The sequence below is a fragment of the Bubalus bubalis genome, chromosome 1, assembly GCF_019923935.1.
Source record: "Bubalus bubalis isolate 160015118507 breed Murrah chromosome 1, NDDB_SH_1, whole genome shotgun sequence".
In the NCBI taxonomy this organism is placed as follows: Eukaryota; Metazoa; Chordata; class Mammalia; order Artiodactyla; family Bovidae; genus Bubalus; species Bubalus bubalis.
The window spans coordinates 31,133,015-31,204,158 of record NC_059157.1 but is presented as its reverse complement, the minus strand read 5'-3'; the positions used below and the strand labels follow the sequence as shown (position 1 = coordinate 31,204,158).

At 41.4% G+C, this 71,144-nt stretch overlaps 2 protein-coding genes across 7 annotated transcripts; one reads left to right on the top strand and one right to left on the bottom strand.

Moving 5' to 3' along the window:
- Positions 1–18,830: 18,830 nt before the first annotated feature.
- Positions 18,831–28,549, bottom strand: RWDD4 (RWD domain containing 4). Of its 3 annotated transcripts, none has more exons than XM_006075129.4 (8): positions 28,313–28,546; positions 26,877–26,957; positions 24,751–24,860; positions 24,519–24,666; positions 23,249–23,366; positions 22,331–22,380; positions 22,192–22,194; positions 18,831–20,648 (listed from the first exon to the last, which is right to left on the bottom strand). In XM_006075129.4, the coding sequence occupies exons 1-8, from the start codon at positions 28,334–28,336 to the stop codon at positions 20,616–20,618; spliced, it is 567 nt and encodes a 188-aa protein (XP_006075191.1). In that variant the 5' UTR covers positions 28,337–28,546; the 3' UTR covers positions 18,831–20,615. The 3 variants fall into 3 exon arrangements, with proteins under 3 accessions (XP_006075191.1, XP_025136100.1, XP_044794403.1); XM_025280315.3 differs by having other exon boundaries at positions 24,751–24,856; XM_044938468.2 differs by lacking the exon at positions 22,192–22,194 and having other exon boundaries at positions 28,313–28,549.
- A 257-nt stretch (positions 28,550–28,806) lies between these two features.
- On the top strand, positions 28,807–67,727 carry TRAPPC11 (trafficking protein particle complex subunit 11). 4 transcript variants are annotated; one of them, XM_044938463.1, is made up of 31 exons: positions 28,807–28,946; positions 33,950–34,174; positions 35,024–35,193; positions 36,417–36,487; positions 37,315–37,429; positions 38,186–38,285; positions 38,646–38,719; positions 40,290–40,386; positions 42,405–42,538; positions 43,191–43,338; positions 45,689–45,782; positions 46,725–46,804; positions 46,910–46,988; positions 47,096–47,150; positions 47,509–47,654; positions 48,136–48,197; positions 48,294–48,426; positions 49,021–49,151; positions 50,386–50,541; positions 52,288–52,475; positions 52,579–52,727; positions 52,910–53,031; positions 54,345–54,464; positions 55,562–55,627; positions 55,736–55,892; positions 58,337–58,448; positions 61,725–61,816; positions 63,065–63,198; positions 64,648–64,815; positions 66,300–66,344; positions 66,762–67,727. In XM_044938463.1, exons 2-30 carry the CDS (start codon positions 33,971–33,973, stop codon positions 66,315–66,317), a joined length of 3,375 nt encoding a protein of 1,124 aa, XP_044794398.1. In that variant the 5' UTR covers positions 28,807–28,946; positions 33,950–33,970; the 3' UTR covers positions 66,318–66,344; positions 66,762–67,727. The 4 variants fall into 4 exon arrangements, with proteins under 4 accessions (XP_044794398.1, XP_044794397.1, XP_006075190.2 ...); XM_044938462.1 differs by having other exon boundaries at positions 66,756–67,727; XM_006075128.3 differs by lacking the exon at positions 66,300–66,344.
- The last annotated feature ends 3,417 nt before the right edge of the window (positions 67,728–71,144 follow it).

The following is a 71,144-nucleotide window of genomic DNA, read 5'->3' as shown; positions in this document are numbered from 1 at the left end:
AGTTTGATCCCTGGGTCAGGAAGACCCTCTGGAGGAGGGCATGACAATCCACTCCAGTAATCCTGCCTGGGAAATCCCATGGACCAAGAAGCCTGGCAGGCTGCAGGCCACAGGGTCACAAAGAGTCAGACACGACTGAGCAACTAAACAACAAGAACGACAAACAGGAGATGATAATCATTAGAATTAGAAGCCGCTGGTCTCTCTCAACGATCTGTTATTTGACAGAAGCGCAGGAGGTGAGGTCTGGGGATACCCAGCCTCCCCCAAGATGCCACTTTACTGAGGACTCTTCCCTCATCCACAAGGGGTGGGTCTTGACCAGCGGAGTTTTAATGCCGGATTTTCTTCCAGGTCATGGAGATTTGACCGAGGGAACGATTGTGGCATAACCTGGGCCAACTTTTTTCTCTTATTTTATTTAAATTGAATCACTGAAAGAGCTGGAGCAGGGGACACAGAGGAGCAGAATCTCGGAGGCCCACGTGACACGGCTGGGTTCCTAAGATGACCCTGGTTCCCACCTTTCCTGATGCCCATGCTGTTCAACTTACCTTGAATTCTGCAAAACACTCTGCATTACCCACTGGGTGGCTTAAAACAATTAGAATTTATTGTCTCACAGCTCTGGTGGCCAGAAACATACCATCAAGGTGTCGGCAGGCTTGGTTCCTTCTGATGGCCCTGAGGGAAAACCCTTCCCCTGTGTCTCTCCCGGTTTCTGGTGGCTGCCTGCAATCCGTGGCATGTTCATGTGGCCCCGTTTCCTACAGCTCACACGTACACACGGTCTCCTGGCTGCCACGGGACACCGGCGTTTCCCCCATCCTGCTCCATGGGAGTCTTTATTTCCGCAGCCACCCCTGGCGCGTGTGGTCTGCAGTATCTTCTCCACCTCAGAGAAGACTGATCCTGCTGGGCACGGTGGCCATTCTCACATGTGGTGTCTCTCTCCCCTGTCTCTCTGTCCCCTGCCCCCACAAGCCCTCCCACGTATGCAGAAACTTGTCTCCCGCAGAAAGAAAGACCAGCGAGAGGGCTAACCCCAGGGAGGGGAGTAGATTTCCTTTTTTATTTGACATACTTCTTTTGTTGCTGATTTTAAAATAATTTCAAACATACAGAAGCATTTCAAGAATAGAAGAAACTCCCCTGAACAGTTTGAGAGTAAGTGACTGATATGGTACCCCATCACCCCTCAATGCTTTAGTTTGTAATTTGTACAAACCAGGACGTTCTCCTAGCTAAGCAAAATGGCCACCATCAAAATCAGGAAGTTAACAGTGAAACCCTCATACCCTGTAATCCATAGATTTCATGCAGGCACCTTTTCTCTATGATCACATATTGAATCTTCTTCGGTGGCTTTCCTTGATGTTAGCTACTCAAGGGAAAATACAGATTATCTTTGTTTAAAATGTGTCCTTCACGTTGTTCTTGAGCAAACAAGGTGAGAGTTTCCCAGAACAGGTGGGAACACACGAGTAAGGGTGGAACATAAGCATTGTCTCTGATCTCAGGGCTCCATGGAAGGAAGTTTGGGCTGGGACCCCTGGAGAAGGACTCGAGTCCTCCACTCCCACTCAGTTGCTTTCCCTTTTTATAGAGCAAGCATTTGCGTGGCCTTCCAACGGGGACACAATGCCTGCCTGAGCATCAGGCAGTCCGAAGTTAGGTGGCAGCTGTTCAGGGAGCGAGTCTGCAGCGCCTGCTGCCAGCACCTGTTGACCTGGGAGAAGTTGCCTTTGGACACAGCCCCTCCTGCTGGGGGGTGGGGAAGTTCTGGACCCATTCAGATTGTTGCCAGGCAACCTAAGTCTTCAGGGTCAGACAGTCCTGTTTGTCTTTCCACAAGTATATAGACAGTTTGTAAAGAAAACCTATCTTAAGTAAAGCTTAGATTGTTGAGGGAACGTTGCATGCGTGCGCTCAGTCGTGTCTGACTCTTTTGCAACCCCATGGACTGTAGCCTGCCAGGCTCCTCTGTCCATGGGATTCTCCAGGCAAGAATGCTGGAGTGGGTTGCCATGCCCTCCTCCAGGGGATCTTCCCGATCCTGGGAGCCTGCGTCTCCTGCGTCTCCTGCATTGCAGACAGATTCTTTACCCCTGAGCCACTGGAGACGCCCCGAGGGAACAATAAATAGGACTTTTTTTTTTTTTTGCCTCTCTTCCTTCCATGATTGCTCCCAAAGGTTACAGATTTGAAGCAACTTCTAGATGGTCTGCACACATAGTCCCTGCGGGAGAGACCACAGGAATAAGCACCCCCAGAGTCAATGCTGTGATGACATTGTTATGAATGAGGAGTCACCTCAGGGGAGCGTGGTGATTTATAAGCTACTCTTTACAGGATGCATAAGTACAGCTACTCAAGTGATTTAAGTTGAATAACTCCACAAAATTCTTTATCTTTTCTTTTTTGCTGTACAGTGTGGCATGCAGGATCTTAGTTCTCCAACCAGGTATTCAATCTGCACCTTCTCCCGAGTCTAAACCACGACTGCTAGGGAAGTCCCCACAAAATTCTTTAACCATTTAATCATTTAGGGCTGCGGTTTCAGCATTTCACCTTGATCATATCTAAATCCGTCCTCTACCACTGCCATAGGAAATCTTCCCTCTAGACCTGTGTATCCAACATGGTAGCCACGAGTCACATACGGTTGGTTATACTTATTACAGTTATAATGCACTAATATTTAAGAGTTTTAGTTTCTCAGTCCCATGAGCCGCATTTCAAGTGTTTAAGGGTCACATGCAGAAAGTTCTGTTGGAGAGTGCTGTTGACCTTTGCCAGGAAATAAAATCTTGAAATGTCCAAATCCTATCAAAAGCCTGTTTAGGAGAAGCAATATTTACAGAAGATTGTTGGAAGAGGGCCCATTCCTCTGGTTTCACTCTAGCCTCAAATCAAACAAGATCATCAACAGCATTTTTGGATCCCAGCGTCTTGGCTGTCACCAAAACTGCTTTCAGTGAGACCCATTTTGGGATTTTCTCCAAGAACTCATTAACCTATAACCTTGCGTACTGCCGTGCCAGAAAGTGAAGAGCCACTCAAGTATGCTAGGGACCTGTCAAACAGATACAAGTGCCTGTTTAATGGAGCATTTGCTGGTCAATCTGGGAGAAATTGAGCAGCAAAATAGGTAAGGAAAAAATGGATTCGAGAATAAGCCCAGCATGGAAATGAGTCCACACCGATGTGTGGAGGAGGACGCTGTACTGTAAAATGCCAACAGTAAATGCAGAAGGCATGATGGACTGAGAACATCACCGCTGAACACTCTCCATGGTCATAGCAGTTTCAAAAAGAATCGGCAACAGAAACTAGTGGGAGAAAGCTGGAACAAAACATTTGCTTATGATCAAAGTATCTCATTACAAATTATTTCTTAATTATGAAGGTAAGAAATAGTGACTTCGGGGACTTCCCCGGTGGTCCAGTGGTTAGGACTCCATGCTTCCATTGCAGGAGGCGTGGACTCAACCCCTGGCAGGGGAACTAAGATCTCACATGCCACGCAGTGCAGCCAGAAAAAGAAAAGAAGTAGTGACTTCACAGTGGAGAAGCCTGGCAGACACTACCTCACACAAGTATTCAGAGTTGACATCATCAGGATGGGAAGTGTAGGGATTCTGTATCTCCTGAAGGGTCACACTGAGAACATGATTCTCATGCCAAACTTTGCCCTCAATATAATCATGAAGAAACACTGGACAAACCAAAATCCGTGACACTTTACAAATATCTGGCCCGTACTATTCAGAAATGTCAAGGTCTTGCAAGATAAAGAAAGACTAGAAGTGTTCCAGATGAGCGAGCAAGGAGACAAGGTAACAAAGTACAAGCCTGATCCTAGATTGGGTCCTGGGACAGAAAATTTTGTTCTTTGTTATAAAGAACATTCGAGGAAAATTATGAAATCCTAAATGATCTCTATATTAGGTGATAGTGGTGTATCAATGTTAATTTCTTGATTTTGATCAGAGCACTGTGGCTATGTAACACAACATCCTTGTCCTTGAAAATACATGCCGAAGTATTTAGGAATAAAGGCTCATATATGTATATGTGTATGTATGTATGTATAGGGAAATAGAGAGATGGGGGTGGGGAGGGAGGAAAGAGTAGGGAGAGAGAAAGAATGATAACACAAGGCAACATTTGGAGAGTTTGGGTGAAAGTATAATGGACATTGTACTGTTTTTGCCATTTTTCTCTAGTCCGAAATTAATTCAAAATGGAAATAAAAAAATAATCTTATGAAGCCCATGACTATATATCTTGGGGGAAGTTTAAACTTCTCTGCTTTCCTGCTGTGAAACCTAATATGAGAAAGTTCTTAGAGAGTTAAAAGCTAGAAAAGCTTTGATTTCCCCCAAACACTGTATAATTTCTCTTTTTGCCCATTAAAAGACTAAATTTCTGGCTAACTACAGCAAACATATAGGACCCGATAGGAAATGCTCTGTGTTCTACTTATCCCCATTGGTTCTGTGCTTTTTATCTTTTCCTCATCCTGAAGTCTTTTTGGTTGTCTGTGTGTTTATAAGTCGTCTGCCACAAATCCTCCATGGTCTGAGCCAGCAAATACATAACAACTCCAATTTCAGCATGACTAGGTTCTAGACCCTGTTCTCTGTACTGTCCATCCTGTTTTACTTAATGTGCCCACGACCCCACCAGATGGTTGCTCCTACTTCTCTCCCCATTTTGCAGATGGGGAGAAGCTCTATACAGTCAGCAAAAACAAGATCAGGAGCTGACTGTCGCTCAGACCATGAACTCCTTATTGCCAAATTCAGGCTTAAATTGAAGAAAGTAGGGAAAACCACTAGACCATTCAGGTAGGACCTAAATCAAATCCCTTATGATTATACAGTGGAAGTGAGAAATAGATTTAAGGGCCTAGATCTGATAGATAAGAGTGCCTGATGAACTATGGAATGAGGTTCGTGACATTGTACAGGAGACAGGGATCAAGACCATCCCCATGGAAAAGAAATGCAAAAAAGCAAAATGGCTGTCTGGGGAGGCCTTACAAATAGCTGTGAAAAGAAGAGAAGTGAAAAGCAAAGGAGAAAAGGAAAGATATAAACATCTGAATGCAGAGTTCCAAAGAATAGCAAGAAGAGATAAGAAAGCCTTCTTCAGCGATCAATGCAAAGAAATAGAGGAAAACAACAGAATGGGAAAGACTAGAGATCTCTTCAAGAAAATCAGAGATACCAAAGGAACATTTCAAGCAAAGATGGGCTCGATAAAGGACAGAAATGGTATGGACCTAACAGAAGCAGAAGATATTAAGAAGAGATGGCAAGAATACACAGAAGAACTGTACAAAAAAGAGCTTCACGACCCAGATAATCATGATGGTGTGATCACTGACCTAGAGCCAGACATCCTGGGATGTGAAGTCAAGTGGGCCTTAGAAAACATCACTATGAACAAAGCTAGTGGAGGTGATGGAATTCCAGTTGAGCTATTCCAAATCCTGAAAGATGATGCTGTGAAAGTGCTGCACTCAATATGCCAGCAAATTTGGAAAACTCAGCAGTGGCCACAGGACTGGAAAAGGTCAGTTTTCATTCCAATCCCAAAGAAAGGCAATGCCAAAGAATGCTCAAACTACCGCACAATTGCACTCATCTCACACGCTAGTAAAGTAATGCTCAAAATTCTCCAAGCCAGGCTTCAGCAATATGTGAACCGTGAACTTCCTAATGTTCAAGCTGGTTTTAGAAAAGGCAGAGGAACCAGAGATCAAATTGCCAACATCTGCTGGATCATGGAAAAAGGTAGAGAGTTCCAGAAAAACATCTATTTCTGCTTTATTGACTATGCCAAAGCCTTTGACTGTGTGGATCACAATAAACTGCGGAAAATTCTGAAAGAGATGGGAATACCAGACCACCTGACCTGCCTCTTGAGAAATTTGTATGCAGGTCAGGAAGCAACAGTTAGAACTGGACATGGAACAACAGACTGGTTCCAAATAGGAAAAGGGGTCCGTTAAGGCTGTATATTGTCACCCTGTTTATTTAACTTCTATGCAGAGTACATCATGAGAAATGCTGGACTGGAAGAAACACAAGCTGGAATCAAGATTGCCGGGAGAAATATCAATAACCTCAAATATGCAGATGACACCACCCTTATGGCAGAAAGTGAAGAGGAACTCAAAAGCCTCTTGATGAAAGTGAAAGTGGAGAGTGAAAAAGTTGGCTTAAAGCTCAACATTCAGAAAACAAAGATCATGGCATCTGGTCCCATCACTTCATGGGAAATAGATGGGGAAACAGTGGAAACAGTGTCAGACTTTATTTTTCTGGGCTCCAAAGTCACTGCAGATGGTGACTGCTGCCATGAAATTAAAAGACACTTACTCCTTGGAAGGAAAGTTATGACCAACCTAGAGAGCATATTCAAAAGCAGAGACATTACTTTGCCAACAAAGTTTCGTCTAGTCAAGGCTATGGTTTTTCCAGTGGTCATGTATGGATGTGAGAGGTGGACTGTGAAGAAGGCTGAGCGCTGAAGAATTGATGCTTTTGAACTGTGGTGTTGGAGAAGACTCTTGAGAGTCCCTTGAACTGCAAGGAGATCCAACCAGTCCATTCTGAAGGAGATCAGCCCTGGGATTTCTTTGGAAGGAATGATGCTAAAGCTGAAACTCCAATACTTTGGCCACCTCATGCGAAGAGTTGACTCATTGGAAAAGACTCTGATGCTGGGAGGGATTGGGGGCAGGAGGAGAAGGGGACGACAGAGGATGAGATGGTTGGATGGCATCACTGACTCGATGGACGTGAGTCTGAGTGAACTCCAGGAGTTGGTGATGGACAGGGAGGCCTGGCGTGCTGTGATTCATGGTGTCACAAAGAGTCGGACACGGCTGAGCGATTGATCTGATCTGATCTGATCTGAGACTGAAGCCCAGAGGTGTTAAGGAGAGCACAGGCTGATGAGTTTAGGAAGCAGAGGAATCAAAGGTTAAACCTAGGCAGTCAGTCCCCATGACTGCAGCTATTAACAAAGAGGCACCTTAATGTTTTGCCAAAGGTGAGAATCAGAGGGCAGGAGGTCATTTCACTTATGCACAGAGGTCTTCTCTGTGCGGTTTGTTCTCAGGCAAGAGTTAAACCATCTTGGAAATAAATATAAAATTAGCATGTGGATATACAGCATAAGAAAGAGGGAACTACCTGAAGAGTTCAGTTACATTCATGGATGATACTCTGATGTATGATATTGGAGAAGAACTGGGTCACATTAGAAAAAAAGTGGGAAGGGAGTCACAAATATGGCAAAGATGTTAAAGTGGTAGCATGAGTCGTGATTTTTTCCCCCTCATGGTTGTTTAGGGAAAAAAGATATAAATGGCAAAGTTAAAACTATCTTTTTGTGGCGCCGTGGACTGTGGCCTGCCAGGCTCCTCTGTCCATGGGATTCTCCAGGCAAGAATACTGGGATTCTCCAGGCAAGAATACTGGAGTGCATTGCTAAGTGAGAGAGTGAGTAGAAAAATTCAGCTTTGGGATCAACTGTTAGAACCTACTGATGATAATCAAAACAGCCAATGTTCATTAGCAGGTCAGCTCCGGACATCTCACCCAGCACCCATGATGGCATATCAGAGTCCCAGGGGCCCAAAGAGGAGACTTCTTCTGGTGTAAAGATGGGTAATTCAAGGGCTAGGAAAAACACCTAGTTCTGTCTTCCTGGAATAAACTCACCTCCTTCACCTGGCCATTGCCAAACTAGAGCGAGACCTTTCTATCAATCTATTTCAGCAGACCCTGATTTTTCCTCCATAAAATTTACTGCAAGTTGTAATTATAAGCAAAAGCATTTCTGTTTATTTTCAACATAAAACCTTGAGCAGACAGAAACAAAGCTATACTCAGAACCAAAGAAATGAACCCCAGAAACAGAGTCTGGCCACAGTCGTACCATAGAGCAACCAGTTTGTGAATTTTCCAGTGTTATCACTGAAAGTCATGTACCCTAGGAAACCCCAAAGTAACTTGGTTGTTGTGCTGTGCTCAGTCACGTCTGACTCTTTGTGATGCCGTGGACTGCGGCCTGCCAGGCTCCTCTGTCCATGGTATTCTCCAGGCAAGAATACTGGAGTGCATTGCCTGCTCCAGGGACTCTTCCCTACCCAGGGATAGAACATGCGTCTCCTGTGTCTCCTGCATTGCAGGCAGATTGTTTACATTGAGCCACCGAGGAAGCCCAAGTAACTTTACCATTCTGATGTTTATCTTTGCTGCAAGATCACTGCTGGTATATACAGGCAACTCTGTGACCCCTAAGAGAAGATCCCTCCTTTTGGTAGACCAACCGGAAAAGCATTTTCCTTCTCCCACGCTTGTGGAAGGTGGTCTCAGGCTGGCCCAGGCAGCTTGGTGATCAGCGTGGGATTTTAACCCAATCTGAGGCCTGCGCAAGGCATAAACACACATGATGGCCTTGCTTTGCGGGAATCACAAACTTCATAGCCAAGGGCCCTAACCCGTGGCTAGGTTTATTTGCCCTGTTTTAAATATGTTTTAATCAGCTACGTTTGAAATTCAGGAGGCCCAATCTAAAAATACAGATGTGGGGCTTTTCTTGAAAGACCTGGTAATATTCCACTTCCCTTCTCCCATGGCAACAACAGGCTGGAGTCAAGCCGTGCTGCTAACTTCTTGCTCTGCAGACCTGCGTACTCCCTATCACCCCAGCTTGGACTCAGAGACCCAGTAGAAAGTGTCCTCCCTTAATGCTTTGTATTGTTTTTCCTAAAGTCGACCAGCTTCATTCATATTGTGACTGCTCAGCCACTGTAGGCTTTTAAGCGTCCAGTCCTTGTTACAATCTGTCTCTCTTTGATCACGGGGCTTCCTGGGCAGCTCAGATGGTAAAGCGTCTGCCTGCTATGCGGGAGACCCGGTTCAATCCCTGGGTCAGGAAGATCCCCTGGAGAAGGAAATGGCAACCCACTCCAGTACTCTTACCTGGAAAATTCCATGGATGGAGGAGCCTGGTGGGCTACAGTCCGTGGGGTTGCAAAGAGTCAGACATGACTGAGTGACTTCACTTTCTTTTCTTTTCTCCTTTGATCACGAGGTGACACACCACAGCAAGTTCAAACCTTACAGCCTCTTGGTTCTTGGTTGGAGGACAAAAAGCAAGAGTATCTCTCTGAGGCCTACTGTATTTCACTGTTTACTATCTGCTCTTAGTAGGGCCAGACCAGGGCTTCCCAGGTGGCTCAGTGGTAAAGATTCCGCATGTCAATACAGGAGCTGCAGGGACACAGGTTCGATCCCTGGGTCGGGAAGATCCCTCCTCCGTGGAGGAGGAAATGGCAGGCCCACTCAGCATTCTCGCCTGGATAATCCCATGGACAGAGGAGCCTGGTGCGCTACATTCCTTAGGGTTGCAGAAGAGTCAGACACAACTGAAGTGACTGAGCAGGCATGCACGTAGGGCCAGTCCAAACCTCACAATAGCACGGGGTTATCTTGAATGTTGCATTTCTGGGCTTCCTATTGTTTGCAGTCTCACACCTTTCACATCTTTAGGGTTATGGTGGCTTGAAGAAAGGATAATGGATTTGCATTGTGTGTAGATTTCAGGGAGAGTTAGGTTTCTAAGAGGACACTGTTCTTGAGCTATTTTTAGGGGAGGGTGAAGGAACCCAGGAGCCGGATGACTATTTCAGACCGAGGCGCTGGGACAAGGAGGGACAATCTGTGCTCAGGGTGAGGATGGAGAGCCACTGCCTGGCACTCCTGAGGACGTTCTGGGCTGTGTCTTTCTCTTCTTCTCTGCAGAAGCTGGACCTATTTGTGATGCACACCTCCTACAAGCGCTCAGCCAGAACGCTTGGCTGAAATAAAGGCCATCTGTCCTCATGGCTGAATGCCAACTTGTAGGGATCTCCCAGGGAATATGAAACAAGAAAATGAATTCATTCTAGAGAAGGCAGACTTGACTTTGATTCCTTATGGGCTTGGACTCTCCCTGGTTTTCAGTAGATGTCCAGAAGCCAGCGAGGTCAGGCTCGCCAGTTTTCCAGAACTGCCAGGAGAGTACAAGCCTTCCAGAAGCCACTGTATGTGGCTTCTGTATGTGAAGCCTGTATGGCACACTGTATGTGAAGGTGTCTCGTTTTGAATCAAGGAAGAAGCTTGCTGGCCAGCATGGTGCATTGGGAGGAACCAAAATGCTGTCCATTTGTGATGCTTGAAAGACACAGGCCTGGGCAAGTGACAGGCGACCTGGAATGAATGGATCCACTATAAAATGGGAATGAAAAGGGTTCCTATGCTGTGTGGAGATGGACAGGGCTGCGACTCATTGGGCATAAAGGTCAGTTATTAAGAAGAAGCTTTGATGTGCGGGTAAGTAGAGAAATGGGACCACTGAGGTGGAAACGGATGGGAGGTCAAAGAAGGGATTTTCTTGTTTGAGAGGAGAGAGAACATGCTTGTTGGGAAAAGGGAAGGATCTAGTAGATAGCAACTGATGCTGCAGGGAGAAAGGGGTGACGACAATGTCCTGGAGAGCGTGAGAGGCAACGGGATTTAGAACCTACGAGGGGAGGTGAGCCTTGGCTAGAATGAGGATCTTTTTACTCAGTGCAGCAGTGAACACAGGTGGACTTGAGTACAGCTGCAACCCGGGTCGCATGATGGTGGGAGATGCATTACATTAAGCAAGTGGTTTTCCCCCAGACTGAGGAGTGACATTTAATCAACGTGGAACTTAGGACACGGGCAGTCCAGGAGGGGGAAGGGAAGTGGGAAATTTTGCGGTTTCCTAGTAGCACTTGGTTCAGGGGTAAAGAATCTGCCTGCCAAGCAGGAGATGCAAGAGACATAGGTTTGATCCCTGGGTTGGGAAGATCCCTGGAGGAGGAAATGGCAACCCGCTCCAGTAAGCTTGCCTGGGAAATCCCATGGACAGAGGAGCCTGGCGGGCTCCAGTCCATGGGGTGACAAAGAGTTGGACACGACTTAGTGACTAAACAACAATAAAGTAGCACGTGGGCACTGAGCATCTAAAGCACAGAGGAGGGGCACAGGGAGGGGGGACCCTGGGGGGAAACACATTTCTCTCTCTGTGGTTTTACTGAGGCTGCCTGCACTAGGGCTGAGCTGATGAATAGTTCCAGAATCTTTGACATGAGTGCCCACAGACTGCCTCTTCCTGATCTAAACTGGAAATCCTCTCAGAAACCAACTTCTGCTCAGTTGATCAATGAAGATCAAGAAAGAATAATCCTCAGTGGGGAGAGAAGTTAAGACAAGTGCTGGGGAACCTACCTCGGCCCCATGGCCCAGGGAGGAGGGTCAGAGTCCGTGTCACCAGGGAGTGACTCAGATTCCAGCATGCCTCTGCAGCCAGGCCTGGGACTGGGGCCTCAGCGGAGACGCCGGACAGGCCTTGCCGACTGAACACTGCCACTCAGCAGTTCCTTCATTGATCGATGAAACCACACGTATGGGAAGAGACATTATTGAAGGGTGAGATTTAGAGAAAGTGGAGCAAGAAATGCTAAAATGATCATTGGAATGCTTTGGAATGACTTTCTCCTTTTGCCAGCAGAATCGCTATGTGGGTGGCAAAACGGAGTATATTTTTGTTTTTTAATCACTGACTCAGCCCAGTAGTAAAGTAGGGATTCTGCCGTAAAGCTTGATGTGGTCAGAATGACTCAGAGGGACAGCTCAGGTGGGGAACAGTGGGACACTAATTTTGCAGCTTGTTAACACAGGAAGCTTAAATAACATGCACGATTCTGCTCTAAATGCGAAAAAAAGTAAAAATGTCAAGCAAGGATCCATTTGTTGACAATGCAAGTGGTAGAATGTGTTTCTCACCATCTCTTAACAAACTGTAGGACTCTATTGGATAAACTGTATCAGAATAAAGCACCCCGGACATGCCCTGGTTGACTGGTTTGTTAGAATTCACTCCTATTGACTTTCTGTATCTTTGGTCCCATCTAAGCACTGTTCTGGTTAAATACAGGATTATTCAATCAGATTCCATTGCAGTCCTCACAGGCACTCAAGGCAAGCAGCAATTAAGGATTTGGAAAATGGTTTTCAATTTTTTTAGAAAATAGAACTCACGGTACATTTTCCATCACAGCTCAGTGTGTAAATACTCACTGGTTCTAAAGCAAGCTGGAAATGTCCCACAGACCATTATCTACTCTTAGAATGTATATTGTATTCTGATCTATTCTACTCTGTTCATTAAAAAGAAAAGCTGTTGGAAGCCTACAAAATTGAATTTATACCCACTCATGCATTGGGTTGTGAACCAGTTAAAAGAAACACAGGTCTGGAAAATGTATTAGTCAAACTAAATCAAACCAAACAAATATATAGATATCAAGATCAGAGTAGCAGTTACCGGAGGGGCAGGGGTCTCGGGTAGGGAGGGCAGAATGGGTCAAGGGTCTCTACTGCAAGCAAACTAAATTTCTGGTGATGAGTAGGCTGTAGGGTATACAATTTGCATGATTTTCCTTAAGAACTTCAGTAAAAGCTTGTTTGTTTGTTTTTTTTAAATCAAGTTGCAAGTTCATTGAGATTCAGTTCAGGTGCTCAGTCCTGTCTGACTCTTTGCCATCCCATGGACTGCAGCACCCCAGGCTTCCCTGTCTGTCACCAACTCGCAGAGCTTGCTCAAACTCATGTCCATCGAGTCCGTGATGCCATCCAACCATCTCATCCTCTGTTGTCCCCTTTTCCTCCCGCCTTTAATTTTTCCCAGCATCAGGGTCTTTTCAAATGAGTCAGTTCTTCGCATCAGGTGGCCGTAGTATTGGAGTTTCAACTTCAGCACCAGTCCTTCCAATGAATATTCAGGACTGATTTCCTCTAGAATGGACTGGTTTGATCTCTTTGCAGTCCAAGGGACTCTCAAGAGTTTTCTCCAACACCACAGTTCAAAAGCATCAATTCTTCAGCACTCAGCTTTCTTTATAGCCCAACTCTCACATCCATATATGACTACTGGAAAAACTATAGCTTTGACTAGATGGACCTTTGTTGGCAAAGTATGCTTTTAATATGCTGTCTAGGTTTGTCTTAGCTTTTCTTCCAAGGAGAAAGTGTCTTTTAATTTTATGGCCGCAGTCACCATCTGCAGTGATTTTGGAGCCCCCCAAAATAAAGTCTCTCACTATTTCCATTGTTTCCTCATCTATTTGCCTTGCAGTAATTGGACTGGATGCCATGATCTTAGTTTTTTGAATGTTGAGTTTTAAGCCAACTTTTCCACTTTCCTCTTTCACTTTCATCAAGAGGCTCTTTAGTTCTTCACTTTCTGCTACAAGGGTGGTGTCATTTGCATATCTGAAGTTATTGCTCTTTCTCCCGGCAATCTTGATTCCAGCCTGTGCTTCATCCAGCCCGGAATTTTGCATGATATACTCTGCATATAAGTTAAATAAACAGGGTGTCAATATACAGCTTTGACATGTACTCCTTTCGCAGTTTGGAACCAGTCCAATGCTTCATGTCCAATTCTAACTATTGCTTCTTGACCTGCATACAGATTTCTCAGGAGGCAGGTAAGGTGGTCTGATATTTCCATCTCTTGAAGAATTTAAGACAGTTTGTTGTGATCCACACTGTCAAAGGATTTGCCGTAGTCAATAAAGCAGAAGTAGATGTTTTTCTGGAACTCTTGCTTTTTTCTCTAATCCAATGGATGTTGGCAATTTGATCTCTGGTTCCTCTGCCTTTTCTAAATCCATCTTGAACATCTGGAAGTTCACAGTTCATGTACTGTTGAAGCCTGGCTTCATTTTGAGCATTACTTTGCTAGTGTGTGTGATGAGTGCAATTGTGTGGTAATTTGAACATTCTTTGGCATTGTCTTCCTTTGGGATAGGAAAAACTGACCTTTTCCAGTCCTGTGGCCACTGCTGAGTTTTCCAGATTTGCTGGCATATGGAGTGCAGCACTTTCACAGCATCATCTTTTAGGATTTGAAATACCTCGACTGGAATTCCATCACCTGCACTAGGTTTGTTCACAGTGATGCTTCCTAGGGCCCACTTGACTTCATATTCCAGGATGTCTGGCTCTAGGTCAGTGATCACACCATTGTCATCTGGGTCATGAAGATCTTTTTGCATAGTTCTTCCATGTATTCTTGCCCCCTCTTCTTAATATCTTCTGCTTCTGTTAGGTTCATACCATTTCCTTTATTTTGCCCATCTTTGCATGAAATGCTCCCTTAGTATCTAATTTTCTTGAAGAGATCTCTAGTCTTTCCCATTCTATTGTTTTCCTCTATTTCTTTGCACGGATCACTGAGGAAGGCTTTCTTATCTCTCCTTGCTGTTCTTTGGAACTCTGCATTCAGATGGGTATATCTTTTCTTTTCTTCTTTGCCTCTGGCTTCTCTTCTTTTCTCAGCTACTTGTAAGACCTCCTCAGACAACCATTTTGCCTTTTTGCATTTCTTTTTCTTGGGGATGTTCCTGATCACTGCCTCCTGTACAGTGTCATGAACCTCCATCCATAGTTCTTCAGGCACTCTGTCTATCAGATGTAATCCCTTGAATCTATTTGTCACTTCCACTGTATAATCATAAGGGATTGATTTAGGTCATACCCGAATAGTCTAGTGGTTTCCTTACTTTCTTCGATTTAAGTCTGAACTTGGCAATAAGGAGCTCATGATCTGAGCCACAGTCAGCGCCTGGTCTTGTTTTTTTTTTTTTTTTTTTTCTGACTGTATAGAGCTTCTTCATCTTTGGCTGCAAAGAATATAATCAATCTGATTTCGGTGTTGACCATCTGGTAATGTCCATGTGTAGAGTCGTCTCTTGTGTTGTTGAAAGAGGATGTTTTCTATGACCAGTGTGTTCTCTTGGCAAAACTCTGTTAGCCTTTTCCCTGCTTCATTCTGTACTCCAAGGCCAAATTTGCCTATTACTCTGGATATCTCTTGACTTCCTACTTTTGCATTCCAGTCCCCTATGATGAAAAGGACATCTTTTTTGGTGTTAGTTCGAGAAGGTCTTGTAAGTCTTCATAGAGTCGTTCAACTTCAGCTTCTTCAGCATTAATGGTTGGGGTATATACTTGGATTACTGTGGTATTGAATGGTTTGCCTTGGAAATGAACAGAGATCATTCTGTTGTTTTTGAGATTGCACCCACGTACTGCATTTCGGATTCTTCTGTTGACAGTGAGACTACTCCATTCTTCTAAGGGATTCTTGCCCACAGTAGTAGATATAATAGTCATCTGAATTAAATTCACCCATTCCAGGCCATTTTAATTCACTGATCCCTAAAGTGTTGATGTTCACTCTTGCCATCTCGTTTGACCACTTGCAATTTACCTTGATTCATGAACCTAGTATTCCAGGTTCCTATGCAATATTGGAATCATTGAGATTACCTTACATTTATAGGATAATTTAGGGAGAATTGGTATTTCAAAAAACCAAATTTATTTCAGTTGCTCAGGTCAAAAGCTTTGGAGTCCTTGTTGATGCATGTCTATTCATTTCTCCTACATCCGTCATCTGATCTGTGAGCAAGCCCCGTGGCAGTTCTCTCAATGCACATTCAGAAGCTAATCACTGCTCACCCACCTCCACCCCCTCACCCAAGTTCAAGCCATTGATATCTCCATCCACATTTCTGCAGGCTTCCCTCCTGGCTCAGTTGGTAAAGAATCTGCCTGCAATGCAGGAGTTCCGGGTTCGATCCCCACTTTAGGAAGATCCCCTGGGGAAGGAAATGGGCAGCCACTCCAGTGCTCTTGCCTGTAGAATTCCATGGACAGAGGAGCAGGAAAGTCTGTAGTCCATGGAATTGCAAAGAGTCAGACACGATTGTGCAACTAGCTTCCATTTTCACTTTTCCACATTTCTGCAACAGCTTCCGCACTGGTCTCTCCCTGCCTGCCTTCCAGCTTCCGTTCATTCCCAACACTAAAGCCACAATAAACAGTTCAAACAAAAGTCATCCTGTTTCACTCCTCAGCTCAGAGCCCTCTATGTGATGGAGTATTAGTCACGAAAAAAAGGAAATCCCACCATTTGTGACAACACAGATAGAATTGAGGGCATTGTGCTGAATGAAATGTCAGATACAGTAAGACAACTATAGTGTGGTGTGTATGTGGAATCTGAAAAACTCGAATGCATAGAAGCACACGGTAGATTGGTGGCTGCTGGGGGCTGGAGGCTTGGGAAAATGGGGAGATGCTGGTCCAAGGGAACAAAGTTCCAGCTATAAGATGAATAAGTCATGTCCAGCATGGTGACTGTACTTAACAATGCTGATTTCATTCTTGAACATTGGTAAGAGAATAGATCTTAAAATGTTTTCACCACACGCAAAAATAATTATGTGAAGAGATGGAAGTGTTAAATACGTGTATGTAAGTGTATACGTGTTGAGTATATGTAAGTGTATAAGTGTATCAAACCACAATGTCAATTACAGCTCAATAGAGCTGGGGGGAACCCCTCTTGAGGCTGTCCACCTTACTCCGAGTAAAAAACAGACTTGGAGGAAAAGATAGAAACTAGGGGAAATTTTAACAGATGGCATTTGTCAGCAATTAGTGGGAGTGAAGCTTCTCTTTTAGCAGATGGGTGAATGTTCTTGTAACCAAACTCTATGATTTCTTTGTTATCATGGAGACTTTGAATAAATAACCACCACCAATTTAAAACTGTATCTTTGAGCAGCCCCTGGAAGGCAAGGAATATTTAGTGTATTCAGCACATATCGAATGAAATGGCCAACTTGCAAATCCTAGATTTAGTAATCTTCAGAGACACAGGACAGAAAGAGGAAAAGGTTTCACTTAATTTCATTCATATTTGTGCTTTAAAAAAAAAATCATTCTATTGGGTAGAATTTGAAAAGGGCATGATTTTAAGAGTTCAAAACAGACAGGGAAAAGCATATAGGAATTAATCAAGAGTTTGCTGCCACTGAAACCTCAGAGGGACTTAGATTTTCCCAGGATACAAGGTCTGAGTCTTAAGTATGTTCCTTCACCAATGAGGTGGGTAGTGACTCAGGACACCGACTGTGCTCTATCAAAACACACACACCACCACTTTGCAGTCGCAGCAGAATGAAGCGCTAGGGGACAGGATTCTTCAGGCTACACACGGGGCGGTAAGGCTGGTCCCTTGTAATTCCACACAGGAAAACCTTTCTCCTTATCTCCTGGGCTCTAAACAGTATCATCAATTAAAGCTTTCGAGGTTAATTTCTAACCACTTAATCATGAAGCAAGACGTTTCTCATCTGTATCCTCTGCTCTCTCACTGGGACAGTTTATTCCTTACTTTATAACTTGCATTCTCTTTTATGAAAGAAGAAAGAACTGATCATACAGAACCGTTTGTGGTTTCAAGTATCAAGAAGTGTCCCAACAGGCCCAATCTTGGTGGGAGCCACAGAAATAGATCCTTATAGCGTCCAGAAGGACACAGAGAAACGTCCAAGGTCACTTCAAATTCCCCAGATGCCAGTAGTAACAGACAGAGGAACACGGGCTGGGCAGGGATGCTTCCTGTCTGTTTCATCACCACCATAGGTGGCTCAGACGGCAAAGAATCCGCCTGCAATATGGGAGACCTGGGTTTGATCCCTGGGTTGGGAAGATCTCCTGGAGAAGGGAATGGCTGCCCATGCCATTATTCTGGCCTGGAGAATCTCACAAACTGTATAGTCTATGTGGTCGCAAAAAGTTGGACACGACTGAGGACTTTCACTTTCCTACTTTCATAAGCAGATTATAATTTGTCAAAGTATGTTTTTTTTTTTTTAAAAATTGGCTGCACTGGGTCTTAGCTCTGGCACATGGGATCTAGTTCTCTGAGGCGTCTGCCTGCAGTGCAGGAGACCCGGGTTCGATCCCTGGATTGGGAAGATCCCCTGGAGAAAGAAATGGCAACCCACTCCAGTACTCTTGCCTGGAATTCCACAGACTCAGGAGCCTGGTAGGCTACAGTCCATGGGGTCTCAAAGAGTCAGACGTGACTGAGCAACTTCACTTTCACTTTCTTTCAACATTCCACAGTAGATTTGTGGTCCTTTCTATCGGCTGCACAGAGGTTCTACCCACTCCTTACCATCCTGGGTTGAGGGTTTTTTTTTTTGAGATGGCAGCTCAGTCAGTAAAGAATCTGCTTGCAGTGCAGGAGACCCAGGTCCAACCCCTGGGTTGGGAAGATCCCTTGGAGGAGAAAACGGCAACCCACTCCAGTATCCTTGCCTGGAGAATCCCATGGACAGAGGAGCCTGGCCGGCTATGGTCTATGGGGTTGCAAGAGTCAGACACAACTTAGCGACTAAACCACCACCACCACGGCGGGGAGGAATTTAGGCTGAAACCCAAGAGGGAGATAACTTGCTATGAGTTGCAGAAGAGCACATGTATGTATACCTACATTTACCGCTCCATCCAGAACCAACGTTCAAGACAAGAACTCTTCCCCAGGGGCCCCACGAGGGCCGGGGTCAGCCTCATGTGTGCTGTGCATGCGTGTGTCTCTACCCTGAGTTAATCCTGGACTTCATCTCCTGTCTTCTGGGCCCCCGAGGCTGTGAGAACTAAAGGTTTCCAACTTGCCTTTAAACTTTTTAGACGCTGGGTATTTCTTATCCTCTCATCAGCTCATTTAAAATATCTTTTTTTTGGGGGGGGGGGGTCCAACATTTTGCACCATTTCTAGCTGGATGGTACATCTTGCACTGTAAGTCAGAGCAGTTATAAAACCAACAGTTCTCTCTCAAGTGACGTGAAATAAAACATACAGAAATGTCACTGGGTAAAATTCCGGTTTTATTGCTTATTACATCATTCCATACAATTTTACTTAAACAGACTTTGAGAAAATATACTGGGAGTATTAACCAGATGATGGCAACCTTGACGAGGGTGTTCAAGCATTTCACGTAAGGTAGGAAGAGGGCCCACTGCCGCCATCACCCCCAGAGTCTGTACATTTCATATAAAAAGAGTAAAAATAGTTCATTGGCATTTAACTAGCATTATTCTTTGTAATCTATGAGCCACGACACACCTGAATAATTTCAGAATCTTCTGCATAAAACAAAGCATTTTTTCCTACTAGCAGATGTAGCAGTTTCAGCTTCTTCAAAAAACAAGCAAATTGGCACAACAAAAATTACACACACAACATGAAGACAAAAGTTAGTGTATTCCAGTGGTCCTGAATTTTGATGTCTCTGTCGGACTAATCCAAGCAATACAAATGTGACTCAGCATTTAAGAATGAGACTGAGTTTCTTCACTGTAGTTACGCTTACGTTAGAATTCAAGCGATTTAACTGACGCCTATGTGAACCTAGCAAAAACCACGGCTACAACAATCTGCTCTTTTGCTAAGGAAACGTCTTTAAAAGTTTACTATTCGTTAGAAACTCAGACCCAAGCTGCACAGGTATAACTTGAAGGACCAAGAGCCAACCTTTCCAGAAACCATGGCAGTAGTCTAAGTATTTTTGAAGCTGGGGAGCATATGCTATCTCACATACATGTCAGTAACTTCCTGGTAAAACTGCACTAATAGCTTCCTCTGTTAATGACTTAAAAAAAAAAATTCCAGCAAGTACTACAGTTCAGCATTTTAAAGATTTCCAAGTCTATTTGTACATGGATGCCCGGGCTGAGACATACATTTGGGTACTGGAAAAGCAACAAGGCTTAAAATGTGGTTTTATGTGAAACCACTTAGAAGAACTCAGTTACTAAACAACTAAAAATACACAATGGATAAATAGGAATTTATTAAAACCGCTGTCTTTAACAATAAAAAAATTAAATATTAAGGCATCTTTTACTCCCATCTAGGTATATGCAGCAAAGAGAAATGGTTTAAACAGGAACCAGCACTTCTATTCAAATATTTTCTAATGTATTTGGCAGATCTTTTATTTTTTTTCCTTTCTCTGATTCCACGTATCATTGAAAGCTCTCAGGATCAAACATCATTACCCAAATCAAAAGTATTAACAGATATACATTTCTTAAAAAGCAGTTCACCCTTGAAAAATAAAAAGGACCTAGAAAGAACATTACGTATAAAGTTCAAATACTAGTATTTAAATTTCTCTGAAGCAATTTACGCTTCAGTAATTAAGAGAAAGAAGGAACAAAGACTTAAAGACGAGAAGCCTGTTAATACGGATCATACTGTGAACACACTGTTCACTCACTGTTCTCCACTGGGATAAGAATTTGCAAAGGCTGGAAACCCCTTTAAAAAATATCACATCCACTGGAATAAGATCACATAAATTGACATCGATTATTTGTAACTCCTTGTATTTGTCCATTTATAATTGGTTCCATAAAGTATACTAAACAGTAACATTTTCACCTTTTATTAAGGCAAGTTTGTGAAAATAATACAACCAGATTCCCTTCATGAACTTTCAGCTTGAAACATTTTTTTTTACATAAGAAACATACAAAACAATTGTTTTATAAAAAGCCACCTCAATACCAGAAAAGAGTAATGAAAGATTTTGAACCCCATTTACTTATTAAAGGATGCTCTTTCTTCGTCTCAGATTCCAAGGGCTATTCATCGTCTTTAGAGCCAGTTTTGCTCAACTACAAAAAAAGATGAAAACAAATATTCAACAAGTTTAAGCTACGTCTTATCTGAGTTCACTTTTTCCACTTAAAATCAAAAGTCAACCCACTCCAGTGTTCTTGCCTGGGGAATCCCAGGGATGGGGGAGCCTGGTGGGCTGCCGTCTATGGGGTCGCACAGAGTCGGACACGACTGAAGTGACTTAGCAGCAGCAACATTTATAGTTAACAGAACAGGCAACAGCGTTCAGGTAATTTGTACCACCTAAAGATTTCACCATGTGGAAATACTAACACTTTTAAAATTCAGGCTCAGCTACTATAAACATGATTCTTTGATAATATAACCTCAACAGCAAAAGGAAAAAAAATTCCTTAAAGCTTTCCGAGAAATAAATTGGAACCAAGAGTATATAAAAGGTGCCATTTATAAAATGAATGATATTTTTGTGTTTTTTAAAAAAACAATAAATTCTAAAATTTTAAAATTGTGGTAAAAAAAACCATATTAAGATTTATCATCTTAACCAGGCAATTCTTAAAATTTTGAAAATGGTACAACTCTTAAATTGCAAGGTCAGCCTCTTGCCTAAGAAGACGATAAGAAATAAAGATCAACCTCAAATCTCGTGGGTTGGGTTTTAGGCCACTGCGGTAAAGCAAACATCACAATAAATCAAGTCACACAGATTTTCTGGCTTCCCAGTGAATATAAGTTACATTTACACTATACTGTTGCATTATGTGTAAAAGAACAATGCACATACCTTTATCAAAAAATACTTCATTGCTAAAAAATACAAACCCTTGTCTGACAATGCAAGATTGCCACAAACCTTCAATTTGTACAAAACGGTATCTTTGAAGCAGAATAAAGTGAACTGCAGGAAAATGAGGTCTGTCCATACTGAGTTTCTTTATTCCAAGTGCAGTTCATGGCTCCTCACTCTCAGATGACTGTGTACTTGGTTTTAGAACCACATAAATTGCTTCAAATAGTTTCTATAGAAAAGGCCCAAACAGCTGGCTTCAAAATAAACTTTAAGAAAACACTGCTTTTAAATTACCCGTATTTGTGGGTCCTCCTTGATCCTAATTTTGGATCACGGGAATTACTTCATACAGCACAGGGACACTAATTGGCATAAAAACTCATTTCACAAAGTCCCAGATAGGGCATTAACTCGCTGTGTTAAGGATCTGTTGATGAGGAATGCAAGACAAACACTGAGAGAAGTGGGCCGAAAAGCCCAAGTGGGAAGTAAACAATTCTGCACAACAGAAACAAAAAACCTTTCTTGAGGATGGTGGGCAACCACATTTAGGGGTTTGTCCTAAAAAAAGTACTTCACCTCCACTGAGAAATCAAAGCACTCCTTTTCATGACTTGTTCCTTCAAATTCCATATTATCTATAACTTAGAGTTATGTTTTACATAAACAGTCACATTTATCGTAGTTATAACTCACTTCTACAGATTTTCCACTATTTAAAAAACCAAAACCTAAAACTGAGGGGCTAGGGAAGAGAAAAATGTGAAGGATATTTCAAAAATACTTACATGCTGAATGTGAAAAAGGAAGCACAGACATCGGTCCAATGCAAAGATTGATGGGGGAGAAAATGGAAGAGGAAAATGTCATTACTTGACAGCAGTAACTGTAACAATGTTACAAAGAGGAGAACAAAATGTTACAAACCTTCACCACATCAACCCAGTTCCATCCCCGAGGAAGCTCTCCTTTGTGATCTAGAGGAGAAAAACGGTAACTTTATTGCTAAGACCAATCAGTCATACTTAAACTTAAATAAGATTTTTCTATACTATTCTATACCACAAATGGATTAAAAATCTAAATCATTTATTATTAAGGCAGAAAAACAGCCTATCGTCATTCTGCACTGAAAGCACTATTCCCCAGGGAGTACTTGCAAGGCGTTTTAGATGTACTGCCTTTCTTATTTATCCTCTTCCCATTCAAGACAAAACCTGACATCACGGAAAAAAGATGGAGGTGAGCTGGTAATGCCAGGAAGAGAAGCTAATTAATTTATTAGTTTGATGCCCTTGCACAACTTCCCTGCTTTATACAAGGTCCCCGCTTAATGAAATAAGTTGTGTCACTGTGCTGTTCTGTGAGTTATATAAATAGATCAATTACAGAAAAAAACCGTTATTTATTGTATTATGATCTGATGGTAGACCAGACTTCATTTCAAATGAAAGCTGTATTTCAAAAAAAAATTTCAACAATATATTTATCTGTCATAAAGGTAAACAAACAGGAAAATTCCAAACATGTCAGAGAGGGTATCAGTAGGACACATATTTGTTCACTAGTCTAATATTTGACAGTATTCAGACTCATGTATACTTTGCCCCTTCACCTTCTTCTTAAATGTTTCTCTCTTGTGGTAGCTCAGTTCAGTCGCTCAGTAAAGTAGTAGTAAATATTTTCAATATGTATTTGTGACTTAAAACTGTCTCTGATCCAAATGGTTTAAGAATAAAGAGTGCAGAGAACCAATATTCTAAATCTAAATAATACTTACTAGGCACCCATATCACATCAAAAAGCAGTCAAGTGTATCATAAAAGAAAAAAAAATAACACAAACCTGTTTTATCTGCCAGCTTACGTTTCTGGGCTTTTGAAAGTTGTTCCTTTTTATCTTTTTTCTTACTTGATGGAGCTGTGTTAGGAGTTTCAGCTGAGATGATATTGCTTATGGATGTCTAGAAAAAAAGAAATAATTCTTAGACTCTTGCCTTAAAACTTACTGAATTAAACTAAATATGTCCACATCCTGAAATGAGCTGACAATTTTTAGGTCTGTGAGGTAAAAGACTCTTTCATTATTATATTCATTAATCCGGTCAGGAAGCTCAGCACATGACTGGTTTTACTCTCCTAAAAGTTCACACTGAAGGACATAATATTGTTACACTGTTATTACCAGATCCTTGAGAAAGAAGATCTGATACCAGGATTATCCTAAAGCTCTGAAGTGCCGAGGTAATTTTACAACACAGTTCATTTGCTATTATTTGAAAGTTTAAATATGTCTTTAGAAAAATCACTTGTGTACCTACTTAGAGCCTTCTGGTTCCCAGAGGAAATGAATGAAAATTTTTAAATATTTGAGTTCATGGAGTCAGAGAGACAAAAACTGAAAATGCTTACCAGGTGCCAAGCATTGCTGTAAATGTTGTACATATATCACTCATTTGATTCTGAGTACAATCTTATGAAGTAACTACTACTATAACTCCCATTTTACAGATGACAAAACTGAGCACAGCAAGATTAAGAAAGCTGCCTAAAGTCACACAGCAAAGAGTGCATTCTCAGGGCCACAAGGTCTCGCTCCCAGTGCAGGAGTCACCACCGCCCTTCTCTGCTTCTCTAGCTGCCTCTCAGGGTCCAGCTGTAACTATCATTTTGAATGTAATACAAAGTCTCCTTCCAAGCTGTCCTGGTGGCTCAGTGGTAAATAATCCATCTGCCAATGCAGGAGACACCAGTTTGATCCCTGATCCGGGAGATCCCACAAGTTGAGCAGCAGCTAAGCCGGTGTGCCACAACTACTGAGCCTTGCTCTAGAGCCCAGGAGCTGCAACTGCTGACGTGCAAACGCTGAGGAGCCCCTGCTCCACAAGAATAGAAGCTGCCACAATGAGAAGCCCATGCACCGCAACTAGGGAAAAGCCTATGCGGCAAGGAAGACCCAGCACAGCCAAATAAATAAATAAATAAACTAAAAAAACCCCACCAAAAACAAAGTCTCCTTCCAATTAAAAAAATACATAAATAAGTAGTAAAAATGAATCACTAGTAGCATAAAACCAAAACAAACAAAACATGGCAAAGTCGAATCCCCTGCTCACAGCAGAATGAACGGGATGATGGTTCTCCATGAACTGCTCCTTATTGTCCTTGGCGTATTCAAACAACGTGTAGGTCATGGCCGTCCCGAGGTGGACTTCCACTGCTTCCTGTAACTTGGCTAATATGCTCTGTTTTACATCTGATGATCTGCAATGCACAAGAAATACACCGCTAAGAGAAAAGTAAAAAAGGGAGTTACCATGACTGAAATGACAACGTAACAGTACTTACATGGTGTTGTTAAAAAAGGCATTCATGGATATGATGGGAGGTGTCTGCGGATAGGTTTCTGTCCAGGAAATCTCTATGAGGAAGGCTTTGGGATCCCCATTTTCACCTATCTGAAGAAAAGGGGAATCTTAGGCTTGTAAAAAGTTCTACACAGACAGAATATTAAATGATGATTGTTAAAATGATGACCTCAAAAGCTTGTGATCAGATCAGGAATGTCGTTATTTTGAAAAGTTCAAGGGGACGAGCTAAGACCCTGTTGACGGTGAGGGCAGTGTAAACGTGTGTGACTTTTAACGCACTCTGAGCCTGTTTTAACAGCTTTGGTTGATGTCCACGGCCTGCCTCCAGTCTTTCCCAGCAGCAACTATATATCTTATATATACAGTTTTTATACCATCAATGCTTTCTGAGGACAAAGAGAAGATATCAACCATGAAGAACAGGAAGAGAATAGATAAAATCCACACACTTGAAATACCTCATCTTTCTCTTCAGTTTTCCAACTGCTAAATCATAATAGACATTAGGAACATGTAAATGGATTGGCATTAATTAGCACAATCTCAAGAAACTAGAAAATGAAATGTAAAATTCAGAAAAATAAAGAAAGGGCAGAGAGATAAGGAAGGAGGGCCTTAGCCTGGGCGACAACTCCTAAGTTTTTATCTTTTTATTTATTCTATTTTTGAGGTGTAGTTGAAATAGATTATGTTAATTTCAGGTGCACGACATAATGGTTTGACATTTCAATACACTGCAAAATGATCACCACAATGAGTTTAGTTAACATCCACCAACACACACAGTTACAGGGTTTTTTTTTTGTTATGATGAGAACTTTTAAGATCTACTCTCTTAGCAACTTTCGAATACACAATAGGGTATTATCAACTGCAGTCACCATGCTGTACACAATATCCCCAGGACTTATAATTGGGAAGTTTATATCTTTCAACAGCCTATTTGACCTGAGTTGCTTAAAGATCTCTTTTTTTTCTTTTGCTTTCCCCAGCTTTTTATTTTGAAAACATTTACAGAAAAGCTGGAATAAAACAATGAACACTACACACACTTCACTGCATACAAATCCATCAGTGTCTACACGATAGGACACCCACATATCCTGCAACATCCTCAGTGACTAACTGCTGGTGTTAGCGCAGACATCGGGGGAGGACGGGGGGCTCTCCCATTCGCTAGGGTAGGGGGGCCATGGATGGGGAAGTCTGGGGAGGTGACTGGATGCAAAGAGAAGGGCCCAGTGCTTAACTTCACTGTTACCTTTGGCCACTAAGTCTCTGTTGTTCTATATATGGAGTGATGTGAGGACTGTGGAGCTTGAAAGGGAACTGAGAAGCAGTGAACAGAGAGGGGAGTTTCTGAAGGAAATAACTATAAAGGATTTATTTCCTGTGAGGTCAGTAACAATCATGCATAGGATCAATTTATTTTAAATGGTGACAATGTCAGCAACCATAAACCTTTCATAAGTCTTTTACAAAAAACCTTCCCCTACCACCCGCCACTACTTAACAGTTTGGATAAATGGTCTATATTATTTGTTTATGAAATCAAATACTGGTGCTGTTCCATGCTTAGAAAGAATTATAAGCAACATGTGTTTTAAAGAAAAATTGACATTTCATGTATGTGAAAAATATTCACACATGTTGATAATATAGAACTACAAAAATATCAACTTTTCTTGACTAAGCTGTAAAGCAGTAAGAAGAAAACTAGGCTTGGCCTAGAGACCTGGATTTTAACCCTAACATTTATCAATATCGCTGTGGAAACTTGGGAAGTCAGGGCTGAGATGCTATCTTTAAGATTAGAAGGTAAAAACCACAATTTCTAATGTTTCTTCCATTTCTAATACTTTATATTTCTCTTATACTAAACACACATTTATCTTAGTTTGAAAAAGCTTCTGAATTAAGTTTTCAAAGTTTGAAAATAACTGATGTCATGGTGATGAGTTTTCATTTTCATTTAAATGTGTCAGCAAATCCAAAGACATAGTAAATGTAAGCCACTAAATTAAAAACAAACAAACAAACCAGCATTTTAAAAAACAACTTCCCAACAAAGTAGCAAGTGCTCCTCTTCATGTCAGGTCTTACCCTGTATTGAAATGAAACTGGACTTAATTCCCGGAAACTTTCATCTCCTTCATAAATAGAGCGTAACGCCTCCAGTTCCATCTGAAAGAAATGAATTAAAAGGGTTTTGTTTAATCGTACAAGTGGATTAGAAATAGAACATAAACTTATAATATGTCCACAGTCACACAATTCTAGATGACTGAAGGAACTAATAAGAGTGAATGAATGGAGAAAAGCTAAAAGGAACCAGTCAGTGTGAGAAGAGGAGGTCTGCAAAACTGGGCAGGAAAATGATCTTCAAACATCTGAAAATCGGTCCTATGAAAGAAGAATCGAGTTTTATTGTTAAATGGAGATCTGGTTCTCACTGCAGGAATTTTGCTTCAGTATATCTGAGACAGAGAGCAGGCATCTGTTTTACTAATAATTGCCCAAATGGTTCTAGGTGGTGGTGGTCCCTGGGCCAAACTGGAAGGAACATTACACTGTACGCTGCACACTTCACAGTAAGAACTGTTCAAGCCTTAGCTTAGAAACTAACCTGGCAAGAGTATTTTAGAAGCATTTGGACGTCATGGCTTGTGGGTCTTCTTTAAAGGTAACTTTCAACCCTGAGATTCCATTACTTCTATCATGTACTGATAAAAGTGCTAACTTTCAAGCAGTACATTCTAAATGAAGAGTGAGATTGGGATTATTTATCTAGGAGACTGGGATTCTAGACCCGATTTTACCACAGACTCACTGTGCAGCCCTGGGACTGTCACTTTATGTTTGTAGACCCTTCTTCTCATCTGTACACATTACACATTTAGAAGCTCCCTCTAGAGATGACCTGGAGCATCCCTTCCAACTCTCACGTCATATGATTCAATGTCAAGGTGGCATTTCATGAGAAAAGAGTGTAAACCATACAACTACCCTAGTACATGGATGCTCAAAACAGACCTCGTATCTACTGGAAAACCATCAGGTGGATAAATGATTCCTTCCACCAAGCTATATGGCCAGAAGACACTAGGGTTATTACTTCCCTGCATCAGAAATTTAACTAACTCAATTAACTTTCTCTGCCGGTCAACAACAGATTCTAAGATGTAAACGAGATAGGATTCTAAGAAGCCTAACTCGGAACGCTAAACAACTCCGGGGTTTAAGGCCAACCAAGTGCACCGGTTTGCGGGCCAAGGACACTCGCCCTTATTATCAAGAGACCCGGAGGTGGGGGGCGGATCCCCGGCTTTGCAAAAATCCAAAACTGCGGGTGGGGGTGGAGGTGGAGAAAAAGCAGAGGCGGGCCCCCACCCCGGCACGCGTACCGGGGCCTCTCCCCGCAGGACGCCGGCAAACTTGGGGCTGCTCCAACCAGATTGCCGCCTTGGGGGCTAGGGGCACGCGCGGGCGGAGAGGGGCACCGCGCCTGCGCGGGGAAGGGGCGTCCTGCCCGGACTCACCTCCTGGTCCTCGTTGGCACCCATCGCCCCGGTCACGGGGCGCAACGGCGTTTCGTGACAACGAAAAGGAAGCAAGGGCCGTGGCCCCGAGGCCGGGCCGCTCCCTCTCCGGCTCCCTGGGCTGCTGAGACACACACTTCGCGCCGCAGAAGAGTCGCGCGCCCGCGATGCCCGGGCTGAGCAAACCCGTCGGGCCGCTGGCTGGGGACGCGAGGCCGCGGCAGCCGGGGCGCCGGGAGACTTGGAGGAGAGGCGGCGGGGCGGTGACCACAAAAGCCCCGCCCTCTCCTCCTTCTCGCTGCTCCTATTGGCTCCTCCTTTCCCCGCCCCCCCCAGCTCCTTCTCCTCTAGGACGCGGAGCCCCTTCCTTACGTTTCCGGGAGCGGCGTCCAGTTCCGGTGCTGCGATTGGTGCATAGCGCTGTCAGTCAGGTCCGGAAAGTGCTTCCTGTGCCTGCGCAGGTGGGCCCTGGGAAGTTTTGCTTGCTGGCCCCGGCGCAGGGGCGGCGGCTGAAGGGACGACTGAACCAGCCTCCCCGGCGGCGTTCTGTGACATCTCTGCCTGCTTACTCTCGTCCTCCGCCGGCTGGCGGTGAGCGGCCAGAGCCGCAGCTGGCCCGGGACTTGCGACCTGAGTGAGTCCGAGTCGGAAGACCTCCGGGGCCGGTAGAAACCGCCGAGGGAGATTGCTAGCGCCTAAAGATGCTGTTTTTTTTGGTGGGGGGGGGGGGGAGCCTGTGATATCCTACGGCATCAGCGAGTGCATTCCTCTTTTAGCTGCTAAAGAAAAGACGCCCCAGCTTTAAAGGGGGTGGGTCGGGGAGGAGAGGAGGAAGGTAAGCGTCTGCCTTTAGGGCTGCAGCGTTTCTTCACTTGAGCTCCGGGGAGCAAGATTCTGGACCGCGGGGCGGGGGGGGGGCGGGGGCATGTCTTTCCTAAGTCGGGCTTTTTGCTTCACACCCTCAACATCAGCTTTTGTTTCACCGTCCCGGCCTCAAGCTGTCCTTCCTCTTTTGATCGTTTTTGTAGTTGGACATCGTTGAGTCCCATCCTTACCGGCCTTGTGTCCTGCGCATCCTGAACCTCCGTTAACTAAAAAATAGGGACTGCATTATTATTGTTATTACCTGCCACTTTTTTTGCAGTCTGTCATTCTTTCTAAGGGAACTCCCCTGGTGGCGCTACTGGTAAAGAACCCACCCGTCAATGCAGGAGACATAAGGGTGGTGGGTTCGGTCTCTGGGTTGGGAAGATCCCCTCGAGGAGGAAATGGAACCCACTCCAGTATTCTTGTCTGGAGTATCCCATAGACAGAGGAACCTAGTGGGCTACAGTCCCTGGGGTCGCAAAGAGTCTGACACGACTGAAGAGATTTAGTACTCACACATTCTTTCTGTGGAGAAGGAAATGGCAACCCACTCCAGTGTTCTTGCCTGGAGAATCTCAGGGACAGGGGAGCCTGGTGGGCTGCCATCTATGGGGTCACACAGAGTCGGACACGACTGAAGCGACTTAGCAGCAGCAGCAGCAGCATTCTTTCTGAGAGTCTTCCTTATAATTGTATGATCACGCCAGCTTCCAGACTACTTCCCTTGCACTACTTGCTCTCCCATCCAGAGTGTTTACTTCCTACTTCTACAGCTCCTTTCAGGCCATAGTTTGGTTAGTTGCCTCATTGGTTTCTTCCAGGAGATCTGGGAATTTCTCCTATAGCCTGTCATCGAGATCCATAGAACCTCTGCTTATCACCTTTGCTGATATTCTTCCCATTTTTTTTGGCTACTGATTAGGCATAGCCATTTCAAATGCAAAAACTTCCTAAGGTAGTATGCGGCAAGACTTTCTGATATATTCTCATACGGTAATTTTTGGTACACAGTTACCATCATTTAGAGCTGCATAGTTTAGTATAATAGCCAGTCACCATAAATGGCATTTGAAATAGACTAGCCTGATTGAGACGTGCTCTGAGTGTACAATACACACCAGACTTTGAAAGACTTAGTATTAAAAAAGGTAAAAGGTTCCACTAGTAACTTTATAGTTATGTTGAATTGATAATATTTTGGACATTGGTTAAACAGCATATTAATAAAATTAATTTCATCCTTTTTTAATGTGACTACTACAAAATTTGAAATGATTATATATTAGTTTATGTTATGGACATAACATAAACTCTTGGACAGGATTCTGATTTTAAGTGATTAATAGTCATTTCTGTTTCTCCTTATTTCCACCTTATTTCTCCTTATTCAAGGACCACAGCTAATTCTTTTGAGTCTTTGGGGTTATTAAAGGAAGTGGGCATTTAGGGCTCTAATCTAGATTGTTTGGGATCAAGCAGTGGCACTTGGATTGTGCTTTGACCATCTCTTTTTTATTTTCACCCCAAATTCACTGAAACTAGAATGGCTATTTTTCTGAACATGCAGCCCTTTGCCCTCATAGCTTACTCCTGTCCTCAGAGTATCTGGTGAAGCAGTTCTGAAATGTCTGTCTATTGTAGACATCTGTTGTCTCTGGTTGGCTTTCCAAACCATTTATCTAGTACCCAGTGTTCCTTTAGTACCTAAGGTGAGAAGCCTAATAGCCTTTCCTAAATCAGCTTTTCAGGTAAAAATACTGTTTCAGTGGCCTACGTGCTTCTCACAGAAATTGTGTGTGAGTCCTATATGACATGCTGGTGAAGATAACCTCTGAAACCAGTCTTATGGTACATGTGTATGGAATCAAGAAATTATTCTTATAATACAGTGATAATTTTGTTTGCAATAAACACATCTTTATATGATTGCTTTTGTAAACTTAGTGCATCTTGGATTGATACAGACTGCTTCTCAGCTAAAGGACACAATAGAAATATGTTCTCCTAGAGGGTTCCATTCATTATTAATTTTTCCCTTGTAGATTTTCCTTTAAGTGATGTATTTGCATTAATTGTGGAGAAATGAGAAAACATAGCTATTTAGATAATTAGCATACAATTTTAATGATAGCTCGGGAAATCAGAAATTAGACGTTAGCAGTTACAAAGAAATTAGAGATAATTGTACTTTATTGTATAAGTCATTCATTACTATTATTATTTTAATAACTGAAGTAGGTAGTTTGATCACCCTCCTGCGATTTTGGTCTGTTCATCCTGAAGTTCTGTGTGGTTTTGAGATGTTACAAGAAATAGTGGTTTGCTTAAAGTTGACTACAGTCATTGTACATGTTGTTGTTCAGTCGCTCAGTAGTGTCCCACTCTTTGCAGCCCCATGGACTGCAGAATGCCAGGATTCCCTGTCCTTCACCATCTCTCGGAGCTTGCTCAAACTCATGTCCATGCATTCGGTGATGCCATCCAAACTCATCCTCTGTCATCCCTTTCTCCTCCCGCCTTTAATCTTTCCCAGCATCAGGGTCTTTTCCAGTGAGTCAGTTCTTTGCATCAGGTGGCCAGAGTATTGGAGTTTCAGCTTCAGCGTCAATCCTTCCAATGAGTATTCAGGACTGATTTCCTTTAGGATGGATTGGTTGGATCTCCTTGCAGTCCAAGGGACTCTCAAGAGTCTTCTCCAACACCACAGTTCAAAAGCATCAATTCTTGGGCACTCAGCTTTCTTTATAGTCCAGCTCTCACATCCATACATGACTACTGGAAAAATCATAGCTCTGACTAGACGGACCTTTGTTGGCAAAGTAATGTCTGCATTTTAATATGCTGTCTAGGTTGGTCATAACTTTTAAGGAGAAAGCAACTTTTAATTTCATGGCTGCAGTCACCATCTTCAGTGATTTTGGAGCCCAAGAAAATAGAGTGTCATTGTTTCCCCATCTGTTTGCCTTGAAGTGATGGGGCCGGATGCCATGATCTTCATTTTCTGAATGTTGAGTTTTAAGCCAACATTTTCCACTCTCCTCTTTCACTTTCATCAGGAGGCTCTTCAGTTCCTCTTCACTTTCTGCCATAAAGGTGGTATCATCTGCGTATCTGAGGTTATTTACATTTTTCCCGGCAATATTGATTCCAGTTTGTGCTTCATCCAGCCCAGCGTTTCTCATGATGTACTCTGCATAGAAGTTAAATAAGCGGGGTGACAGTATACAGTCTTGACATACTCCTTTTCCTATTTGGAACCAGTCTGTTGTTCCATGTGCGGTTCTAACTGTTGCTTCTTGACATGCATACAGATTTCTCAAGAGGCAGGTCAGGTGGTCTGGTATTCCCATCTCTTGAAGAATTTTGCATAGTTTGTTGTGATCTACACAGTCAAGGCTTTGGCGTAATCAGTAAAGCAGAAGTAGAACTCTACCTTTTTTCATGATCCAACGGATGTTGGCAATTTGATCTCTGGTTCCTTTGCCTTTTCTAAATCCAGCTTGAATATCTGGAAGTTCACAGTTCACATACTGTTGAATCCTGGCTTGGAGAATTTTGAGCATTACTTTGCTAGCGTGTGAGATGAGTGCAATTGTGCAGTAGTTTGATTATTCTTTGGCATTGCCTTTCTTTGGGATTAGAATGAAAACTGACCTTTATAGTCCTGTGGTCACTGCTGAGTTTTCCAGATTTGCTGGTATATTGAGTGCAGCACTTTCACAGCATTATCTTTTAGGATTTGAAATACCTCAACCTCAATTTGGAATTCCATCACCTTCACTAGCTTTGTCTGTAGTGATGCTTCCTAAGGCCCACTTGGCTTCACATTCCAGGATGTCTGGTTCTAGGTGAGTGATCACACCGTGATTATCTGGGTCATGAAGATCTTTTTGTACAGTTCTGTGTATTCTTGCCACCTCTTCTTAATATCTTCTGCTTTTGTTAGGTCCATACCATTCTTGTCCTTTATTGTGCCCATCTTTGCTTGAAATGTTCCGTTAGTATCTCTTTATTTTCTTGGAGTCTCTAGTCTCCCATTCTATTGTTTTCCTTTGTTTCTTTGCATTGATCACTGAGGAAGGCTTTCTTATCTCTCCTTGCTGTTCTTTGGAACTCTGCATTCAGATGGGTATATCTTTCCTTTTCTCCTTTGCCTCTAGCTTCTCTTCTTTTCTCAGCTATTTGTAAGGCCTCTTCAGACAACTATTCATTTTTGGATTTCTTTTTCTGGGGGATGGTCTTGATCTCTGCCTCCTGTACAGTGTCTGTACATACCTCCGTCCATAGTTCATCAGGCACTCTGTCTATCAGATCTAATCCCTTGAATCTATTTCTCACTTCCACTATATAATTGTAAGGGATTTGATTTAGGTCATACCTGAATGGTCTAGTGGTTTTCCTTACTTTCATCGATTTAAGTCTGAATTTGGCAATAAGGAGTTCATGATCTGAGTCACAGTCAGCTCCCGGTCTTGTTTTTGCTGACTGTATTGAGCTTCTCCATCTTCGGCGGCAAAGAATATAGTCAGTCTGATTTTGGTATTGACCATCTGGTGATGTCCATGTGTAGTTATTAAATTTTAATAGGTCCAATTCAGGAATTAAAGTTTTCCCATTTGCTCTCTTCTTTCGGATTTGCTCTACAGTTTGTAAACACTCAAAGTCTTTTGCCTTTTTGTAATATTTCCTGAATGGTAGAGGTTCATATGTTAGATGAGGATGTGGGCTTTTACTAAATTGATTATTGATGTATTAATGTTTGCATTTCAGAGTTTTCGTGACGTCTTAAACATGAGCCCCACCCAGTGGGACTTCCCTGTGGAATTATGTTGTCGGCCTATGGCTTTCGTCACTCTCACAGGCCTGGATGTGGTCTATAATGCTGTCCATCGAGCTGTCTGGGATGCCTTCTGTGCCAACCGGAGGGCTGACCGGGTACCGATTTCTTTCAAGGTGCTCCCAGGTGACCACGAGTATCCTAAATGTAGACCCAAGGTAATGACATTACTTGCAAGGGGACCCTCCTTCTCCCTCTGTCTCTCCTTCTTTGAGTGTGTATATCTTTTTTGTTCCTATATCTGTGCAGGGAACCCCCTGAGTTTATCAAGGGCATGGTTACAGAGGTGCATGAAGAAAACTCTAGATGTTTTCATGTGTGTAATACGCTGCAAGTTCCCAAGTTGTTTTGTATCCTGTCCTCTCTTTCCTCATGTGGAGTAAAGGTTGGACCAGCATGAGCTGGAGTAGTCTGGGTTGATGCAGGTGCTCTGGGGGTGATTCGAGAGTTTCTGGGTGGTTCGGGCCATCCCCTCCCACGACATGGCACTCCTGCTGACCCGCAGTGACTGCCCTTCTGCCACTGTACTTAGGAATTATCCTTCCTTTTTTTCTTTGACCCACAAGGAGGAATAATGCCATCCTGGCCACATGACTTAGAAACAAATGAAGCCATTTTGGGGTTTAGAGAACACCTGAGCAGCTTTTATAAGAGCAGAATCTGGGATAGTGAGGAATATAAGTAGAATTTATTGGGGAAGGGGCTGTTTAATTCAGCCTCTTGAATTTGAAAGCTGGACATAGTTATTTGAAAGACTTGAAGTCATTAGAAATGCTTTGGCTTTGGTCCTTCTTTAAATGGTTACGGTACTGGCTCTAGGGTTGAGTGTCTACCTCCAAAAATTGCTCTCTCTTATTTGGTCTCTGTAAAAAGTGTTATCTTTAAAAAGTGTGGCATGTGTGTATGGAATGAGAGAAATACACAGAAAGTGCCTGCATTCCATAACAAGTGCTCTCTGCTGTTCTCGTTGTCAAGTACCTCTTTTCAACTTTGGCCAATGTTTGCAGAGAACTTCGTATGAATGGTACATCCCCAAAGGGATCTTAAAGACGGGCTGGATGAACAAACATCTGAATCTGGTGCCAGCCCTGGTGGTCGTGTTTTATGAACTGGACTGGGATGAGCCCCAGTGGAAGGAGAAGCAGTCCGAATGTGCCACCAGAGTGGAAATAGTCAGGTATGGTCCCCTTTGTCAGGTTGACCGTGTGAGGTCAGACCTACCTCTGGAGCTTACGGACACTTACTGAAGGCAGCTGAGTGCTGTTAAGACTGCAGTGGTCATTCTGGTATCACTGGCCTCTGGGGAAACCTGTTGACTTGCTAACAGGTAGCATTGCTGCTGCTGCTGCTAAGTCGCTTCAGTCGTGTCCGACTCTGTGCGACCCCATAGACGGTAGCCCACCAGGCTCCCCCGTCCCTGGGATTCTCCAGGCAAGAACACTGGAGTGGGTTGCCATTTCTTTCTCCAATGCATGAAAGTGAAAAGTGAAAGTGAAGTCACTCAGTCGTGTCCGACCCTCAGCGACCCCATGGACTGCAGCCTTCCAGGCTCCTCCTTCCATGGGATTTTCCAGGCAAGAGTACTGGAGTGGGGTGCCATTGCCTTCTCCGACAGGTAGCATTAACTGACCTTAACTTACAGTATGCTAAGCAATGGGAAGAAATTTCAGACAAATTGGCCTGAATATCCAAATGTTTTTTCTTGCATTTATATATATTTTTGAACTGTAGTGGTTTATTATTTAGCCTCATAAAGCACTTTTTGCTTTATCACTGTTTGTTTCTAAATAATTCTTTTGGATGACTTCTCTAACATCACTATAAAGAAATAAGTTGTTGTGTAACTTTTATATTAAAGTATATGTTAAACTTTTGCCTTCTAAGATTTTTTTGTAAGAAATAGGAGCTCAATGTGGGAGAAGGCAATGGCAACCCACTCCAGTACTCTTGCCTGGAAAATCCCATGGACGGAGGAGCCTGGTAGGCTGCAGTTGAGGTCACTAAGAGTCGGACACGACTGAGCAACTTCACTTTCACTTTTCACTTTCATGGATTAGAGAAAGAAATGACAACCCACTCCATTGTTCTTGCCTGGAGAATCCCAGGGACGGGGAAGCCTGGTGGGCTGCCGTCTGTGGGGTCACACAGTCGGACACGACTGAAGCGACTTAGAGGTAGGAGCTCAATGTGAGATTATACTTTTAAGATTCAAATCATTGTGGCATGTATGTTTCATTATATGTGGGGAAAAAAATTCCCCTAATCTTGATTTTTTTTTTTTTAGTTTGTCTTTCTTGGACTAAATTGTCAATCTTGTATCTTATGTAAAATCTTGAATACACTTTTTAAGTAAAAACAGTTTAATTATTAATTCCTCTTACTGCTCTTTTTCCGCTGCAGGCAGAGTTTACAAGGGAGAAACACCAAAGTTGCAGTGGTTCTGATTCAGAAGAAAACCCCCTTACCCCCAGGTAGCAGAAGGTTGCTTAACAACTAATTGATTGGTTTATCCCTCCAGTTATTACCAGAAGGCATCATCTTTAATATTAAAATCTTTTGCATTCGGTTATACGAAAGATGGTGTGTTAACCTTAAAAAAGTGCCAATAACACAGGAGTAAATGCTTATTATAAAAAAATTAAAAACATTAAAGAGTGCCGATCTTCTCAAGTCCTGCTCCCTTGTTCCATTCACCTCACCTAGGGAGGCACACAGTAATTGACACCATAGTTGTTCACTTAATGTTTAAAATTAAAGAAGGTTTTTTTGCTTTTGAGATCTAGTTGAAATTATATTCCTTACATAATTTTTTTTTTTTTTTAATTTCCAGTAGGGCAAAGAAAAGTGCTGGGAGTGGGGGGTGGTTCTAATTTTCTATAAGAAAATGTCTTATTTCAAGTGCTTATTTCTTCTACCATCTCAAACTTTAGAAGCCAAAATGTATTTTTGTTTCTGTGTTGAAACTTGAAGTGTCTTAAATAGTTTTCCAAACCATTTTCATGAATGGTTTTATTGCTTTTATTTTTAGTTATGGTTTTTGAAACAGTTATGTGGTATATCTGTTGTTATTCCTTGGCCTGTCTTGGTTCTGTAGAAAATTCCACAGTGTTTTTCTATGACAGAGATGTATGGTACAGCTTCTAAGCACCCCACAGAGCTCTCAAGGCCCCTGGGGTCCTACAGATGTGGTGAAAAGTGGCTTGAGTTTTTTTTTTTAATTACGTTGTACCAATTTGGGGAAGTGTTCATTAAGAAAAATATATTGATTATCTCTCTTTATGGAACTTGTTGTCAACAGGAGAAGATGTCATTGCTTCAGAAAGGGCTGCAGCTTTATGCAACGCGTGTGAGCTATCAGGAAAGTCTTTGTTTGTACTGCCCCATACAGACCACCTTGTGGGTTATATTATAAGGTAAATAACCGAGACAATATATTGAATTATTTAAGTTTTGACTAATCCATTTTATTTTACTTTTTTGCACATTTTGCTTAGATGTATTGAAACCCTTTTATAACTTCAGAACTCTTCCAAGGAGGAAGAGCCTTGAAGGTCAATCTTTGTCTGACTTTGAAGTCAGCTTTCTTTCATCCCTGGGAAGATACTTCTGATACATACTTATTTTCATAAGCAGAACTCTGAGTTGTTTACCCATCTTCAGGCAATTTGTTTCCTCTGTAATCTCATAATTATAGAATGAAGCAGGATTTAACTTACACAAATGTTACTTTCACTTCATTTGCTAGTTCTCACTTCAGGTCCCTTTCCTGTTAGTTTTCTTTATCTTCAAACCCTAAATGTTACAGTCGCAAAAACAGTCAAATCTAATTGAGTGTTAGATATCTTATTTCTTTCATACTTATAAAATAATAAAATAATTGGAGTGGGAGTAATCTTAGAGCTTACCTAATTTTTACAAATTGTAAGAGTTATTTTTATTGATTATTTCTTAGACTGTAAATAATTTTAAATGGCTTTTGGTGGGTCTTATTTGTGGATTTTTTTCCCCTAAAAATTTAGTTTATAGTTTGTTTTACTTTTTATCTTATGAAGTAAATCAGGCATTATTTCTGTCAGGATTTACTTTCAGGTCTTAGAAATGTGATTCTTGAAAACACTTTGGTTTAAAGTAACTTTAGTGTTTGAATGTTTTGTTTTTTTTTTTAACAGATTAGAAAATGCCTTTTATGAACATGCACAGACTTATTACTACACTGAGATTAGAAGAGTGAAATCTCATAAAGAATTTTTGAATAAAACAACACACCAGGTACATGTCTTTTCCTAGAGAAGGAAATAGTAGCAGCATTCTAGAGCAGATTATTCATCATCAGTTATTTTTGAGGAGATTAAAGTTCTTAAATACTTTGATGTTTTTAAATGGCTTCTGTACTTTTGAAGTTTTTTTTTCAAAGCTTTTAAAAATTAATTTATCTTTTGTCCTCTTTGCCCTTAAAGCTCATGAAGATATATTTTATAGCCTTCTTAACTACATTTGTTTACTGGAATAATCCTTGAACCTTACTTTCGAATATTTTCCTTTATACTTTTAGATTTCCTCTTAACAAGCATTGTTATTTTTATATTTTTAAGAGAAGATGTGTAATGTATTTTTTTTCCTATTTTTCAGCTTTTATTTGTGAGACATCAGTTCAAAATAGCTTTCTTCAGTGAGTTGAAACAAGATACACAAAATGCTCTGAAGTAAGTTTCTAACAGTTGTCAAACGAGATTTTTCTTTATGTTAACAATAACATATTAAGAGCAATTTCTGAATCACAACCAAACTTTAATTTTTAAAATGTTTATCTTGGTTAGATTCAGGTTCGTAATATTCACTTTAATTTTTCTAGAGATAAATGGAATATAATGTTTGAATTTGGGGGAAAAATATCCATCTTATTATCAGAAGTAAATTTTATAGTATTAGAAAGCTTTCTGTTCTAATTAATTTCATGATCTAAAGAAATAGAGTACTAAAATTTTTCCCATCCTGTTGCCTGCTTCTCATTTGTATACTCAGTAAAACCCTTGTGTTAAGACTGATTTTCAAAGTTTAATATGTACTGAACATTATCTGAATCAGACTGAATTTTTTAAGGTGTGTAGTACATTTATTCAATTCAACTATGATTTTAATTAATTTGTTTTCAGTTTATAATACCTGCCAGTAGCATCATCTGTTAATTCAAAGGCTCTGTTTAGCACTTTGAAGAATAGTTGCAGAGGCGTTGGCAGTGGTTAGATGTTTTATCCCTTTGCTTTTATTTTGCTACACAGAATATAGTAAAACATCTCTTTCTAGCTTAACTGAATTTTTTAAGATTGACAGTGCCAGTGTAGCAAAAGGATAAAAACCAGCTTTCTATCCTAAAATTGAGCAAGGACTAAGTATACTTGGGAGTGGAATAGAGAAAAACTATAAGTCAGTCTGTCATTCAGAAGAATATTGCAGGAACCTCTTCTTTTTTGTTTCTGATGAGGTGCTAAACACCAAATCGTGTTTTATAAATCTCAGCAACTTCGTATATAGTTTTACCTGGTTTTAAAAGGTAGTGTATTTATTGTCCATGGTATTAGTGAAACACCTTCAATTCTAATTCTGTTCAAAAACAGTGCTGGAAAGAAAGCTGTTACCTGGAGAAGTTAGGCGCGGTTTTCTTTGGAGAAGACTGCGATTTTTCTCATTACCTTCTGTCTTCTATCAGACTTTGCTTTCTCACCCTGTTCTCTCCGTAAGCACTAGCTGCCCTGATGGTGTCTCCACTGAGCCCGTGCCCTAGACCAGTGGTTCCCACGTCACATGGAGAGAAACCTGGCTTTAAAGCTGCTGACCCATCTCTGTCTTGATGGCTCCTTATTTGCTCGTACAATGTCTGTTTGTTTGAGGAGCTCAACAATGATGCTTTTAAAAATTACTTGTTTTTTTAACAGAATGTTAATTTTGCCATGTAACTCTTGGTCAATTTTCAACTTTACTTTTGTTTTTTCAACTTATTTCTTGTCGGCTGTAGACAGATGTTAGTGACCGAACAACGTGCGGTGTGTTCTGATCTTAGTGAAAAGACGTTGCCTCCTCCCACATATAACGAATCAGTGTATCATTTTCCAGGACATCAGAGACTGATCTGTGTATGTTGTTGCTGAAGCTATTGAGTGTTAAGACATGTTGAGTAAATATCGACTCTGTTATTTCTGGCAATTTTGCTGATAGGAATCTTTTCTTAAAATCAACCGGCATCATGATTAACCGCCTTCCCCATGTTTATATTAGGAATTACAGGACCGCCTATAACCTTGTACATGAATTGAGAGCCCATGAAACTAACATTCTGGAAATTAAGACCATGGCAGGATTTATAAACTACAAGGTAATATTTCCACTTCCAAGAATAAGGAATATTTGGCTTTAAATATGGGATTGTCCGCTTAAGGTTTGAAAATCCTGACTAGTCACTTGCTCTGAAAAGTGATTACTTGATAAACTGTGTTAGCACTCAGTCGTGTCTGACTCTTTGTGACCCCCCCGGACTGTAGCCCGTCAGGCTCCTCTTTCTGTGGACTTCTCCAGGCAAGAATACTGGAGCGGGTTGCCATTCCCTTCTCCAGGTGGTTAATTGTGTTGTACTCCTTTATGTCCCTTATCTCAAGGGCTGCCCTGGTTCTTAGCAGCCTAATTGTAGTGCTTGGTTATGAGCTATGGGTCCCAGAGTTCTCATTTAGAGCAGTTTTATCTTTGTAAAACTCCTCCAGGAGGGTCTTTTGTATTTAAGTAGGCGCAGGAGACAGTGAGAAGAAAGCTGCCTCTAGTACTGAATTTTAAAAGATGCAATCTATTAGAACTGGGTAAGCTTCCTTGGTGTAATGGCATAGGTCCAGAAAAAGTGTACTTATTCCCCTTAGAGAAAAGTTTGATACCTGTTATGTGAGCACTTTAAGATTGTATATGGTAGAAGTAGATACCTCTGGAAGATAAGAGAGGCTGTTTGTTGTGCTTTTCATCTTTCTGCACCCATCTTTTAAAGAGGCTGTCTCTGGGTTAGTGATGTGAGAGCAGACAGACACTTGATTCATTATTCGTGTAAGTGTAGATTGGTACACCTTCTACAGAAACTATTTTTTTATAATGACTGTAAAGATTTAAATTTGCACATTCCTTTTGACCTAGCAATTCCATTTCTGGAAATTTATCCCACATCTGTGCTAAGACTTACAAATCACATGTATGAGGATATTTATTGCATCTTGTAATAAGAAAAGATTGCAAACCCAGCAGTAAGTGATTGGTCAACATAAATAACTCCGAACAATGAAATACACAACTGTTAAGAATGAGGCAGCTCTGCATATTGAAATGGAATGATATTGAAAATATATTGGTAGATGAAAAAAGTGAGGCACAGAACAGTATATTTAGTGAAATGCTATTTGTATGAAAATAATATTAATAGTTCACATGTAAATGCATGCACATACTTGTCTGAGCATAGACTATACCACAAATGCCAGGAGCTGGTTGCCTTTAGAGGGGGAAATTGGACCCCCAAGGGACAGGGATGGATGAGAGAACAACTTTTCATTTATTCCTTTTTACCTAAAAAATAAAATCAAAACTGCTAATAAGTATGTGAGCTTCCCAGGTGGCTCAGTGGTAAAGAATCTACCTGCCAAACAGGAGACATGGGTTCGATCCCTGAAGCTTCCCTGGAGGAGGGCATGGCAACCCACTCCAGTATTCTTGTCTGGAGAATGCCATGGTCAGAGGAGCCTGGCGGGCTACAGTCTGTGGGGCTGCAAAAGAGCTGGACGTGACTGAGTGACCAAGCCACAACAGTAAGCGTGTAGAAATAAATTTAGGCTTTGTTTCTTCTTTTTTTTTCATTTACCCTACATACGTATAGATTATTACTTTGAAATAGTATCCCAGAGAAAAATTTTTCAAGAATTTCTGTAATCCTTCTTTGATACAGAGGCTACTGTGCTTTTATTGTGCTGCAGAATATCTTTCACTTTCTGACAGTTCTAAAACTGAAAGTTCGTCTGTCCTTTCTCAGTTACCTGTGGGAAATATTTTATTTTTGCCCATCTTTATGCTCTTCACTGGGTTTAATATTTCCTTATGCTATACCTTAACAAAACTTTCTAAGGTATAGAATAGATTCACTACAAATAGTGAATAATTTTGTTTCATTAATTGATGGGCTATAACCTTTTTAGATAACTTTTCTAACAGAAAATCAGTTTTGTTGTACTTCAATTCTATTGAACTTCAGAGCTGGACATTCCGTAGTTTTTTTAAAGTTAGTCTCAAATTTTATGTACTTTTAAATGAACACACCTTTGAGTTTCGTTTTCTTCTTAACTTTGGTGTTGGTTTTACATCTTGCAGATCTGTAGGTTGTGTTTTCAACACAACACCCCGCTGGATGCAATCGCTCAGTTCCGAAAGCATATTGACTTGTGCAAGAAAAAAATTGGAAGTGCAGAGTTGGCTTTTGAGCATGCAGCATGGATGTCTAAACAGTATGTTTTAAATTTATTTTCAGAATTTTTTTTTTAATCAAATTCTTGGAATTTGGAGGAATGGAGTTAGCATGGACTTTGGTTATAAATTGCACTAAGATTTTTGTCAGTAAGTAGGTTTTTAATGATCTAGCATGTTTGGTGTAATGGCAGTTATTGATTCATACAGTTCCTTAATGGGAATCAGCTGTTTACTGGTCCCATCTCTTTCATTCAACACACACACACACATATACATCAAGTTTCTGCCATGTGTCCAGACACTGAGAATATAGCAGTGAATAGACAGTATCCCTACTGATATGGAATTTGCTCTCTGAGACTGATGACAAAAAATTGCTAAAATGAAAAGTTTCCCAGACATGTGAATGTATTTGAGTGGTTGGAACCGTATTGACATCTGGTTTGAGGATACATTTATAAAGACTCGCTAGCATGGGAGAGTTGACTTAGAGAATTTTTCTGTAACCTACAATTAGTGTGTATTAGTATTTACAAAGCAATCCCCACAGTTTACAGCTCACCAGTGGCATTTTCTGGATACAGTCTTCTGAGGTTATGGTTTCAGGGTGAAAGACTAGTATTAATAGAAGTAAGCTTCTTTTTCTTTTCTCTCTTAAAATTTCTTGATTTTTTTTTTTTCCCTTTGAAGATTCCAGGCCTTCGGAGATTTATTTGATGAAGCTATTAAGTTGGGGTTGACAGCTATTCAAACTCAGAATCCTGGTTTCTATTATCAGCAGGCAGCGTACTATGCCCAGGAACGGAAACAGCTTGCCAAAGCCCTCTGTAACCATGAAGTAAGTCACCGACTCCTGTATTACCTGGCAATTAGGAAGTTTATTAACCTTCTCTTGAAAGAGGATAAAGCTGGTTGTCATTGATAATTTTTTTCCAAGCCTTGGCCTATAACGAGTTTTTATCGTAGATATTTTCAGGAATTAGGATTATTTTCAGTTTTAGCCTGAGTACTCTCTCTTTTCACCTATGAACTAAGCAGACATTTTTCTTTGAAGAACTGATTTTTGATTAGCCATAAGTTAGTGATTTTGACCAGGGAAAGTTGCTTTAAAATAAAAGCCACAGTTTAGTCTTTGCCACACTGTAAATTCATTGTTTTGCAGTGCAAAGGACACTGAGCAACGTGCTTTATTTTGACCCAGTGGAGAGGACGTCATTGGACTTCTTTCTCTTCCTGGGGTTCTCCTCCATGGAAAACTCTAAAGAATCTATTTAAGAGTATTAATTGCTTAGTTTTTTAAACTTGACATTTTATATTGCCTTTCTCTTGCATGTTTATATTTAAATACCAATTACTCCATAATCACCTTTTAAAGTAAAATCATGGTATGTGTATGTTTATGTACATAGATAGAGATACTTGCATTCATATAGTTATATCAGTTTATTTTCACTTAAGATCTCAAAATTCTTCTCTGAAATTAGGGGAATTTAAACAACAGTGCTACTTAAAAAACTGTTTAGAAAAAAAAAAGCAATTTGCATTTTAGTACTTTAAATATTTGAATTTTTTCCCCTTAAATCATAATATACCAGGACTATTTTCTACCATGTTATTTGGATATGATGTATAATTTCATTGTATGTTTTATATTTTTAAAGTTTGTCATATTATCATTTGAGCACAGTATTTTAAAAGGCGATTAAAACTAGGTCTTGTCAGGATATGTATAAACAGGCATTTGCAAATCCTGGCTGGAGTGTAAAATGATATTTCTGTCAAGTAATTACTTCTGTCAAGTAATTATATAATCATGCCTACCTTTTGACCTAGAATTTCATATTCAGGAAGCCTAAGGCAGATAAGGGATCCTAAGAGATAAGTTTTAAGAGTTATTTATAAAACTATTAATTGTAGTGCAAAATAATAATAATGTAAACAACTGTAGGAAGTTGTTAAAATGTGGAATAGAAGATGCTATTATAAAAAATAGCATGGCTATTTTTCATAGCCATGAAAAATAATGTTTTGGAAGAATATTCAGTGATATGGTGAGATATAGGGAATGTATTTAAATGAAAAAAGTAGGTTGAAAAATTATTTTAGCTGATGACAGGTAAACATTCACATATAAAATCTGGAAGAATAATGTACACACTGTTAATAGTGGTGGTAGGTCTACAGGTAATTAAATTTTTATCCTTTTCCTTTTGGAAGTTTTCTTTATTTTTCAACAAAAACTCTTTTTACGTTTTGGTTTCAGAGGGGAGAAGGTTATTTAAAAAAAAAAGAAAAGGAAAAGCAGCATAAATTTGTGAATCCTGGTGCCAAAAATATCCTTCCTCCACCAATACCAGCACTTAATACACTTGCAATAAAAGAAAATCATATCTTTTTTTTAAAAACTTCTGATAACATTTTTATTTGCACAAAAATATATATGGTTTAACTATCAAGTTTAATTTGTAATATATTTTTACTGGTTTAAAAATAAAATGTAGAGAAGTTATTATTAAATCATTTGTTAGAATCAGGTTGGTTTATTCAGTTTTATTTTTATGATACTACCTGATCCAACCAGTCATTCTAAAGGAGATCAGCCCTGGGTGTTCTTTGGAAGGAATGATGCTGAAGCTGAAACTCCAGTACTTTGGCCACCTCATGTGAAGAGTTGACTCACTGGAAAAGACTCTGATGCTGGGAGGGATTAGGGGCAGGAGGAAAAGGGGACCACAGAGGATGAGATGGCTGGATGGCATCACCGACTCGATGGACATGCATTTGAGTGAACTCCAGGATTTGGTGATGGACAGGGAGGCCTGGCGTGCTGCAATTCATGGTGTCGCAAAGAGTCGGACACGACTGAGCGACTGAACTGAACTGAACTGAACTGACCCCTCCCAGTATTCTTGCCTGGGAAATCCCATGGACAAAGGAGCCTGGCAGGCTACAGTCCATGAAGTCGCAAGGAGTTGGACATGAGTTAGCAGCTGAGAACACCCACATGCAATATTAAACAGTTTTTGTTTAATTTTGTGAAGTTCAATTTGTGTTAAAATAGTCACAACTCTGATATTTAATTGTGTGGTTTGTATTTATGAAAGCTTTTTTATTCTGACAATGATTAGGGAAGAGTTGGTTAGTGATGGGTTGTGTAAACTTATTCAGGGTTGTGTTTTAACTTACAGGCTTCTGTAACGTATCCCAACCCTGATCCCTTAGAAACACAAGCGGGCGTTCTTGACTTCTATGGACAGCGATCATGGCGACAAGGAGTACTCAGTAAATAATTTTTCCTTTTTCCTTTTTTGTCAGTCTCCAAAGGCAAGAGATTGCTATCTTAATTTTTCCTTTGGCTGCATTAGTATAACAAATTATGTTGAGGTAGAAATATTTGCTTTTTAAGCATTCTTTAAAATTGAAGTGCAGTTAATTTACAATATTGTGTTTCTGCTGTCCAGTAAAGTGAATCAGTTATACATATACGTGTATTCCGTCTTTTTTAGATTCTAAACATTTTTTTAAGATTTACTTTTTAGAATGTGTTGTTTCTATCACTGCATCTTAGATTAACATAGCTAATGATGTGATCAACACATGTGGACATCTGTTGTCTTAAAGAATTTAGTAAGCCACTGTGGCCAATTTTTATATTTGACACTTTAAAACATTACTTGTACTACCTTAAAAATAATTTCTCTGCATCTTTCTTGTTTTATACACACTTAATTGGAGCAGTTTCTGTGGCCATTAAACCTTAAGTGTTAAGAAATCATTTACTTTGGGGGAGAATGGATACATGTATACATATGGCTGAGTCCCTTCCCTGTTCACCCGAAACTATCACAGTATTGTTAACTGGCTATACCCCAATGCAAAATAAAAAGTTAAAAAGAGAGAAATTATTTACTTTGGTGTCTAGGAAATATATTCTATCTAGAGAATGATATTGATACCACTTTTTTTTTTTAATATCACTTTTGAGGTGGTCGTTTCCACTGAGCAAAAGAGTACTGAGCTCAGTATCGCACCGTTCAGAACAGAGGCCACACCAAAGATTCCATGCTGATACAGCCGCCTCTTAGACTCTTCAGAGTTCTAGAATGTTGAAGAGTCTGAAGTACATTGTAGTAAAGGCCTCAAGGAGTGCACACATCCAATGTCCGTGTGGAGGATCTGTGTTCAGTGAGCTATCTGAAATGGGCTGTGTCCTCTCTTACACAGGCTTTGATCTTTCGGATCCCGAAAAAGAGAAGGTGGGGATTCTTGCCATTCAGCTAAAGGAGAGAAGTGTTGTTCACTCAGTGAGTTTTGGTTTTTTTTTTTCCCCTCAACACAAACTGTATTTTCAAGGAAAACATGAAATTATTTTTATTGGAATGTTTAACACTTTTTATCTTTCCCAACAGGAAGTAATAATAACTCTTCTGAGCAATGCTGTTGCGCAATTTAAGAAATATAAGTGTCCAAGAATGAAGAGTCACCTGAGTACGTATCCCTTTCATGCCATGACTTCATGCAACTTTTGAGTGATTTCAGATTACACTCATACAAGATTTCAGATTACATTCATACAATCTTTGTTTCCTTTATAGTGGTTCAAATGGGAGAGGAGTATTACTATGCAAAGGATTATACCAAAGCTTTGAAGTGAGTCCTGTTCACTATTTATTTTTGTAAGCATTCTGATTCCCTTGCAGCTAAATGAGAACGGAAATTTGTAGCGGAGGATTTATTACTTCCATGTTTATTCCCACTTCTGTTAAATACCATTTCTGTGATTTTTTTTTTTTTTTTTTCAAGTAATGTCTATTGGTACAGTCCTTTTCAGACTCCTAGCAAACCTCACATTTATTTAATGTGAAAATACCTGTTGAACTATTTCAGGGAGATTTTTCTGAAGTTTATATAAAACGAGTAAAGTACTTTCTTTTCGTTTCTCCATGAACTCTTCCTACACCGCCTTGTGAGGCTGGTTCAGCGTTTCTGACATGTCGTCCTCTGTCAGGTTGCTAGATTACGTGATGTGTGATTATCGGAGTGAAGGGTGGTGGACCCTGCTCACATCTATACTGACCACGGCTCTGAAGTGTTCCTACCTCATGGCCCAGCTGAAAGATTACATCACTTACTCCCTGGAACTCCTTGGCAGAGGTAACAACATTCTTTCAGTAAAATCTGGAATCTTAACAACTACAGAGACTCTTTAAGCTTCTTATAATTGGAAGCATAATTCAGTATCAAATATCTGATGGTACTATATCACCTGCTGGTCACTTTGCTGAGAGAAGGGGTTTATACTTTAATGGAACTTGATACAGTTAAAGGTCATACTGTAGTTGAGAAGAACAGATTTCTTCTGCCTTACTTTTCAAATTATGGCATAAAATAATTGTTCACAGAAGAGTTCAAATGCACATACATAAAGTATTGAGGCTGACTTAGAAAGCTGAGCTGTCAGTTTTCTGGAATTGTGCTTAGCCATCTTAGAAGAGATATTTATCTACAGTATTTTAATACCTGTAGGGGGGTTATTGGGCTTACTTGGGGCTTACCCCCCTAATACCTGTACGGGGTCATGGGCTTACTTGGCCTGTCTTATAGTTCTGATTTTTTGCTTCTTCCTTTCTATTAGCTTCAACGCTGAAAGATGACCAGAAATCTCGGATAGAAAAAAACCTCATAAATGTTTTAATGGTAGGTTGGGACTCTTTATATATAAAATCTGTATCTGGATATGTGTATTTTTTTTTATAACTAGCTGAACAAATGTTTAACTCCATGTTGGTGCAGAATGAAAGTCCTGATCCTGAACCTGACTGTGATATCTTAGCTGTGAAAACTGCTCAGAAGCTGTGGGCGGACCGAATCTCTCTGGCTGGCAGCAATGTTTTCACAATAGGAGTACAGGACTTTGTGCCATTTGGTGGGTAACCGGCATCTATAGTATTATCTTAGAGAAATTGTCCATTTTCTAAGAAATAAATAGATGCAGAATAATAAAAGTCAAAGAATTTTCCCAATACAGTCATTTTGTAGATAAACCGAATTTTTTTTTTTTTAACTTTCCGCATTGACATACAAAGATGGTCAGAATTTTAAATACTTAGTTTCGGTCTTAAAATTTTCTGCTTTGTTCATTTTTAGTTCAGATGTTATTTGAAACACATTTGAAAAAACAGTTATTTAAAAGGTTTATGCTTTCCTATCTAGGCAGGTATTTTGAAATAAGCTAAAAATAATAGAATGGTTCTTTTTTCTTTAAAATCATATGTCAGTTATATTTCAGGAGCAAGCATGCTTTTAAAATTAAAGAGGTTTTGGAGGTAGAGTTCATTTAAATTTTTTTTAAAGAGTGAACTGCATTTATGCCTGTTGAAATGCTTCAAGTTCAGAAGTCAGTTAGAATACTCAGTAGAGATGTTTCCTTTCTGAGGAGCAGATGTAGGTCAGAGAATAATGTGCGTGGGACTAGCATGTCTGGTGGTGTCTGACTTGGCCCCTTTTGTTCCGTTCCTAGTGCAATGCAAAGCCAAGTTCCATGCCCCAAGTTTTCATGTCGATGTTCCTGTGCAGTTTGATGTTTATCTGAAGGCTGATTGTCCACATCCCATTCGGTTTTCTAAGCTCTGTATCAGCTTTAATAATCAGGTAATGGTACCTTTTAATATGTGTGTGTGTGTGTGTGTGTGTGTTTTTACCATGTATGTATTATATCATAACTGGCATTAAATGAAGTAAAATGAACATAGTGAGTTTTAGGTCTTAGTAGGTTTCTTGCTAATAGGTATATGATACAGTCTATCTAAAAATAAATGTATTTATAATTTTCAACTTCTGTGTCCGCAGTGCAAGTATTACAGTTTTCCTAAAATTTTTGTTTTCACTTCCTGCTTAGGAAACCTATGAACTTTGTCTATACATAGAGAAAAGTTTTGTAATATGTAATTTAAATTTCGAACAAGATATATTCAGAATGAGTGTGATTAGATTTTCAAAATGATTTGTTTTATTCTCACATTAGTATTAGCTTTTCATTATAAAACTGTTTGGAGAAGGCAATGGCACCCCACTCCAGTACTCTTGCCTGGAAAATCCCATGGACGGAGGAGCCTGGTAGGCTGCAGTCCATGGGGTCATTAAGGGTCGGGCACGGCTGAGCGACTTCCCTTTCACTTTTCACTTTCATGCATTGGAGAAGGAAATGGCAACCCACTCCAGTGTTCTTGCCTGGAGAATCCCAGGGACAGGGGAGCCTGGTAGGCTGCCGTCTATGGGGTTGCACAGAGTCGGACATGAGTGAAGCAACTTAGCAACGTAAAACTGTTATCTTTTTAATTTTAAAGAAATGAAAGTGGAATAGATGGATATAAAGTAAACATGTAAACGTGCGCTCTTCCAGTTTCATTCCTTTGGGGGCATTACAGTTAACTTCTGGAATAGCTCAAACATCGTATGGTGCCCATATATTAACAACTTTTTTCTACAGAATTGGGATAGCATATTTCTCACATTTGAACATTTTTGTAGTGTGATGTAGGCAAGTGCTTGATTATATTCTGTTTCAGTTATAAGCCCACTTTTAATTTTCTGGTGACCCAGAAAGTATGTTGAGCCGTTAACCAGCAAGCATTTATTGAGTTTCAATATTCTTAGCATCGTGGCGAACCTGAGAAAGTTTAGTGTATGTCAACCCCATTAAAATAGAAGCATTTTGAGAACAAGGGCAGGAGCAAGCCTGGGTCACTTGAAGATTAGTATGTTTTATTCAACTACAAACCATTACCCAAGGATTCCTTCTGATTAATTGGAGAATCTTAAAGCAAGAGCATGAAATTTATGTTTAAGAAACATAAACCGTGACCCTCACTCTTGTCTTTTTCAGGAATACAACCAGTTCTGTGTAATCGAAGAAGCATCCAAAGCAAGTGACGTTTTAGAAAATTTGACTCAAGGCAAGATGTGTTTAGTTCCTGGTAAAACAAGGAAGTTTTTATTTAAATTTGTTGCAAAAACTGAAGATGTAGGAAAGAAAATTGAGGTTAGTTATAAAATGTGTTTAAAAAATATTTTAAATGATACAAGTAATAATGAGCATGCATCAGAAAGAATTTCAATAATACTTAAGTTTATTAAGTTAAAAATGAAAATCTTCCATTTGGACTTACCAAGGGAAATCATTCATTACGGTTTTTTGATAGGTTTCCTTTCAGTGGGAATATATTATACGTAATATTCAGTAGTTGGCTTTAAATTGCTAGATAGTGTTGTGTGTTAGACATCACTTCCTGCTAACACATGAGACCAACCTTATCTTTAATGCCTGTATAATCAGTTGAGGAATTTTAAACTATATATATCATGTATATGTGTGTGTATATATTTTCTGTAATGTGGGCTTCCAGGTGGCACAGAGGTAAAGCATCCACCTACCAACACAGGAGATGTAGGAGACCTGGGTTTGATTCCTCAGTCAGAAAGATCCCCTGGAGGAGGAAATGGCAACCCACTCCAGTGTTCTTGCATGGGAAATTCCACGGATGGAGGAGTCAGGCGTGGGCTACAGTCCATGGGGTCATAAAGAGTCAGATATGACTGAGTGACTGAGCACAAGCATTCTATAATGTAGCAATTATATTTTGTAAAATATGACATAATTCACACTAAGGTGTGATATCATTTTGATGTTTAAACATTGCTGATTGCATCTTTTTAAAAAGATTGGTACTTTGAAGGGTTCATTTAATGTAGATAATTAAAATGTCTTTCAGGAATATAAGATGAAACTCATTTTTTTGAGCATAAACTTCGGAGCCAAACTCCTTGGGTTTCAGTTCCAGCTTTCCAGCTTACCTGCTTGTGGCCCTGGGCAGTTACTTGACGGCTTTTATTACAGTTTATTCATCTGTAAAGTGGGAATAATAATGTTAGCTACCTCTTAGTGTTTCATGAAGATTAAATCAGTTAATATAAATTTCCTGGAAGTGGTTAGGATGGGGTAAGCCTCTCAGGAAATGTTTTCCCATGGCTGGAATGGGACAGGTAAGCCTAATCTGAACTTGGGAGCATTTCTCAGACAGAAACATAAGACTGCACCCCCAGTATTCCCATAGCAATTTTTGTGAATCTGTTTATTATATAATCTGTAGACCAGTATCCAGAGTTTTTGCTTGTTCGTTTAAAAAAATTCTTCATGATTTTGACTAAACCCCTAATGTCGTATTTTAATTTTTTATGAGAAACTAAGGAAGTTTTAAAAAATCTTTTTGCAAGATACCCCAAGGAAGCCTACCAGATGCAAATCAAAATTAATAATGCTATTAAATATATTTGCAAATAGATTTAGTGGAAAGGACATTTATTCAGTTAGTGCTTGTACTGTTGGTGTCATCAGGAAAAGTCCGTGTGGAAGTAGGAGTTAGGTTCGGAGGAGGTGAGTGGTTACCAGAACATTCGTTAGTTTCACTCAGCAGCCACTGCTTGCGTGTCTGCTCCCTCGGGCACCACCCCAGGTCCTGAGGTAACTGCCGTTGGGCCCGTCTCAGCTGGAGAGTCGGGTTATTGTCCTCCTGTGAAGGTGACGAGGGTGAAACCTGGTGCAGGGTTACTAGCCAGCGTCCCAGCCGACAGGAGCCAGGAGCGGGCTCTCCGAACGGGTGTTCCGACCTGTGTGTCACATCGCGGGCCCCAGGATCTGCACAGCGCAGCGGCCCACCCCGAGGCTTCCTGGGAGGGGGTGGTGACAGACCGTACGCGGTGGCGTTTCTGACAGACCTCCTCCTCGCAGGTTACGTCCGTGGATCTGGTTCTGGGCAGCGAGGCGGGCAGGTGTGTGGTCCTGAACTGGCAGGGAGGCGGCGGGGATGCCGCGTCCGCCCAGGAGGCCCTGCAGGCTTCTCGCTCTTTCAAACGAAGACCCAGGCTCCCCGACAGCGAGGTCCACTGGGATGGCATCGTGATCCAGGCGAGCACCATGTGAGTCGGGCTGCGGCCGCTCGTGGAGGGCCGGCTCGCTTCTTTGAATACTTTGCTGTTGCTTTTAGATCAGTTACTTAGCTAGCATTTTTTTCCCCCAAAGGATCATTTCCAGAGTTCCAAACATTTCAGTCCATCTGCGACATGACCCCCCGGCCCTGACTAACGAAATGTACTGTTTGGTTGTGACCATTCAATCCCACGAGAAGAGCCTGATCAGAGATGTGAAGCTCACTGCTGGCTTAAAACCTGGTAAACTTTTCTTTTCAAAATTTCATCTGTGTTCATCCAACATGAAATAAACATCACGGTATTAACTTCAGGAAATCTGTTTTGAAAATGGTTATGATCGAGTGCTCTCTGCAGTAGTGTTGATTCACAGGGCAACATTTTAATCTTCTGTATCTTTAAAATGTAAACATTTGTACTTTCAGGACAGGATGCCAATTTAACTCAGAAAACGCATGTGACTCTTCATGGGACAGAACTGTGTGACGAGTCCTACCCGGCTCTGCTCACTGACATTCCCGTCGGGGACTTACAGCCCGGGGAACAGGTGAACTCGGCCAGCTGGGACTCAGAGGAAATGGGTTAGGTTGTAGTGTTAAATATGGAGTGGGTTTTAGACAGCTTTAGCACATTTTAACAGCACATCCTGAGACTAAACAAGTCATTTAACTAATGCACATTTTATACACATATTAGACATATTTCAGTTCAGTTCAGTCGCTTGGTTGTGACCACCTCTTTATGACCCCATGGACTGTGTGCAGCACTCCAGGCCTCTCTGTCCATCACCAGCTCCTGCAGCTTGCTCAAACTCATATCCGTTGAGCCAGTGATGCCATCCAATCTCATCCTCTGTCATCCCCTTCTCCTCCCGCCTTCAATCTTTCCCAGCATCAGGGTCTTTTCAAATGAGTTAGTTCTTCGCAATCAGGTGGCCAAAGGATTGGAGTTTCAGCTTCAGCATCAGTCCTTCCGATGAATATTTGGGACTGAATTCCTTTAGAATGGACTGGTTTGATCTCCATGCAGTCCAACAGACTCTCAAGCGTCTTCTCCAACACCATAGTTCAAAAGCATCAGTTCTTCAGCACCCAGCTTTTTTTATAGTCCAACTCTCACATCCGTGCATGACTACTGGAAAAGTCATAGCTTTGACTACATGGACCTTTGTTGGCGAAGTAATGCTTCTGCTTTTTAATATGCTGTCTAGGTTGCTGATAGCTTTTCTTCCAAGGAGCAAGTATCTTTTAATTTCATGGCTGCAGTCACCATCTGCAGTGATTTTGGAGCCCTAAAAAATGAAGTCTGTCACTGTTTCCACTGTTTCCCCATCTTTTTGCCATGAAGTGATGGGACCGGATGCCATGATCTTAGTTTTCTGGATGTTGAGTTTTAAGCCATCTTTTTCACTCTCCTGTTTCGCTTTCATCAAGAGGCTCTTTAGTTCCTCTTCGCTTTCTGCCATAAGGGTGGTGTCACGTATTTAAATGTATAAAATATCTTCAACAGTTTTTATACAAGGGGTTTTATAACAAATGATCCTGATATTGGAAATCCATTGCCTGATAAAATAACTAAATAACATAAACTTTACAACTTCTTGAAAGAACCTTTCAGTCAATTTTTATTTCCAACACAAACACAGAGTTCATGAGAAGTTGAAAATGATAATAGAAAAAAAAGATGGTGTGATAATGACCCCATTCTTAGGCTGTGGCAGGAACAGCTGTAAAAAAGTGTTCAGGTGATTACCCAGTTAGTCCAGTAAACTCTGGAAGGTGGGAGCATTATCCTAGAGTATATATCAGGAGGCAATCTCTGTAGTATTAATTAAATTAAAATACTTTTATGTTGTTGTAGCTGGAAAAAACGGTATACGTTCGCTGTGGAACAGTGGGCTCAAGAATGTTTCTTGTGTATGTTTCTTACCTGATCAATACAGCGATTGAAGGAAAAGAAACTGTTTGCAAATGTCACAAGGTACTTTTTTCATGGCGACTTTCAGAAATATCATATGTGGAGTGTTTTCCTATTTTGTGTTATTTTCATTAACCTGTGAAATAAGCAGCTTAGGTGATTATAGTGTCCTCCCAGCCCAACAGAGGAGGAGACCCAGAGATCTGGGGGTTTGTAGTTTGGTCACTGCAGAGAGTCTGGGCTGTGGCCTCTTAAAAGTCACTGGGAAGCAAAGATAAATAAAAGCCCATTGTTTTGTGAACAGACCCTGGCAGAGGAGGTGGAACAGGTGGGTTAAGAGTCCAGACTCCAGGGACTGGTCAGATTCCGTTCAGCTTCTGCCTTTGTCACCTACTAGCTTTGTGACCCGCCCCCCTGCACCGCCCATCTTAAAGCAGTAATAGTACTGACATCTGTTTCTTGAGTTACTGCGAGCTTTACAGTATGTGCACAGTGATTATAAGGGGCTTCCCCGGTGGCTCAGTGGTTAAGAATCTGCCTGCCAATGCAGGAGACCCAGATTAGATCCCTGGGTCTGGAAGATCCCCTGGAGGAAGAAATGGCAACCCACTGCAGTATTCTTGCCTGGAAAGTCTCATGAACAGAGAAGCCTGCGGGCTACAGTCCACAGGGTTGCAAAGAGTCAGACAGGACTGAGCACACACAGTGATGCTATGTCATATTACGTTATTGCTATTATCATTATCCTTATTCTAGTCACCTGAGCCAAGGTGAAGTAAGGGACTTAGAAGACCCAGATTCTAGGCTTCAGACCACTAGCGTCATAGTTTAAGGCCAACTGCTAAGTCTTTAACTTTTGGTTCCTCTTCTGTGGAATGGTGATGGCTCCTGCCCTGCCCACTGTGGCTGGATCCTGCCATAAATAATGTATGAGAAAGCGCTCTGCAGGGTGAGCTGTTACACAACCATAGGTGCCTTGTTAGAAATGCTAACCTGGACTCTCTACATAGGTTTTTACAAATATTGTCTACGGGAAAGGTCCTAGTTTCGTAATATTTAAGTTGGGATTATTTATTGATCAGTAATCGATTTGTGTTTTGTAGTCTTCTTTTGTTAAGACTGAGAAAAGCCATCGATGTGCCCTTTCCGTTTCCTTGCAGGATGAAACTGTAACAATAGAAACGGTCTTTCCATTTGACGTTGCAGTTAAATTTGTTTCTACAAAGGTATGTCCTGGGAAGCACATTGGAAATCACTTAGCTGATAGAAATTAACAGAAAAAAGGAAGTGGGTCAGTGTACTTCCTGACAGACCTTTGTCTCCATCTGCGACAGTTCGAGCACTTGGAAAGGGTTTATGCGGACATCCCCTTCCTGCTCATGACGGACCTGCTGAGTGCCTCCCCCCGGGCCCTCACCATCGTCTCCAGTGAGCTGCAGCTTGCTCCCTCCATGACCCCCGTGGACCAGCTGGAGTCCCAGGTGGACAGAGGTGAGAATGTGGCTCATCCCCCTTCACTAGCAGAAGACAGTGGGGGACAGTTAGCATCATTTACAGGTGACCTTGTTTTAAAGGATCAGGTTCTTGATACTCTAAGAAAGTGACTAAGAAATGTACTTGAAAATACAGTATTTTTTCCTGTTTGGATTTTTAATAGATTTTTTCCAATTAATTTTTAATTGATGTTTACTACTGTTTATAATTTGAAATGGGAAAAGGTGTTTATCAAAGAAACTTTGGAAAACAGAAAAGTAGACAAGTTTTCTAAATCATCCAAATAAAACACTTTATAGAGGAGATAATACCTTTCTGGTTCAGGGTACTTTGGGCTTTCCTGTATTTCTTAAAAGGAATAAAAACTAGTTTGAATGTTCAATTCAGTTGCTCAGTCGTGTCCGACTCTTTGCGACCCCATGAATCACAGCACACTCCCTGTCCATCACGAACTCCCGGAGTTCACTCAGACTCACGTCCATCGAGTCAGTGATGCCATCCAGCCATCTCATCCTCTGTCATCCCCTTCTCCTCCTGCCCCCAATCCCTCCCAGCATCAGAGTCTTTTCCAATGAGTCAACTCTTCACATGAGGTGGCCAAAGTACTGGAGTTTCAGCTTTAGCATCATTCCTTTCAAAGAAATCCCAGGGCTGATCTCCTTCAGAATGGACTGGGTGGATCTCCTTGCAGTCCAAGGGACTCTCAAAGAGTCTTCTCGAACACCACAGTTCAAAAGCATCAATTCTTCGGTGCTCAGCTTTCTTCACAGTCCAACTCTCACATCCATACATGACCACAGGAAAAACCATGGATTTGACTAGACAGACCTTTGTTGGCAAAGTAATGTCTCTGCTTTTCAATATGCTGTCTAGGTTGGTCATAACTGTTGTTCCAAGGAGTAAGCGTCTTTTAATTTCATGGCTGCAGTCACCATCTGCAGTGATTTTGGAGCCCAAAAAAATAAAGTCTGACACTGTTTCCACTGTTTCCCCATCTATTTCCCATGAAGTGATGGGACTGGATGCCATGATCTTCGTTTTCTGAGTATTGAGTTTTAAGCCAACTTTTTCACTCTCGTCTTTCACTTCATCAAGAGGCTTTTTAGTTCCTCTTCACTTTCTGCCATAAGAGTGGTGTCATCTGCATATCTGAGGTTATTGACATTTCTCCCGGCAATCTTGATTCCAGCTTGTGTTTCTTCCAGCCCAGCGTTTCTCATGATGTACTCTGCATAGAAGTTAAATAAGCAGGGTGACAATATACAGCCTTGACGTACTTCTTTTCCTATTTGGAACCAGTCTGTTGTTCCATGTCCAGTTCTAACTGTTGCTTCCTGACCTGCATATAGGTTTCTCAAGAGGCAGGTCAGGTGGTCTGGTATTCCCATCTCTTTCAGAATTTTCCACAGTTTATTGTGATCCACACAGTCAAAGGCTTTGGCATAGTCAATAAAGCAGAAATAGATGTTTTTCTGGAACTCTCTACCTTTTTCGATGATCCAGCGGATGTTGGCAATTTGGTCTCTTGTTCCTCTGCCTTTTCTGAAACCAGCTTGAACATCTGGAAGTTCACGGTTCACATATTGCTGAAGCCTGGCTTGGAGAATTTTGAGCATTACTTTACTAGCGTGTGAGATGAGTACAATTGTGCGGTAGTTTGAGCATTCTTTGGCATTGCCTTTCTTTGGGATTGGAATGAAAACTGACTTTTTCCAGTCCTGTGGCCACTGCTGAGTTTTCCAAATTTGCTGGCATATTGAGTGCAGCACTTTCACAGCATCATCTTTCAGGATTTGAAATAGCCTAACTGGAATTCCATCACCTCCACTAGCTTTGTTCGTAGTGATGCTTTCTAAGGCCCGCTTGACTTCACATTCCAGGATATCTGGCTCTAGGTCAGTGATCACACCATCGTGATTATCTGGGTCGTGAAGATCTTTTTTGTACAGTTCTTCTGTGTATTCTGGACAACTGGATTATAAGGACAAATAATGTGAGGGTTTAAAAAAATCACGATGTAGTCTTAAGACCAAATATGTGTGTGGGTCGCTCAGTCATGTCGGACTCTTTGTGACCCTTGGACTGTAGTCTGCCAGGCTCCTCTGTCCATGGAACTCTGCAAGCAAGAATACTGGAGTGGGTAGCCATTCCCTTCTCCATGGGATCTTCCTGACCCAGGGATAGAACCTGGGTCTCCTGCATTTCAGGCAGATTCTTGACCATCTGAACCTCCAGGGAAGCCCAAGCCCAAATATAAGCAGGTTATTTTAGTTGTTCTGTTTATCTGTCTTCCTTGAAAGAATCATTTAACATCTCCAAGTCTCTATAGATAATATACAAAAAATTGATAAGGTATCCTTTTTTTGTTACATTACTTGGATGTTAAAGCCCTCTGTTTATAGATGAAATGACTGGAGGATTATAAAGTCTCTGTCTTGCAGTCGTCTTGCAGACTGGAGAGAGCGCCAGTGAGTGCTTCTGTCTCCGATGCCCGTCGGTTGGAAATGTTGAAGGCGGAGTAGCAACCGGGCATTATATTATCTCCTGGAAGAGGTGAGACTGTGTCCGCCCTGCCTTTTCTCCATTATCCGTGTCGTCCTCATGCCGTTATTGTGTGTCCCTGTCAGTTAGCAGGTGAGAGCTTCTGCCAGCCTGTAGAACGGACGAGAAGCTGCATGCTGCCACTGACCGTTTGTCAAAAACACGCAGATTGAAAAGGATAACTTTCGTTCATGTTTGTTACAGCTTGTGATCTATATACTGACAAGACTTTAGCCAAATTCTGATGACAGGACCAGTAAAAGCATTAGGAGAAACTGCCCTCATTTGCAGTCAGTAGGACTGTTTGCACAGAAAACCCAAGGGGATCAATACGTTATTAGAATTATAAAGAGTTTCAGCAAGACTGCTGTGGATATAGCATCAGTATACAAAAATCAGTTGGATTTCTATATATCAATAATAAACCTCAAGGCAAAGTACTTTTAAAACAGGTATCATTTATGTAACAGCAAAATGATGAGAAACATATCTAGTAGAAGATATATATTACTTGTATGGAAAAAATTACAAAAATTTAAAACATTAAAGGAAGACCTAAACAAATGGGAGAGGTACAAAGTAGTCCCTGATCAGATCAGATCAGATCAGATCAGTTGCTCAGTATGACTTGGTTAAGATTTAATATTATCAATTGTCTGTAGATTCAGTGCAATTTCCTTCAAGATCTCAGCAGCTTATTTTGTTTCTGTGGAACTTGACACTCTTGGATCTAAAATTTGTATAGAAAGGCCAAATGTCAGTAATCGTCAGAATTCTCAGAAGAGGTACAGCTAGGCAAGGGTACTTGGCCATTCAAATTCAAAGACTTATTGTAAAGCTACAGTGGACATCACTGTAGTGTGGGCTCAGGGAGAGGTAAATAAACCAGTGGAACAGAAGAGCGATTCTAGAAATTGTTCCACAGATGCACATATGGAAATTACGTTTCATAGAGGTAGCATTGTTACGACTAGGGGAAGGATGAACTATTTTATAATTGGTGGTAAACAATCGAGTATTGACTTGGGGAGAAAATGGGATATCTGTTGGGCATTGTATATAAAAATTAATTTCAGATTTATTGAAATTCTAATTGTAAAAAGCAAAACTTCACTACTTTTAGGAGAAAAATAAGAGAATCATTTTATGACTTCGGTGTAGGGAAGAATTTCTTTAAATAAGACACTAGAAGTATGAGCCTCTAAAATTGATGAATTTGATTTCTTAAAATTAAGTTTTTCAGTTCATTAGAAAATGCCATGAAGAATGTGAAAAGACAGTGCAAAGTGGGGAAGGCTACTTAACAGCATCTGAAATGAACAAAGGATTCGAATTCAGATCAAGAACTTTTTCAGATCATTAAAAAGAAACCTCTAAGCCGAAAGTTGAGAAAAATACTTGAGTAGGCGTAGTGATCAGGAGAAGCTGAATGGTCAGTAAACACAGGGGAAAGAACGTCAGCCTTACAAGTAATCTGAGATTTGTGTACTCCCACTACTTGGAAAAAAGAAAGAGGGTTAACAATGCAGAGTTTGTCACGAGGGGAAGTATAATCAGAATGCTGCTCTGGAAGTCTGTTTGGCAGTACCTGGGAAGCTGATGGCTGTAGCGTGCAGTCCTAGAAAAGATTCAGACATACAGGAAGGGGACGTGGTTGGGAGTGTTCATAGCAGCACTGTTTATAATGAAACATTAGAAGCAACCTAGATGTCCACCAACAGGAAGTTAGGTAAATGTGGCACAAGTGTACAGTGGAATATTATATATCAGTGAAAACGAAGGAACCAGAGCTATAGCTGCTGCCGCTGCCACTAAGTCACTTCAGTCGTGTCCGACTCTGTGCGACCCCATAGATGGCAGTCCACCAGGCTCCCCCGTCCCTGGGATTCTCCAGGCAAGAACAGTGGAGTGGGTTACCATTTCCTTCTCTAGTGCATGAAAGTAAAAAGTGAAAGTGAAGTGACTCAGTCGTGTCCGACTCTTCGTGACCCCATGGACTGCAGCCTTCCAGGCTCCTCCGTCCACGGGATTTTCTAGGCAAGAGTACTGGAGTGGGGTGCCATTGCCTTCTCCGAGAGCTATAGCTAACAGCCTGTTAATGTTAAATGAAACAAAGCAACTGCAGATGTTCAGGATATGAACAAATTGTGCAGAACTGGAAAACATGTAAAACATATGCTTCCTAGGCTTTACATATAATTTGGAAAAGCATAAAGAAACAGGAATGATAGATGCCAAATTCAAGCTAGTAGTTACTTTTGGAGCGGAGGGTAGGGGGGTCCAAGCAGCAATGGGTCCAGGAGAAGCTTCAGCTCTGTCGTTATGTTCTCTTAGACTAGGAGGTGGATACATGGCATTGCATAGGTTATTTTCTTGTGTGGTTTAATTATTTTATAAATCTTAAAACTAATTATTAAAAGTAAGAAAAAATAATTTTCTTAAAAAAATACCTTGTCTTTCTTTCCACACTGCTGAATTTACCATGTTGATATTTAGCTCAGTTCACATTTGTAGGAGTTTAAAAACTGTTTTGAAGGCACTGCTTCGTTTACTCTGTCGTGTTACCGTAATACTGTAAGGACATGTACTTCTTAAAAGGGAGGGGTTGGCTGTTCTTGCCCATGGCGTTTGCTCAGTAATGCTTTGCACTTTTGAAACAGTGTCACCTGTTCCACCTCTGCATACAGGCTCTTCCCACAGGTTGTCAGATAGCTGGCAGCCGCCCCTGTGGTTCCCACCCTGACTGTCCTACAGGGAAAGTATCTGACCGTTTCATAACGATACTCACTTTATCTCAGTAATGCCTGAATGCCACTGTGTCTGCTGATAGTGAAATATTTTTAGGTCTGCAGTTTCTCCTGCACACCCACAGTGCCGTTACAGCAGCGCGTGTCCAGTGGCCTGGGCTCCTCTGGGGACGGTCCTCAGTGTGAGGAGACATTGTGTCGTAATGTCAGCACCTCTGCTACCGATAGAGGACATTTTGCCACCAAAACGCTGGGTTAGATGGTGTGCTTCGTGGCACAGTTGACTTATGTTCTGATGCAAGTCCTGACTTCATCACTGAGACCAAACAGCAGCCTTGAGTTGGAACGCTCTTTCATTGGAAGTTCTCAAAAATGGGATTGGAAAAGCTCCTACTTCACAGAACCCCTTCCATTAAACCTTTAGAAAAGGGGTCATTTGTATTTGCTTTGCAGTGGGTTGGTGAATACCCATGTTCCCTGGTTTTGATGTGTTTACCTCTCACATGAAACGTGGACTTACGGGGCCTCTCTTCTGCCGTAGGACTTCAGCCATGGACAGCGTCCCCGTCATCAGCACTGCCATTACCCTGCCCCACGTGATCGTGGAAAACATCCCTCTCCACGTGAACGCAGGTGATTCCACTCACCGTTTATTTGATCTGCGGAATCCAAAAAGAATATTTCTTTTAGCTGCTAAGATTTTTTTTCTAACTTTCCCCATTACGAGAAATGCCCACCATTTACAAAAAGTAGATTGTGACCAGTCTTGTTTATCTATACCTCTACACGACCCTCCTGCCCTCAACATTTTGAAGCAAATGCCAGAATGTTATTTCATCTATAGAGATTTCAGTATGCATCTTTAACATCACTGGCTGTTTTTCTAAACATAATCACAGAGTCATTATGATAACTAAAAATTAGCGATAATTTTGCAATATGATCAAATTCCTGTGTTGAAATTTCCCTAGCTGGCTCTGAATGTTCTTCATAGTTTGTTATAAGGCCTCTGCATTGCTGTTGATTGGCGTTGGTGTCTAGACTCTTAAAATCCCTAGGCAGGCAGACAGCCTCTCCCGCACTGCGCTGCCTCTACCCTCCATCACCTCCTCTACCCCCTTCATCTCCCCCCTCGCTTCCTTGATGTTCATTTGTTGAAGAAACTGTCCTCCTGTAAAGCTGCCTATAGTCTGGATTTGCTGACTTGCATTGCATCATTTTTAAGTATTTCTCTGCCCCTACAAATTGGTAACTGTGCGTGTGTCTGCATTCAGTCACTCAGTCATGTCTTTGTGACTCCCTGTACTGCTCCCCGCCAGGGTGACTCCCCGCTAACCTCCTCTGTCCATGGCATTTCCCAGGCAAGAATACTGGAGCAGGTTGCCATTTCCTCCTCCAGGGGATCATCCCGACCCTGTGTCTCCTGCATTGCAGGCAGATTCTTTACCACTGTGCCACCTGGGAAGCGCAGTTAGATCTATAGTCTTGATCAAATTCAGGTTAAAGATTTTGACAGAAATACATCATAGTTTCCACCAAGGGGCCCATAATGTCTGTCATCCCATCTCGAGCCATTATTGATATTTAGGGAAATTTTTTGTAGGTTTAAGAAATTAATCCTAAAAGGTAATTCAGCTCTTGGTAGCCAAGACCCTTTCTGAGCCAAATCAGTTTAGAAGGAGACATTGATTCTTCTTAGCCTGCTTTATCATAGCCCTGTGGCTCTTTTCCAATCAGAGAATTTTCTTATTTAACAACAGTGCAGTGCTCTCATTAATTTAAATAATTCCATGTCTATGGAATGAAATTTATTTACAAAAGGAACCCATGAATGGTGAGCTTTGTTTTTTTTTTTAACCAAGAGAAATGTCCCCTCTGCAGATCTGCCGTCATTCGGGCGTGTCAGAGAGTCACTACCTGTCAGGTATCACCTGCAGAATAAGACTGACTTAGTTCAAGACGTGGAGATTTCCGTGGAGCCCAGCGATGCCTTCATGTTCTCAGGGCTTAAACAGGTACAGGTTGTATCTCACGGGGTTGCTTGTGAAGACAGAGGAGTGTGGCCAGAAAGTGGAGAGCTGTCAGAAATGGCTCTTGTTTTGATAGTGGTGAATCTTAAGTCACTTTTGAAGATTTAATTACAACTTGCTGTAGAAGTGGGTTAAATGGGCCACCCTTTCCATGTTGAGATCATACATAGAGGTTCTTTCTCCGTATAAAACAAGAGTTCACAAATCCTTGGACTGATAGAATTCCTGAAAATTTTAAACTATTCCTTTTATTGCTAATGAGTTTGTGTGTGTGTGTCTTAATTTGAGACCTTTTAAAGCAAAACTGTACAGATTAAAAGCCTAGTTTGCTTCTGAACTATCAGTATAATTTTTTAGAGATTTTGATCCTGCGTAGAGCTATCTGTGTTACGTGTAGGCACAATTTTGTATCTACATAGAAAAATACATGATTCAGATGTTTTTCTTCATCTGTTCATATCAGAGGTGGAAAAGTTCATCAGATTTTTGGGTGGAACATGCTCTCAGGCAAAACCATATTTTCAGTAAGAATACTGTTCTCCTCTTGTCAGAGTGGCAACAGAGACACACCTTAATGGTCAGCACATGCTTTTTATTATTAATAATAAGGGTGTAATTAGAGCACAAACTTGTAATAACGCCAAGTAGTATTCACCCTGAATCAACCATCTGGCTGGCATGTCCTGAGTGCTGTGTTTGCTGTTAAATGAAAGTAGAATTACACGTGAAGTGTACTATAAGTCTGTACACTGATATAAATTTGTAATATTAATATACACCAAGTATAATGTTGGCTGACTATGTTGATTAACAAACACATATATTATCTCTGATGCATCACATACCTTTGTGTATTCATTTGCAAATAAGTAGGCTTTTCTTGATTGTCCTGATCTCTTTCACATATTGACTCGAAAATAATTAGATAAAGTACTGAAAATCTCACCAGATAGTGCTCTTTCCTTTTGCCCTGAAGGTACTTACCTTACCACAAAGGTAAAATCCCTAAGACAAAACACAGGAAACAACCAGCTCCTCTCATGTTGATGTAATGTTTGCAGAGATGCTCTTGTGCACATTATCCCGTAGCGCACTGTGACTGTAAAGCCCGCCTGGTCTGAGACACGGGAAATGCCGAGCTGCCTAGTGTTTGCATTGTTAAGCAAGAACAGGTTGCCTTTTGCGTGTTGGTAGAAACTGGGAAACCATGCACGTGTTTGTATTACGTGTGTTACCTGCGTTGTTCTGGCCTCATTAATTCAGCCCTACATTTTGGTGTCTGTCTAGAAGATGGAATAGGAGAGGGTGCAAATATTTCTCCAGAAGGATTTAAGTGTCTGATCATTTGCCAGAATTTGACAGGTAACATGTAGCTGTTGCAAGTTTGTTTGATACATGGATTTATTTATCTTTTTCTGTCACTTTGTGATTTAGATTCGATTACGTATCCTCCCCGGCACGGAACAGGAGATGTTATATAACTTCTACCCTCTGATGGCTGGGTACCAGCAGCTGCCGTCTCTCAACATCAACTTGCTCAGGTTTCCCAACTTCACAAATCAACTGCTCAGGCGCTTCATACCAACCAGTATTTTTGTAAAGGTGAGGCTTAGACATTTTCTGTTTTTTATTGTCTTGGAAACAAAGGCAAGTAGATGTTTTTTCACATCAGTCGGTCAGTTCAGTTGCTCAGTTGTGTCCGATTCTTTGCGACCCCATGGACTGCAGCACTCCAGGCTTCGCTGTCCTTCACCAACTCCCAGAGCTTGCTCAAACTCATGTCCATCGAGTTGGTGATGCCATCCAACCATCCCATCCTCTGTCGTCCCCTTCTTCTTCCACCTTCAATCTTTCCCAGCATTGGGGTCTTTTCAGATGAGTCAGTTCTTCTCATCAGGTGGCCAAAGTATTGGAGTTTCAGCTTTACCATCTGTCCTTCCAGTGAATATTCAGGACTGATTTCCTTTAGGATGGACTGGTTGGATCTCCTTTCAGTCCAAGGGACTCTCAAGAGTCTTCTCCAACACCACAGTTTTTTCACGTAAACGTCACTAAATAGTATTTTGAGGCTAGCAATGTTAGTATTTTGACTGTTACTATAAATTTGGCAGTACTGCTATTTGTTTCTTATTAAGTTATTATTTTATCAATTTTTTATTTTCTATTTTATAGATTTTTTCCTTAGATCTAATTTTAAAGGTTTTTATTCCTTTGGGCAAATGAAGATTTATCTTGATGGCATCCTTAAACATGTGTTTCTTTTGGCTTAGTAAAATATATTTCTATTTTTGTTTTTCTTTTTAAAAATGTTTATTTTACTTTATAATTTATTTTTTTAGAAATATATTTTAAAATTGTAGTTAATTTGTAACTAGTTTTTAATCAAAATGGATTAATTTTCTGAATACAATCCCTGAACTTTTCTGATTCTAATAACTATGTAGTGCTATTGGATTTGGATCTTTTCTAAAAATGATCACCAGTCGGAACTATACTCGGGTTTAACGTTTTGATTTTTTTAAACAGTGATATGATTTCCGGGTTCCTGTTCTTTGACTGACCTAGTCTTCCGTTCATTCCATTCCTGCACTGAGCTTCAGTTGCCTTCCTCACACATGCATGCGTGTGTACCTACATGTATGAAACCTCCCAGCAACAGAATAGAGCAGGAGACCCCCTTCCCGGCCTCAGGGAACCCCCAGAACCGTCGGCTTAAATCACAGCCGTCGGGCTGTGGTGCTGCGGTTCTAACGCTGGTCTGTCGCCTCTCCTGCTGTCCCCACAAAGGTCCGCTTTTAAAGTCCGTCAGCGCAATAAGGTCATTTGCAGGAATCTCATTCTTTTAACTACTTGATGACTCTCTGGGGTGTTGTCAGACTTTCTGACTTGTCAGAAATTTTACACCTAAAAGCAATCACGATATCTTTTATTGACTCAGCTTTTCCTCGTCCGATGTCACGTTTTAAATTTTTTCAGTCAGTGAACTTCGAGAAAAGGGCATTCTGCATTTATCCACCGCTTCAGTCCTCGCAGTATTTGTAGTTATGCACTGTAGAGTTCACAATGCATCACTCTTTCCCAAACAGGAGAAGGGGAGCCCTTGAGTCCCAAGGAGCTTGCTGGCAACGCAGGTTTGTGGCCCGCCTAAAGCTCGGGACACAGGCTGAGCACGAGAGGGAGGGTAAAGCTTTCCCACTTGAGCAGGAGTGGTGGCCAGGCGCCCTCTCGCACACAGTACACTGATGGGTGGGTGGCGGCTGCAGGTTAGGGGGTGAAGGGCTCCACGGGCGGAGGATGTGCTGCGCTGGTGAGCTTGCCACTAGGAACAGAGGGAGCGGGCCGCACAGAGGCTGCGAGGTTGCTGTCCCCAGGCTCACCTGGCGAGAGAAGGTGGGGAAAGGAGACAGATGAACATAATCTTGTTTGGAAACTTGCACACGTAAACGTGAAACAGTTCCAAGTACTTGCAGACTCTTCTCCAGTTAACAGCGCTTCTGTGGTCATTCTTACCTTGCAAACCCTCCTTGTTTTCCCCTCCGAAGCCACAGGGCCGGCTCATGGACGACGCCTCCATCGCGGCCGCATGAGATTCAGGACGGGCCTCAGCCGTTCTCAGGGAGAAACTGGGCAGAACTGTGTGATTGTTTCCTGGTGAGCTGTACTTGATCATGGTACAGGTTAATCTTCTCTATTTTTTAACCGATGTTACACCAAGTCTTCAGAGGAAGTCATGCTAAAATATTAGGAAAATCTCTCTTCTAGTTTGACTAATAAATATTTGAAATCTGTCAGCGTGACGTGAAAGGGTGTTAACCCTTTGTTTTTGTTGAAAGTTGTTTTGTGGACACGGGTGTCTTCACAGTAATGGGGTTTTGTATGTGCAGTAGCTGAGGAAAGTTAAGTCTCTGAAATATGCCTGGACAAGGGGAGCCGTGCACCAGTGTTTGCCCTGGAAAGCTGGGAATCCCGTGGGTGTCTTTGAGAGTTGGCTAAACCAGAGATAGAATAAATCTGTTCTCATGCATCTAACGTATGTTCAGAGTCCATACACAGGAACCAGAAAGCAGTCACGGGACTGACAGAGACAACTTCCAAAAAGTTTTAATGAAAGCAGTTTAAGATGTCTAAAAAAAAATAACCTTTGCTTACCACCAAAACATTTCAGATAGGTTCAGCTTGCTTGGTTCAATTATGAAGCAGGTTCATAAACCAGATCCTCACCTGTCAGGATCTGAACTGCAAGATGCTAAGCATAATCTCCTAAACTGAAAGTTTTAGAGAAAGATCAAGGTCTAAATCTAAAGTTCTAGAGCTTTTAGTTATGTTGTGTAGGTTGAAAAGAACTGTTTAAAACTTTTGAAAATTCATGTACATAAAAAAACATATTGTGAAAATCCTCTGTTAAAATATCTTAATTTAAAACTTCCCTGTTGTCCAGAAATTTTTATTATTTAAAAGTATAGGAGTTGTAAAAAGGAAAAGAATGATGTAAATAAATAACTTTATCTTTCAGACATGCTTGTGTGTACCTTTTATTTATTTTGAGCTTGTTGGTTAGCTGCTCTGTGGAGCGGCTTTTGCTGGGAAACACCGTTGCAGAAGTGTGTGTGGTGGGGGGTGTGTTCCAGAGCCAGGGGCTGTGATGGGCTGCGGGGACCTGAGCTCCCTGTTGTCCCCGCCGCTCAGGTGGAGACCACAGGAGCTTGTCGGATCGTCCCAGGGCCAAGTCCCAGCTCCGGTGACTTTGTTCACGTTGCCCTTTGTGTGTCTCAGCTTCTTACCTGGAAGACATGGATGATATGAGGATAATACCTGGAAGACATGGATGATATGAGGATAATACCATCTGAGAAGCTTGTTATGAGGATGATAAAAATAAAAACACAGGAGGGACTGTAAACAAAAGTGCCATGAAGTAATGCCTTCTCTGTGCTCTTTTATTTTATATCCTACTCTGTTTTGTTAAAAGATGTTCCTGGTGTAACGAATTGATTTCATGACTCACTAACAGGATGTAACCTGCAGTTTGAAAAATTCAAAGGTGCATCTGATGCCGTACTCACATAATAAATGTCTCCTGTGTGTACACCGCCATTGTCAGACTCGAAGTACCCAGGGCATGTTAGGACACGTGGATCGCTGGCATCCACTTTAGCATCACTAGCCTTGATGTCAGTGTGATCTCTGTGAGTGCAAATACACACATAAATCGGCCTGCACTTTCCCTCAGTAGCTTAATCCTTTATCAACCAGGAATCCTCCCATGTCGTTCATTTTACTGCAAATGTATTCCATTTACTTATTTTAAATTACAGCAAATTTTAATTCAGAAATACATGAAATAGCGATCTTGCCTGGGTTCCCCAGACAGAGCTATCACAGCATTGCAGGAGCCGTTGACTCACTGAGGTTACAAGTGTCCAGAGGGACCGCGGAGCCTTTCCCTTGGAGCCCCTGTGTCCCTCCCGAGAGGCTCCAGTCTCCTCTCTGAGTCCTGTGTCACCATTTGGGTCTCACTACTACTCCTTACCAGGACTATGCACCACTCAGGGGGACACATTTTTAAATAAAGCATTTAAAACTTGGCCTTTGGGGGAGTGACTAAAGTTTGCTTTTTGATTCTTGAAAGTAAGCACTGGTTTTTAATCAGTGTGGAGTGTTACCAAGGGGATGGGGACAGTAATGTCTTTGGAATAAAAATAATTTCCAGTTTGTTTCGTTTTATATTTTTATGATCCTAAAATTACAACTTCAACTCAGTTTTCCTCATGAAGTGTTAGGTTCCTTATCTTTGAATTCTTCTTTTTAAGGGACTGTGTGGGATCATGGGATCATGGCTCTTAGATGGATTTTTTTTTTTTTTAATGTCTTCAGCTTACTTGAAAAAAAGATTCTTTTGTTCTCATTCAGTCATTTCTTTCATGGCCCATTCATAACTCCACCCAAAATATGAAAAGCCTCTCTTCTTGATGCTGTCCCTAACAATAGCTCTGAAGAATTCTGAGCTGTAATTTCCACATTGGCATTGCAAAGAAAGAGGGGGTGCTTTCAAGGAAGAAACAAGTGGGAAAGCTAAACTCACTCTTTCAATGAGGAGCGCCTATGTGGTCTCTATATGTACCTTTCTGAAGCTTCCTCTCTTGAGCTAAAACCCCAGAAAAGGCACCAAAAGTGTCCCAACTCCTAGTACTTTTTATACTAGGTAAAAAAAAAAAAAATGCTTAAGATGGATTGTGTTATTTATCGGTTGAGAGAATAGATAGTAACGACTGTAATTTTCAGGAAGCGGTTAGGTGCGACATTGGTGATTAGAGATTGTTGAATGAACATGCGACAGCAAATAGAAATGTGACTTGCTCTTGCTGTGCATTTGAGTTCTGAAACATTTCCAACAAGGGACACTCACGCCGTCCTTTGGTGCGTGAGCCCCGTCGCCACCACCGTCTTTGTGCTTAAGTCAACGATGCCATTCTCAGACAGCTACTGAAGGGCTGCATCCAATTCACCAAATGAGTGTAAAGCCCCGTGTTTTCATGCACGAGAAAAGAAATTCTTGGCTTAAGTACATTCAGGTTCTCTTCCAAGGTCAAATTGGTGAGAAACTTTCCCTTCCACTCAATTTACTTGCGCCTGAGAGCGAAAGAGACAGTGTTCACCGGGCCTTTTGTGTCTGCTTTCTGAAGCGTGTTTTACCAGAGTCAGCCCTGCCAGGCACGCCTGCGTTTCCGGTGACATATACCGTGCAAATGATAGGTTGAGCCATGCTTTAAATTCTAGTTTCTCCCCAGTCGTTCAGAGAATGCAAAACTCATAGCCACCTTGCAGCTGGTTTCTCATTTATGGAAAACACTTCTCACGCAGAATGTATCACCCTGCCTGGCATGTGAGAACTTGGAAATGATACCTTTATTAGGTTGGCCAGGATTTCTAAACCATGTATGTTTCCCAAATGATAATTGTCAATATTTATTGAGGGCTATCAGTCCATTCTAAAGGAGATCAATCCTGGTTGTTCTTTGGAAGGAATGATGCTGAAGCTGAAACTCCAGTACCTTGGCCACCTCATGCGAAGAGTTGACTCATTGGAAAAGACTCATGCTGGGAGGGATTGGGGGCAGGAAGAAAAGGGGACGACAGAGGATGAGATGGTTGGATGGCATCACCAAGTCCGTGGAGTCATGTGAACTCCTGGAGTTGGTGATGGACAGGGAGGCCTAGCATGCTGCAATTCATGGGGTCGCAGAGTTGGACGCGACTGAGCAACTGAACAGAACTGAACAGAGTACCAGGTGATCTTTGGTCTTAACCTCGTTTGTTTAATACTCAAAAAAGCCCAGTGTGGAGTAGATACTATTATTATCATCCCCATTTTAAAGATGTGGAAACAGGCACAGAGGAGTTAACTTGCCCGATGTTCTGGTTATCACCGCACAACAAATCATCCCAATACTTGGTGGCCCAACACAACAATCATTTTTTATGGTGTCAGTGGGTCAGGAATTGAGGAAGGGCTTGTCTGGGCAGTTCTGGTTTGGGCTCACTCATGCAGCTGTTGGTCTGACAGTGGGTGAAGGAGGAAATAGGAGGGTGAGAACAAGGAGGCTGCAGCCGCATGGGGTTAGCCAGGCGTCTCTCTGTGTAGTCTCAGGACCTTTGCAGGCGGTCTTTGGGCTTCCTCACAGCATGGCGGTCTCAGAACGCTTGGCTGCTCCCATGGCGGCACAGAGCTCTGGTGTGGCTGGTGCAGCCGGGAAGACAGAAGCCTCATTCCCTTCCATGACCTGGCCTTGGGTAGCACAGAACGTCGCTTCCACGATGCTCACAGGCCCATCCACCTTTAAGAGGAGGGAACATGAACCCTGCCTCTTGCTGGGGAAATGGTCACATCCTAGAAGAATAGCGGGGACAGGAGAGCTCACTGCAATCTTTGG

Bases quoted from the DNA above. Each gene is read 5' to 3' on its own strand.
- TRAPPC11 (XM_006075127.3), top strand. From the start codon at position 33,971: ATGAGCCCCACCCAGTGGGACTTCCCTGTGGAATTATGTTGTCGGCCT. The intron at 36,488-37,314 runs GTAGCAGAAGGT...TGTTGTCAACAG, and splicing joins GAAAACCCCCTTACCCCCAG to GAGAAGATGTCATTGCTTCA. The intron at 52,728-52,909 runs GTAAACTTTTCT...TTGTACTTTCAG, and splicing joins CACTGCTGGCTTAAAACCTG to GACAGGATGCCAATTTAACT.
- RWDD4 (XM_006075129.4), bottom strand. From the start codon at position 28,336: ATGGGTGCCAACGAGGACCAGGAG. The intron at 24,667-24,750 runs GTAAGTACTGTT...TGTGCATTGCAG, and splicing joins GCCTTTTTTAACAACACCAT to ATCATCAGATGTAAAACAGA. The intron at 23,367-24,518 runs GTGAGCAGGGGA...CTTTTTTTCTAG, and splicing joins ATCATCCCGTTCATTCTGCT to ACATCCATAAGCAATATCAT.